The sequence below is a fragment of the Theobroma umbraticum genome, unplaced genomic scaffold (genome assembly GCF_002168275.2).
Source record: "Theobroma umbraticum cultivar Fairchild unplaced genomic scaffold, ASM216827v3 scaffold_44.0, whole genome shotgun sequence".
NCBI lineage: Eukaryota > Viridiplantae > Streptophyta > Magnoliopsida > Malvales > Malvaceae > Theobroma > Theobroma umbraticum.
In genome coordinates this window covers 9,125,077-9,194,978 of record NW_018397255.1, presented here as the reverse complement: position 1 = coordinate 9,194,978, position 69,902 = coordinate 9,125,077, and the positions used below count along the sequence as shown (strand labels likewise).

Here is a 69,902-nt window from a genome sequence, read left to right as displayed (position 1 = left end):
GCCAGTAGGGCTGGAGCAATAATTTTGTTTTTCTCTTGCCGAGGGGGGCAGAGATGTCCATAAATATAAGTAAAAATCTAGGTCATCCAATCAATATAATTATATCTTTTTCCAGGCTCTAAAAGAAATTTTTGTTGAAGCTACTATATTGATGGTCAAAAACTGGAGTTTGTAAAGCTTAAAACTCTCCCATCACCTTAACACCTGAAAGAGTAGGAGGGGAAGTATGTATCTCTGCGTCCTGCTATCATTCATCCTTTTTTGTTTTTTTTTTTCATTATTGTATATGATTCAAAAAGCTGTCTTTGGTAGACGTATAACTGAGACTATCCAGCTATAAGTGGGTGGAGAGCTAATGTTCTAACTGAAATTGGTTTCTAGTAAAGCAATGAAATACAAGGTCCCAAAAAAAGAGAGCTTCATACCACATAGATCTGATTGTTTAAAAACATGTAAAGAAAACGTAGTGCCAGAAAAGAAAACATGTGCGTGAAAAACTGTAATTTGAGGGTGGACGCCTAAGCCTTCTAAGGCAAGGAGAAACATGGGATTTGGATGAAGGAAGAAAGTATCTTTGCTTAGAATTAGGAAAATTCAAAGAAACTAATAATTGTGCCTGTATTTTTGTTTTCTTTTCTCATTATTCTAATGTCTGCTTCCTCTTTTTCCTTTTCCTCCTCTCCTTGTTCATCTTTATCCTTGGTGGTCTTGTGCATCAGTATGTCCTTAAAGTGGGAGAGGGAGCTGTAGCACAATGCATTAGTGGATTTACCGCTTTGGATGTGCCCCCACCTCGTGGACCTCTCTGGTACTTTTTTTTTTCTCCCATCATCATTCGTTATAAGCCATCTATAAAGGGTAAACCCGTTGATTGTTGGTCTTTTAGTCTTGCTTGCCAGTGACATGGAGAGAGTAAGATACGACAGATTCTTATAAAGCTCAAATTCTTAACGATTGTGCTTTGTTCGATACAGGATTTTGGGAGATGTTTTCATGGGTCGCTATCACACGGTATTCGACTATGGGAACATGGCAGTTGGGTTTGCTGAAGCAGCTTAAATGCTTATATTCTAGTATACATATGACTTATCCATCTGCAATGACAGTTTGTAATATAGGTACGTTATGTTATCATTAAGATAGAACTTAATCCTAAGAAGACCTTTGCTTTGAACTTGTATTGTAAATAGAATGCTTCATGAGTATCGGTTGGCTTGTAGACATTAAACACATACTTTAATTAAATAGTTTATCATTTCCTAATGTTTTACCAAAATGTCAAGCCTTAAGGTGGTTTCGTGGCCCTTTGGGCATTTGCAAACAAAAACTGCAGCACCTCCAATTCTCAGCTAACCCTCATGATCCTGCATGGCAAAGATATCTCAATGATTAGAACGTGGAATAGATTCCTAGTTTTAGTTAAATCATCTATCTAATTTTGTTCATTAAATTCTGGTCTTCAGATATTATGGCTGTCACAAATGGACGTAAAAACGATAGAAATTAGGAACTGCAAGAAAAAAAAATTTCCCCAAGAAGATTTAAAATGGTTTAACAGCAGTTTCTTGGACTAACTTGATTGAATCTCTTCAATCTTTATTTCAGATTTCACATTAAACACTGTCCTCTTCCATCTATTTAAGATTATTTCTCAAACACAATTAGAATGTTTTTTTAACGCAATATTTTGATAGAATTTAATTTCTAAATTCATACTTTGACCTGTCAGGATCAATAATTAACATCAATATAATTGACCACAACCTCATGTCAATAACTTTAAAAAAAAAAAGCTTGGTGGTATTAACAATTGGATAGATATTAGCAAATTTTGAAAACAAAAAAATTTGATTTATACGAATTATAATAAAGGATTTCAATTTAAATTTTAATAAAATACAAGGACTAAATTCAAAATTTGGGCAAAAATCTCGAGTTGGATGGACCAACTCAGCAACTGATACCATAATTAGCATGGATCCTAACGTCATCATATTGAAAAATTGATAAGTTGCTATTAGATTGTGACCGACCGAACAAAATGGACAAATAATAATTTCTTCTACATTCATCTCAAGTTATTATCAAAATACATATTGAGATTCTTAATTTTACATGACTGCCAAGTTTTCAAATTGTCCCCATGCTTTGATAGACATCAGATTTCTAAACAAAAAAGTCAGCATATAGATATAGCCAGGACAATGATGTTTTTCCCCTCGAGTTAATTTATCATCCATTATGGATTGCAAAATTGTTCCCATTGCTATTATTAAACATTAACAAGTGTAATAATTTCCGCAAGTTCGGCTTAAATCTCTCTCCATTGTTAGTTTTCTTTTCCAATTTTTTTCTTCTTCTGCTTCTATCTTTTGTGTCTTGGTACGTGTTTTTTCTTTGACCGGTGTTTGGTTTTCCCTGTCACCCTTCCAAAGATGGAGAGGTCCGTCTCCCTCGTTTTCCTTTCATTGTTCTTGTTCTTCAATCATAGTTTCTTCTTTCAGGGTCATGCTTCAGGAGCTATTACTCCTCCAAATGAAAAGGTTCGGTTTAAGCTGATCCACAGGCATTCACCTGAGCTTGGAGAAGACCATGGAACGACCCTTGGTCCCCCAAGCAGTACAAGGGAGCGCATAAAACAGCTCGTCCACAGCGACAATGCTCGGCTACGTACAATCTCGCAAAGGCTAGGCCCAAGAAGGATGACTTTTGAGGTGAAGATGATGGGAAGCAACAATCTGATAGAGCTCCCAATGCGATCGGCCGCCGATATAGGGACAGGGCAATACTTTGTTTCGTTCAGGGTAGGAAGCCCTCCAAAGAAGTTTATTATGATTGCGGATACAGGGAGCAGTCTTACCTGGATGAGATGCAGTTACAAGTGCAAGAATTTTTCCATGGACAGGACCAAACTTCATGAGAGGATATTTTACGCTAATCAGTCACGTACCTTTAAGCCAATTCCATGCTCCTCTAACGTTTGCAAGGTTGAACTCTCACAATCTTTCTCCTTGGCCCATTGTCCTACGCCAATGGCTCCCTGTGCCTATGATTACAGGTAGATCTTCGATATCACCTTTAATTCTTTTTTATCTGCTACTAACCCCTGCATAACCCTTTGAAAATGCTGCCAAGTAATTGTTGTTCCCTTTGCATTCCTTTCTTAATTTCCTTTTTTCAACCCGTAGGTGTACTGGTTCTATAAGGTATGATTAAGATGGAATTAACTAAGCTAAAAGAAAAAAATACTATCTAGATAGGATCATATGATGCATGCGATTTGATGAATAATGAAAGTAAAATGCGATTTTTATTTTATGTCTCATTTGGTGTAATGATTAATAATATGATTGATGTAAGATAGAATGATTTTCTCAATACATATTGGCATGAAATTACCTATCTGTATACTATAAAAATTTGTAAAAGAAAATTTAATCAAGAAATTTTTAGAGAAAATTCTTTTTGTCATGAAATTTACCCAATGTTCCTTTTGCTAATAAATAACGTTACGTTGCTGGTAGATATGCAGATGGCACCAGAGTGGTCGGAATCTTTGGAAATGATACTGTTAAAGTCCGCCTTAGCGGCGGCCAAAAGATAAAAGTGACGGACGTAATGGTCGGGTGTAGCGAGGCAATACGGGGGAATTTCCATGACATTGATGGAGTAATTGGGTTAGGCTTTGACCAGCACTCTTTTGCAGTGAAAGCAGCTAAGGAGTTTGGAGACAAATTTTCATACTGCTTGGTTGATCATCTGAGCCCTAGTAATCTTGTCAACTTTCTTGTCTTCGGTGGAGTTACTAGTTCTCCATTGCCAAACATGCAATTCACGCAGTTGATCCTTGGAATAGTAAATCCATATTATGCAGTAAACGTTTCTGGCATCTCAGTAAATGGTAAAATGCTGGATATCCCATCATATATATGGGATGTTAAGGGTGATGGTGGGGTTATTATGGACTCAGGTTCAAGCTTAACATACCTGGTGAAACCTTTATTCGATAAAGTCATAGCTGCTTTTCAGGCCCCTTTAAGCAAATTCCAGAAACTGGATCTGAACTTGGGGCCCGATTATTGTTTCAGTGCTGGAGGATTTGCGGAGTCGTTGATGCCAAAACTGGCAGTCCATTTTGCTGATGGAGCTAAGTTGGTGCCGCCAGTGAAAAGTTATGTCATCGATGCTGAAGAAGGGGTGAAGTGTCTGGGCTTTTCATCCACGAGTTGGCCTGGACCTTCCGTGATTGGTAATATTTTGCAGCAAAATCATTTGTGGGAATTTGATCTTCTAAATAGCAGGTTGGGTTTTGCTGCTTCAAGCTGTACATTTGACTGATCGTATGGATAAAACTATAGTCCTTCAGAGTTACTCTTTTGAAGCCAATTTGGGAATTATCCAAGAGTTGGAGTACTCTATTTATTGGAAGTCTTGTCTGCAGCTTTCCGGTGTATCATTATCATGGATGTATATTCAGTGAAGTGAAGTACTTACCATATGGATTTTATGTAAGCGTTGAACCCTTTTCTTTTCTTTTCCATTTTTTTCTGGATCAAATCATTTCCATTTCAAGAGAAGCTTAGTTTAAAAGAAATAAGAATACACATAAAAACACACACATATGTGTATTAGGAGAAACATAACAGGCTTGTCCTTCGTTGAGGAAAAGACATGCAATCAAATCACAAGCACAACTGAAATTTAAAACTTTTCCAGTTAGTAGATTCAAACTTTTGTTATTTAATAGATATAAAACCTAATTAGAGGAGAAAAATCATTATACTTCAAGATCTTGAAGTCATAATCACAAGGTTTTCAAACACAATAATAGTTCTTTACATTGAGTTTGGATCGCAACAAACCACAAGTTGTTTTAAGTGTATAGTCTCGGGTCTCCAATGATGATTCACAAGAATATCTCTTACTATTATTGCTAAAGGAGATCCGGTAAGTTTATACTTATACAGCCTAGTGCTAGCTACGGGAGATTAGGCTCAAGGTTCTCTCTTCACAAGGAGTCCAAACACAACCAAGAATATAGAGGAATACCAATTGGGGACAAGTTATCAATTTCTCTTAATGTTAATGTGTGTAATTCATTAAGTTCTTAATATGTTAGCAATAAACATAAATATAATCCAAGATAAATTAGAATTAGATGAATTAAAGTGCTTTACATTTATCATCAATTCTAAATTGATTAGTTCATATTTATAAGTCAAGATTGATATTTAGTAATGCATTGTGACTAAGAGTTAAGAAGAATGATAGTGGTTTGACTCAACATATTTGTGCATAGTTTTAGTGTGTAATTAATATCTCGACAAGGCATAAAACATGGTGTAGTGTCTATACTATATTATTGTTTTGCCATTTTTGTTCTTGTAGTTTGTCTTTTAACTCCTTAATGAAATTTGAAAAGAATCATTTTCTAGATCTTCATTCTACCTTGACCAAGGATTTTTTCAAGTTAAGACATTCCAAGAAATAATTGAATATTCTCTTTAGTATCACTTAGGATAATGAATCTTTTATTAATCATTCAGTTACCTTCATCTGATTTATGTTGTATCCAATGTCCATCTCTTTATGAGCATCCTTGATTGAGACCGCTTTAAATAGTACCAAGTATAATAGTTCACAAATAAGGCAACTTGATAATTTGAAATTAAAAGATCACTTCCACGATTGTCACATGATAAATTATTTCATAGATACTTGAGTAATAATACTAAATGGAATTCTCATTGTGGGCCATGTTTAATGAACTTGTTCATGTAACAAGTATTTGCATATTAGTTCACGCATCCCATATTTCAATTTATGATGAGATCAATTACACACTTTATAATGAGGAACCTAATATTATGCTAGTCCCTTGGTTTTATCAATATCTAGTTCTTTATAAAATATTGTCTGAGAATTTTTAAGAAATCTAATTTCATGCAATAATGATATCATAATTATAACACTTTATAATTCATTTTGCATAATATATATAATTCCATGGATTTTATTTCATTTAGTCGGTTATATACAAGTTTTACAAAAAAAAATATCTTTTATTAAAAGTAAATACTTAAAGTACATAATCTCTATACAACCAAATAAGATAATAAACCTTTGAACTTTTATTATGTTCAATCAAACTCTTATATTTTTATTTTAAACTAAAAAAAACCTTTTTCTTATATTTTAAGTCAAATAAGCCCTTATAATTAGTGATTGACTTAATTAAAATATTTTCTCCACCGTAAAATTATAAAATTAATATAAATACTAATTCTCTAAGTTTGAAAATATTAATATTTATTAATTGTATATAACCTCTAAAACTTAATTTTCAACATTAAAAATAGGGTAAAATATCCCTACCTTCTTAAGTTTTGTCTATAATTTCAAACGGGTCTATTAATATTCAAAATAAATAGTTTGGTCAAAAAGTGTAAATGATGTTAATGACAAATATAAAATATCTAAAATGCCCATCACGTTTAGATCATAGTGCCTTATTATTTTAAAAGAAATAAGAGGATACCATTTTGAGATCTTATTATTTTGAAAGAAATGATATGTGAATATTTCAAACCATGCCATTTTGACTCGTAAATAATTTTCTTTTAAGATTTCATTTTCAATTATCCAAATGTTATTATGTCCTGAAAAGGGATTTTCTTCAAAATACATGCGCCCTAAATAGAATTTGGATTGATATTGGGCCAAACCGTGTAATTGGGTAAAATCAACAAAAGGCCCAACCAAAGTTAACAAAATGGGCTCCCCTTATATTCCTTTCGCTCCCACCCAACCCAAAAGAAAGGGAGAAAATCCAAAGAAAAGAGGAGTAAGTAAACGCAGCAAGAAAGAGAGAAACTTTTGCATTCGTTCACTCCTCCGTTCCTGGGGAGGGTTTTTGTTCCTCATTTCTCTCAATCTATTACAGCAAAAAGGGATTAATTGCATAGCTTTGTTTCTTGTTTCCCGATCGAAATAATTCGGTAATCGTCTCTCTCTCTCTGAGCTCTCTGTTGCTTTGATAATCTAATTTCGTTTTCTTTCTTTAAGGAATTTTCATTCTTTATATTCTTTAAACTGTTTCAGTTAATACGATAAAAAGTGGGTTTACAATTTATTACGGAGGCGGTTCGATCCTTGATCTCGTTTCCATGCCATGCCCGGAAAATATATATATATATATATATATGTATGTTTTACTTTTTCTGTCTGTATCAACTGTGTCGGATACGTATCCCGGAGTGTCTGTATCTAATGCGGATACGACACCTGTGCACAAGGTGGTGTCTGGTGTCTCTGGAGGCAGTGGCAAAGTTAGCTTTTTCTTTTAGCTATTGCTTGTGAACACTAGAGATCTTTATACTGCAAATAGAGACTTATACAGCGTTATTGGCCAATAAGCACTATGTTGTTGTTCAATTGTGGATATCATGTTTCAAATTGGAAACTTTGGGCAATCCTTATGTCACTTGAACAATGTGAATTTTGCATTGATGAGTTTTGCACAAACAGGGTGTGCAGTAATGGCGACTGAAAACGTGAATAATGAAGTTCGTGTGGGGGAAATTGAGGAGTTAGAGACTTCAAATGGCATTGAGAAATTAGAGATTTCGAATGGCAATGATGAGGTCTCTGAAAATTCTTCATCAATGCAAAAAGAGGAAGATGGGGGAATAGGTGATGAATTTGTTGTCGGATAATTCTATAGCTTTTCTTACTGTATGCTTACTGCTGCTTGTCTCAATCATTTATGTATTTTACATATGCAGTAAATGCTGCACTGGCATTTTAATGTTTTCTGGGTGAATCTCCTCCACAAGAGGTTCTCCGAGTAACTTTTTAAGTTGCTCTGCCAAATTATATAAACTTATTTCAAATGCTAGTTAAATGATCCCGAGCAGCTCATTTAAAGGGGATTTGCAGGTTTTAAGAGCCTAAGATCCTCTTCGTGTGTGGTAATTAAGTTTGACTGCATTTTCTTTGTAAATGTGATGCTTTTGTGTATTCTTCCAATACTACTGGTTATCCTGTACTCATCTAGTTAATAAATCATTAGTATAGTCTTTTTTGTGAGCTTTTCATACTCTGATAGAAAATAAAAACATTTTCACAAAGTACATTAACATTGGCACAATCTACAGATATGTTGGAAAAGAAGAGTGAGGGGAAGCTTCTGGTTGATTTTATTTTGTTTGTGGGGTGTGCAGGTTTGAAAGAGGATTTGTTCTATGTTGGCAACATTGGTTCATAGCCTAGGAACCTAGCTGTATAATTGCTCTTCTAAATGTTAATATTTGAAAGTTATTATTATGTTGTAAGATTAACACAGGATCATCTATCATGTGACTGATAATGGTAGATGCCTAAATTGTGATTATGCTTCTATATCTCTCCAACCTCCAATTCCTGATCCGTTTGGTTTTGCTTTAAGATATTTTTGTTCCAATAAGATGATAGTGCTTCTCTCAAAGGCTTCAGGTTTCAATGGTATTTTTGTGATTGTAGTTTTGAGTTTTGAGGGAGCTTAATTATGATGCTTTTTTAATTTAAATGTCATGTTCTAAAGGTGGTTTAACTACTTTGTTTTATAAAATTCAACAGCACTTTTGTTTGCTAATATATGCACTTTTCTGCATTTTTAAAACTGTTTCCTAGCAGAAGTTGCAAAGAAGAAAAAGAAGAAAAATAAAAGCAAGTGAGGACCTGTTTCTAGCTTTATTAAGTTGTTTTCTTATGAAGATGTTCTGTTGAGAGTTTGATGATATTATGTTCTGTAACTCACAGGAAAAAGAAGGAGCCACTGAAGCAGACTGATCCGCCATCTATTCCTGTTGTTGAGCTTTTCCCATCTAGGGAGTTTCCTGAGGGTGAAATTCAACAGTACAAAGATGAGTGAGTCATACCATTTTCTCAAAGCTATTTTTAATTGCAAGTATTCATTATATTTAATTCCCGAAGTTGAGATAAAAGAATCTGTTCAGTGCATGTTCTTTTTCTTCTAATTTATAATAAAATACAAAGGTTAGGTTGTGATACAAGGGCTTCCTAGGAGGCACCTGCGTCTTCTTTTGTCTTTGCTGATATATATGTAAAACTTTATGCGGTATAAGGTGCATCTCTTTTAAGTTTGTCTGTGTGAAGCTTGAATATTTATTGTTGGTATTGGTTTATCAGTAATTTGTGGAGGACTACCTCTGAGGAGAAGAGAGAATTGGAGCGCCTTGAAAAGCCAAAATATACTGCTGTCCGCCAAGCAGCTGAAGTCCATCGTCAGGTCTGTATATTTCTTATAAATATATATTTTTCTGCTTGATATGAAATTTTTATATTATTCAATGTGGGCAAGTTTGGCTTTGGGATTTTTGCTATGGGTTTTTGGCCTTAACCGGTATTGCTTACTCATTCTTAGGTTCGGAAATATATCAGAAGCATTTTGAAACCTGGAATGTTAATGACTGACCTGTGTGAGACCTTGGAGAACACAGTTCGCAAGCTAATTTCAGAGAATGGTTTGCAAGCAGGGATTGCATTTCCTACTGGATGCTCTCTCAACTGGTTAGCTTTATGTTTGACATTTGATAAATCTCCTATTTACATTTACCTTTAATCGGCTGTATCTATACTCACCTCTTTCCTGGGTCAGGGTTGCTGCTCACTGGACTCCCAATTCTGGAGATAAGACTGTGCTTCAGTATGATGATGTGATGAAGTTGGATTTTGGAACTCATATTGATGGTAATACCATAGTTGCTCCATCTTGTTCTTCTTTGGTCCGGTCTATTTGCTGTATAGCTGCATAATTTCTTCTGTGGTTACGATATTACATACTTTTGACCTGGGAATGTTATCAAACATGAGTTATTGGCTTTGCAGGATATATAGTTGATTGTGCCTTCACAGTGGCATTTAATCCTATGTATGATCCGCTTCTTGAAGCTTCCCGTGAAGCAACCAATACAGGCATCAAGGTACTGGGTCCATTAGCCTGTTGAAGAGAGGATGGCTATTGGTCTTGGTTTTGACTTTCTTCCAATTAAATATATTTCCCTTAGTAGGCTTATTCTTGAACATGTTTTTTTTTTGTTTCTTTTGTTTTAGTAAGTTGCTGATGGATGAAAAGAAATTTCAGCCATTTTTTGTCTGTCAAATTTTTTCTCTTCTAGTCTCAGTTAATTCAAGTCCTAATTGAATCCTGGAATTTGATGTCTCCTACAAACTACCACTTTCTGTGATAGGTCATATCTACACATACATAACTTACCATTATATCATTCTTTTCATTAAAAGTTTGGGACCTGTAATTAAGTTTCATGTATACAGTCTTTATATAAATGTTGTTGTGTATTGTTCTGGACACTGTTTCTGTTAGCTCAGCGTGTTTGAGAGGAGAGAACTAGTAAGAAAAGAGAAGCTAGAATAATCTTGTCTGATATGGTTGCAAAGAAATGAAAGGGGACTTAAAATTGGAAGCACTGTTGAAGGTGCACTGAAATCTTTCACTTAAATGTGTACAGAAAAATATGGAGATAAAAAAATGTTCCAAGAGGAAAGGATTTTTTCTTGTAATACTTTGTACTTGCTTCTCTTCTCTTTCTTGTATCGGTGGAAGACAGCCGGTTCTGATGTACCTTTTTTGCCCTACCAACCTTTCCTTCCCTCTGAACCATCAAGCCCAAAAAAGGAAATATCCTGTTCTTCCTTTTTTAATGATTCCACATTTAAACTATTATCTCTGTTTTGTTCTTGTTGAATTTTTGTGATATATTGATATATGTGTGGAGTTATGGTTGGAGTCTATGATCTTTGAGGTCCTTTTATCTACACTAGTATTCACTAATTTTATTGAAATATATACCAAAGAGATCGTGTCTTTGATGGTCATTTAATTGGTCAGGAATCTGGTATTGATGTCCGTCTTTGTGATGTTGGTGCTGCAATTCAAGAGGTGATGGAATCATATGAGGTTGAAATAAATGGGAAGGTGTTTCAAGGTATGAAATTCTGGAGAAAGTTTGAATATTTAAATACAATTTATTGTGGGAAAATTTCTGTTGCTCAGCTTTTCGTCTGTTCATGTGCTTGGGATAACTGACAAGTCAGCTAATTTATCCTTGTTGAAAGAATGTAGGTTTGTTTTATTACCACTGCAAATTTAGTTTTTGTTAATTACTATCATCATTAAGTACAAATAAGTGGGCTTTTATTGAGTGGTGTCAACACAGAAAATGTCTGCAAGATGAAATTTGTGATAATTCTAATTTCCTTGGATACATACCTTATGAGTAAATAAAAACAATATATAGGTGGTTTTGCATTTAAGTGACATAAAAAAACTTCATGAGTATATATAATGGACATTAATTACAACTGGTAATTGCATTTGATTGACATGGATTTAATATGGTTTTCAGCAAGCTTTTCTCATTTTGGACTGCCAATTGCATATATCACCATTTGTTTTGAACCTTCCTCCTTTTCTGGAAGCAACATATGGTTGAAGTTGCTGAAATTTTTTTGAAACAGATATGATCTAGTAGCTAAATGAAAATTATTTACACATACACCAAGAGTCCTTTGGATATTTGTCTTTGTATAAACTTTTTATAAGGTGATTTGTTTATGTCATTGGCAGTCAAAAGTATCCGAAACTTGAATGGACACAGCATTGGGCCCTATCAGATACATGCTGGAAAATCAGTTCCTATTGTGAAAGGAGGGGAGCAAACAAAAATGGAAGAGGGTGAATTTTTTGCCATTGAAACCTTTGCTTCTACAGGTAATGATTCTCATCTGATAGGGAACTGAATCGATTACATAATAGATGCCAGTTGGTGTATATCATGACCTCTGGTGTAACCGGTCATTCATTTTTGTGCAGGGAAAGGGTATGTCAGAGAAGATTTAGAGTGCAGCCATTATATGAAAAATTTTGATGTTGGACACATTCCTCTGAGGTTGCCTAGAGCTAAGCAGCTGTTAGCTACAATAAACAAGAACTTTTCTACATTGGCCTTCTGTAGACGGTATTTAGATCGCTTGGGAGAGACCAAATATCTGATGGCCCTGAAAAATTTATGTGATGCTGGCATTGTTCAGGTATCTTCTTGCCATTGGTCTTCAACTGTCTTTTTTTGAAATTTTTGGAGTTGCACTTTGTTTCAAGTCCTTGTTGAAAACTTTTTGATGGCCTTCCTTTCTATATATTGTATGCATTTGTCCAAGTTTCTAAATAGGTGTCCACCCTACTCCGATTTCAATATTTCAAGGCTTTCTGCTGTAAATTGGGCTTCTATGTGGACTGGAGTCACTGGATAGTCTTATCATGACTTTACTATCATTTAGCTTTATGGCAGTGATTTGGGTCCATCCGTATAGAGATGAATGTGTTTCAGAGAAAGCAAGTTCTAATGCTGACCCTGAAAACAAATAAGTATGAATGAGTACTAGGTGTTAAACAAGCAACAGCTGACTTGGCCTTCATGCGGTTTTCTATTTAACTAATAGTAATTAATTTAGTGAACATTTAGGACAGATTCCTCAAGAAATCAGTCCACAGTATGATGCTGATGCTGGTAGCACATACACATACATTGTTCTATTCCAAAACACATTCTATATTGTCTTGTAATTTTCAATGTGGTTTGCACTTTATAATTTACATAATGGGAATTCTGAAACCTGCTTTTGATCAGGGCTGTTGTGACAGGTTCATTTGTGTTGCCGAGTAGTTTTTGAACTATACTGTGCTTTGTCTGTTCATAATTCTACATAATATATGTGTAAATTGGAGTCGACATTGAGTTGGTTTTTGTGCCATGCAGAACAGATACAAAGTTATTGATCACAAAGGGCTAAAGAACTTATCTTTTTTAGTGTTAAACTTCAGTATTCTTGTTTTTTCTTAATTCATGATGTGGTCTGAAATGCCAGTTGAGAGTATTGAAGAACTTTGTACTTTTTCTTGCAGCCGTATCCTCCTCTGTGTGATGTTAAGGGCAGCTATGTCTCTCAGTTTGAACATACCATCTTACTGCGGCCAACCTGCAAAGAAGTTATATCTAGGGGTGATGATTATTGAGGGGAAAAAGCAAAAAGTTTTGTCAGTAATCATCTCCTTGCATATTTCTTTCCGTGGGTATGAGTTAGTGGAAGCTTTAAGTGTACTACAATTTACTGTAATTTTAGCAACTCTACTTTTCTGTTTTGAAGCCCCGAAATAGTGGATTCTATGTTTGTCACTTCTGTGCTTTTTGGTGTGCCATGTTTGAAAGATGAGACATTTGAGTTAGGCAATACTTGGTAGGAAGGATAAGATGGAAACACAGTGAGTGTCAAAGGCTAGGAGAGCAAGTGAATAGAAAAGCAATAGACATGGATTGGATGTTTTCCTTTCAATCCTGAAAAAGATTTATGGGAGGGAAAGCAAGGTAATGTGACTTCAGTTTTGCAAAAGATACCAAATTCTTAACCCTTTACTCTTTATTTTTTTTTAATTTAATAATAATCTGTTGCGAGTATAAAATGGTGGTAACTTGCCCAAAATTGCTAGCTAGGATTGACTCTTTATCTTTTTAAAATTTAATTTAATTCAAAAATGAAGTGTAAAATATTTTTTAATATTAATATTGAAATAACCTTAATAAATAGTATGTGAATATAAGCTCATACAAGCTTAGTCTTCCTTTCTTCTTCTGTTTTTGTTCATATGATTCAGAATTATATAATTAAAAATAATTTTTGGTTTATAAATCTTGCCCTTTTCTTTTTATATGATTAGATCTAAGTTTAAATTTCTTAAATTAAAAATCTCAAATTCGAATGATTTACGTCCGACGACTTAGTCGCAAGAAGATTTCTAAGTCCAAAGAAGCAAACAATATTTAATTACTTTTTGCTAAATCTATTGAAGCCCGGAAAGCTGTGCCAGTAAGAAAGTAACAAATCCATTATGCAAAACCAAACATGACGGGTGAGAGCACTAATCCGTTGACCCAATCCCTTAAAAAACACCCAATGGGCTTCTGCTCAGTTTTGACCTGCGTGGAGGACGAACTGGACAATGTGGAGCTCAGAATCCCAAGTGAAGGAAAAGAGAAGAGTTTAGTCTAATATTGGGGGTGACGGATGAGTCGTGAGTAATCTGCAGAGAAAATCTAAAATACCAACGGCTAAACCAACCAACACACTGACACTGTGGGCCGACCCTTATCACATCAGTCATTCATTCAACTCTATCTGCTTTAAATCGTCCTCCCTTTCTTTCTTCCTTACACACTACATAAAAACCTTGGACACAATCTCAAAAACAAAGAACCAATTTGTCCCCGTTTTACAGAAAGATCAACAGCACCCATCACCAAAGCTTTAGCAATGCCACCCCCAACAGCAACGCTCTCTGTCGCTTCTTCTTCTTCTCTATCTCTATTCCCATTTTCTTCTTACTATTGTTCGAAACAACCCCAATTACGCTTCAGCCCCTCCCCCACCCCTGCCAGGCTCACCCATTTCACACCCCTCACCACACCCAACTACCCAATTGGCAAACTCATGACACTCTCCGCTGTTTCCATCGAGAAAGAAACTATGATATCCGAGCGACCCCACACTTTCCTCCGTGAAACTGACTGCGAAGATGACGGCTCCGTTAGGGCGCGCTTCCAGCGCATGATAATGGAGGTGCAGGACAGCGTGTGCGGCGCCCTGGAGGCTCTCGATGGAACCGGCAAGTTTAAGGAGGACGCGTGGACCAGGCCTGGAGGCGGTGGAGGAATCAGCAGAGTGTTGCAAGACGGTGCTGTTTTCGAAAAGGCTGGTGTTAATATCTCTGTTGTTTATGGAGTTATGCCCCCTGAAGCATACCGAGCTGCCAAGGCTGCTGCCACTGATCTGAAGCCCGGCCCCATTCCCTTTTTCGCCGCCGGAATCAGCTCGGTAATTACTCGCTCTCAATTTTCTTATTTTGTTTTCAAATTTTGGTTCAGTGCCGTTGAAAGAACAAAATGCTGATAATTATCATTTTGGGTTTTCATATTTTTTCAGGTTTTGCACCCGAAGAATCCGTTTGCTCCTACATTGCATTTTAATTATCGGTATTTTGAAACTGATGCTCCTAAAGGTACTTAATTTCTTCTTAGTTATTATTATTAAATTATAGAACGTTGCATGCTAATATGGTAATTTAAATGATAATTGATATGTCGCCTAGCATCCTGATTTGTCAACAAAGTGATAGGAAGGATCTATGTAATGATTTCTATACGTATGTTGATTTTTTTCGCTTCCCAAAATTAGCGGAATGATATATAATTAGACCTTGGCAGTTTATGGTGTTACCTGATTCCAAGAGATTGGTTCCATTAGCTAGACATATGTTATCATCAGCATAAAATCAAGCACATATAATGCATTTCTTCTCATTGGCAATTCAGTGTCAATGGCTGGTATGCTGTATGGTCCACTTTGGTAGTTGTTCTTCATAATCAAAAAGGAATATTTTCTTGATGATTTCAATTTGCATTGCTTTCCCTGAGTTGCATTCTCAATACTCTGAGATTATGCATTGCATTAGTCGTCTAAGATAAGCAAAGCGGTATAAGTTCTAGTTGGTGACTCATCTTGAAAATGTGCAGATGCTCCTGGAGCACCTAGGCAATGGTGGTTTGGTGGTGGAACTGATTTTACTCCAGCTTACATCTTTGAGGAGGATGTCAAGCACTTCCATTCAGTAAGTTGGATTTTTCTTCTTTCTTTCTGTTTGTTTGTTGTTGTTGTTGTGTGTGCATGTGTGTTTTTTTTCCTTGAGTCATATAGCTTGCTTGGTCTTCTGGAAAATGCTTTCTCTGTTCTACCCCACATTAAAAGTTCAGGCATCTGCATTTAGCATGATTAAAAATAGTGCTAGTTTCACTTTGAGAGAGTAAAAGATTGATCTTATCAAAGAAATTTGAAGAAATTTGAGAATTTGAGCAGAACTTTTTTTTAACTTGTTGTTAAATATCTATATACAGATTTACTAGAAAGCACAAGGATGAAATCCTTTTAAGAGCTGTAACCTGTGTTTCTTTTACATAGTAGTATAGATTCATTAAAAAGTTGGAGATTGGCGTTTTCTACTGCCAGTGCATTTTACATGTCAGCCTCAAAGGTAACTGCAAAAATAATAACTATACCTGTGACTGTATGTGCAGAACATTAATTCTATCTTGTAAAATATTTTTGAGGAATGAAACGTTTTGCTGAATGTTCTTTTGCTAACATTGACCCTCTTGTGTAGATACAAAAAAAGGCCTGTGATAAATTTGATTCATCCTTTTATCCCCGATTCAAAAAATGGTGTGATGACTATTTTTACATTAAGGTATGATCTTGCTAGATTTTTTTTTTATTTCTGTTTTATATTTCTTATTTACTTTCTTTCAGTTTTAGGATTATGTGTTGTAGCATCTGAAATAATAAAAATGGGCTATCTTGCCACTCAAGGCATTGAAGCTGTGATTGTCAACCTTTTTTTTCTTTTTGGATCTATGATGCTATTAATGTTTGAGGCTGGAAGCAAGAATTAATGCACCTAGGTGCTAAGGTGCAGTGTAAATCAACTCAAGCCCTTGCGTGCTTTGGGTGAGACACCTTAGATTACGCACATGCCTTTTGCACTCAGGCATGCTTTTTTAAAGGTGAAAGGCACATAACAAGCTTGGTTGGCTTTAATGTCTCCTTGGATTCTTTAATTTGTAATTTCTTTTATTAGCTATAAATTTCATACATGCTATCTCAACAAGAATAAAAAATGGGGTACTATAGTTCATGCACAACATTTTGTTGAAAGTGGAAATGGAAAATAATTATGATAATGCTTATTTTTGAAATACATTAGGTAATGTAATGAAGCAAAGTCTTGAATGTTCATTTGCAAATCTTTTTTCTTTTTTCTTTTTATTTAGGAGAAGGGGAGATTCAAACTTTGCTCTTTGTGCAGGGGGATCATGCACTAACCATTGAGCCAAATGTTTGGGTTCTATAAATCATATTTTTAAGCTTATGAAATATAATAAATATAATTTTCTTATATATGTATATAAATTTTTATAAATTAGAGCCTTACATCACTAGGTTGAGTGCTTCTTTCCTTTTGTGCCTTGGGCATTGGGCAATGTAAGATTCTAGAGTGCATCCTATGCCTTTTGACAACATTGATGGTTATTGGTCAGCATTCTGGATGATGGATGCATATAGGTTTTGTCCACAAATAGCTCTTTATGAATAGATGACTATGAAATATAATAATGATTGAGAATTCTGGTCTGCAGCGCTTTAGAGTACTCATCTGCTCATATAATAAGGATATAGTTCTTGCATATTTCTAAAAGAATTGAATTACCTCTCAATCCAGCTCTCATAAATTCACCTTCAGCCTCCTTTTACTAACTCATCTCATTCATAGACATAATAATCAATATTATTTATATAGGATCCTATGTATTAGCAATTTGTAAGATAGTAGTAAAGCCCGGTTAGAACTAATAACTGCTTGCATAATACCCCATGGTGGGCTTGCCATTTTTGAACTCAATAAATGTGTTTCTCCAAGTATGTTCAAATGATTTACTAAATAGCTATTTGTTTTGCCTAGTCTTAGTTTGATTAATGTTACTTTTATGTTTACCATAGTGATGTTTTTGAATTTTTCCTGTCCCATTACATGTAATGTTTTCCTTTTCTTGATATCTGACAATAAATATTGTTTGCTGTGATTTAAAGCTTTTTATTTCTTTATTTTGCAGTGATAATAAAAAGCCATTGACTTTAGTATTATTTTAAGAATTCTAGATTTGTTTATTTCTCATATTGGATTTAACATAATAATTAAAAGACCATTAAACTTTAGTATTATATATTGGAAACTCAACGTAAAAGTATATGAAGTCGGATATATCTCTGTCTAAAAATGTGCATCCTTTGAAACATTCATCCAGAGATAAGATAGAGGGGCCGTTATTCAGGGCAGAAGCTTGGTAGTTTTGAGTAACATCAGTAATCTACCATGATGATCATACATTTTCTAGAAGCTTTCTTTATGTCGTCTTTTTTTCTTGTTGACCTTTTTCTACATTTAGTTATAGGAGGATTAAATTGTTAAACTTTTATGTTTACTTTGAATGCTCTATGCAGCATCGAGGTGAGAGACGAGGGCTTGGGGGAATATTTTTTGATGATCTAAATGACTATGATCAAGAGATGCTTCTTTCATTTGCCACTGGTAATTTATCTAGACTGAGATTACTCTTTTTGAGTGTTGGCTGCTTACAAATAGCAATTGCAGTGGACTACACTTTTTATAATGAAACCATTTACTATTGATTTGCAGAATGTGCAAATTCTGTGATTCCTGCGTACATACCGATTGTAGAGAAAAGGAAGGATACACCTTTTAATGAGAGCCACAAGGCATGGCAACAATTGCGAAGGGGTCGCTATGTAGAATTCAACTTGGTACTGAATCTAGTTATAATTAAATTAGACAGATTTGACATCTTAGATTTCTCTAAATTAGACCGTTAAATTATATTTGATTTGTTAACGACAGGTTTATGATCGGGGAACAACATTTGGACTGAAGACAGGAGGTCGAATTGAAAGTATTCTTGTTTCTCTCCCTTTGACTGCACGATGGGAATATGATCATGTAAGCTTTGTGCCGCAAGTAAAAGTTCTTTGAATCATTCTGCATAAATGTTCAGTGTGATATGTTACCAATATAAAGTAACTGTAACTGATAATGGGAGGGTTTTTTATTTTTTAACTTTGTTTGACGTGCAGAAACCAGAAGAGGGAAGCGAAGAGTGGAAACTATTAGATGCCTGCATCAATCCTAAGGAATGGATATGATCTTAATGCATCAACCGTAAGGAATGTGTCTGATACTTACCGTTTTGACTTTCTTTGTATCATTTTGAAATTTCCCATTCGTTCCTACGCTTTTTAGTTTTTGTTTTTCCTATTCTCGTTTCTTCTTAAGAAGGGAGTGTTATCCTGCGGCAGAAGTTGTAAGTTAGCTTGGTGGTTTTGTTGTATTAAGGTGAAAGGGGAGTCGTCGTTGTAAATCATGGGTCTCATTCCTGTAATACACATATTGTTTAGAGGCCAACAGTGCTAATAATATTGTGAATCTGATAACATCTCGCTCTTCACGTGGAAATGGAATTTTTATCCTGTTGTGTTAATACTTGCAAGAAAAGTGTGCCCCTGCAACTCCTAGCTGCATTTGTGGATACCCTTCATTTTTCTTATCATTTGAGTTCAACCCTTGGAAAATGCCCTTCATCACGATCTGGTGTACCACGATGCAACCATGAGACAAATTTAACAGAACATTCTGGAAAGGGAAGCCCCATCCCCTCCTAACAGAATGTAGAGTCATAACTTTGGCCAATATCAACAACAGAAACATACTACTAATGAGCTTTCTCCACGATAAGTTTGTGAAAAGGGCGACTTTCACAAAATCTTCATCAATAGTAAATGCTTTAATTAATTAGTTGTAAGGTCACTGCATAAGCTTTGTTCACAGTTCCAAAAAAAAAGATCCAAGATTATAAACATTCTGCAGATTTTTTACCTACAGAAAATGCACATCCTCAGAAACTTTGATGAGTGCCTAACCAGTAAAGGTTACTGGTACGATTCAAAGAACTGCTGGGAAATTTACAAAATAGGCCAATCAAGGAAATTTTCTCCTTGAGAACTCCTCAAAAATGATGAAGTGACTCCTATTGCTGTGTTGAATTTTCACTTGGCCAATCAAGGAACTTGTATCCTTGAAGCGAAGGTGGTAGGTATGTCTGAGTTGATGCAGAGGGATTATCTGGTGGATATATATAATCCTTTCCATATCCAAGTTCCTTCATTAGCTTCGTTGGTGCATTCCTCAAATGAAGCGGCACTCCCTCATTCTGTCCTACAGATTCCCTAACAACCTTCTGTGCAGTTTCAATGGCCCGATACACAGAGATAGACTTCGGAGCCAAAGCCAAGTAGGCAACACATTGCGCAAGAATCACATTACACTCAGGCATGCCCAAGAAATGACAAGCTTGATAACAAGAAACAGCCTGATTTAAGGCTAATGGATCAGCCAACCCAACATCCTCACTGGCAAACCTTATTAGTCTACGCGCAATGTAAAGAGGCTCTTCACCTCCTTCCAGCATTCTCGCCAACCAATAAATTGCAGCATCTGCATCACTTCCCCTCATTGACTTGTGGAGCGCACTGATCAAATTGTAATGCTCTTCCCCTGCTTTGTCATATGCAAGATGCTTGCATTGAAGTGCCTCCTTAGCATCATCCACCGTAATAACTGCTCCAAATGAACCAATCTCAGCTTCCTCACTTGTCAAGAAATTGAAATCCTTATGCGGCTCTACTCCCACACCTTTTAGTTGATTATCAACCACTCGGGCAGCCGCTGTTGTGGCAGAAATTTCCAAAGCATTCAACGCCACGCGAGCATCACCGTCACAATTCATAGACAAAAATTCAATAGCATCATCCTGAGCTTCAACCCTCGTCCCTACGCTCTGAGACAATCCCTTCTCTCTATCATTAATTGCTCTCCTCAAAAGAGTTTCAACATGGTGGGGTTTTAAAGGATTCAATGTAAGAACCCTACACCTAGACAACAATGGCGTAATCAAATGAAACGAAGGATTCTCTGTTGTCGCCCCCATAAACACAATACTCCCATCTTCAATCACGGGCAAAAAAGAATCCTGTTGTGATTTATTAAACCTATGAACTTCATCGACAAAAAGCACAGTCCTCTTGTTATTCTTAGCTCTCATTTTCCTAGCTTCCTCAACGGCGTCTCTAACATCCTTAACCCCACAGGTAACGGGAGACAAAGAAACAAATCGATAAAAAGACCGTTGTTGCGAAGAATTAACAATGGATTTAGCAATGGAAGTCTTACCAGTACCAGGAGGACCCCAAAAAATAATAGAAGGAATTCTGTTACGATCAATAGCAGAACGGAGAAGAGAATTGTTACCCAGAATATGTTCTTGACCAACTACGTCGAAAATAGTACGAGGACGCATCCGTTCGGACAAAGGCTCATGGATTTTAATGGTTTTGTCTTGTTGAGTGATCGCTTTGGGATGTTGCAATTTGCGGCGTTTATAATGGACAGGAGATGGGGCGGTGGAATCTTCTTCTAGGTCTTGTTGGGGCAAAATTTGGATGCTTGGAGCTGTGGCTGTGGGTTCAGGAGAAGGAGGGGAATTGGGACGTTTGGTGTGAAGATGAAAGAAGCGGTCGAGTTTGGGTTGGAAAGGAGGAGAAGTCTGGTTGGGGTTGGAGTTGGGGTTGGAGGCTTTGTGGGAAAGAATCCATTCGGTGGCTTTGAGAGTGGATTTGCCACCGGTGGCAGCAAGGGCTTGTGCTGCTAATTCACTCGGAAACCCCATGCTCAGCAGCTGCTGCATCTCCATTTTTTTTTATTCGTTTTTCCCACCAAAAGAGTGTTGCAACTGGGAATATGGCGCGGCGCTGGAACTGTAAAAGGACCTTCCTTGGTTCATTGTTCGCCTTTTTGTCTTCTTTTCTTTTTGCGTTACAAAACAGTGGGCAGGCTACGCTAGGCGAGGCCATCAAGTCTTTTTCCAAAGCCTATGTTAGCTTCATCCCTTATGTGAATTGGCCCAAATGCCGAATTTAAGAACTTCTACCACTACTTTTTGATTCCAGTGTTTCTGAACACAAATCACATTGCATGCTTGTGACAGAGATTAAAAACTTTCCTTTCCTTCTTACCAAACAGCTGATTAGTTCTCAATTTCAGAACGGAGCATTGGAAATTTTAGTTGCCATCCCATTTTAAGTCCGATTTTTAAACATTGATTTGAATAATTAAATTGCTTTACATTAGCGAGTGCCAAAAAAGAGCCAAAGAAGTGAAATTGAAACAATTTCCCAGGCCATACAGGATAGGATGCTTGCTATGTACACATCAATATTTTATAGCATTTTGATTCCAACTTTAATTCTACAAAACCCATGTGTTATCACCTTTCTGATCTGATTTCAATGCATTGAGCAGGGGTTGTGCCCTCCAGCAGTTTCTTTTCCTTCTCCTTTTCCTTTCCCCACAAAGTTAAATACAAACCGACAACTACGAGTAGAGCTCCCACTACGCTATAAAGGAGATGAGAAGTTAAAATAGACATCATCCTCAGCAACAAAAGGGGAAGGCAAAAGTATGCTAAAAGACACAGAAGAAAAGATAAAGAGTAACACAAAAAGATACTATGATAACATTTCAAACGTAATTCATTGATCCACATTGGTTTACACTTAAAAAATCTAGGTCTACATCTAAGCATGACCCATCCATTTAAATTTATTTATTGTTAAAATATAAAAATATTTATGTTAATTATTTTATATTTTTAAATATATATTTTAATAAAAAATATATATTTTTCTCATTAATACAATTATATTTGGGGTCGGGCTGGAGATTGAAAATCTTATACAAGATCAGGCTTGGGGCCTGAGGTAGCTCAACATGTGGACAAGTCTTCTTGAATGCAATGATCTTAATAAAGAATTTTGCTGCAAAGCTAAGCGTTCATGAGTATACTAAGCTAACTTGTGAAGTATATAAATATGAATTTATATTTGAGACATTGTATACTATTTCTTCTAAACGTGTAAAGATAAAAAATTTTAAAATAAATATTTTTAAAATTGAGTATTTATCTTTTATGATTTTCAATTTTTAAATTTATTTATTAACAAAGTAATAACATTTGGTTCATTAATAGTATATAAAATCCATACACTAATAGTGTATCAAGTATAAGCCTTCTAAATATTTTCACAATAAATTTAGTAAATAATAAATTATTTGATGATTTTCAAGTTAGCAAGTTATTTTCGTCCATAAAACCTCCAAAATAAAATAAGAATCGGTCCCTTCCCAAAAACAATGCATGTCCCTTTATTGTGGCAATACTGTGCCCAAAGATCGAAAGGCTGTCATGAAAACTACACCCTTTGTTTTTCCCACTAACGCTTGCAGATAAAATGTAAGTCCGAATATCACAATCCCCTGCAATAATCTCATCTTCATTGGATTACAGATACATATAAAAATGATTGGTATGCTTAATTTTAATATTTCTGATAGAACAAATACGAAACTGCTTACGCTATAAAGGAAAGCAACAAGTCTCATGTCCCAGGACAATCTCCAGGATGAAGCTTTATGATCTAAAGCAGCTGTCATGACTGCTGAGACTAAAGTCCCTGATAAGCATGTTAATGATGTAAGAGTTATTGGAGCTGGATACTTCTTCACAGTGACAGTCTGCATTGAATGATACTCGGTTAAAAAAGGGAAAAATGGAAAATGATGACCAAGTGTCATATATAAAACAAGAATAAAAGTCATTTTCTTCTTGATTGAAGTGTAAAAGGAAAAGAATCAATAGATATTGAATCTCGATCACCTGGAAAACAAGAAATGCGGATAATGAAAGGTAAGAAAGCAGGAGCATGAGAGAGCCTTTGATCCAGTCCTTGTTAAACTGCAGTTTTGAAGAGGCCTGAGTGTGGTGAAATCACAACACAACCCTTGTACAGTGTCATAAGTGTTGCACCAGCTAAGGCAACAACACTGCCTCCAACCTTTGCTCGGGCACTATGCTTGGACATCTCTAAGGCCTCCATCCTGTTTATTGTAATTAACCAAACAAAAACTTACACATTTATGTTTGTCGATTAATGTATGATTGCTTGTTTACTAATTTTCCTTTGTAATATATATATATATATATATGCATTTTGTGATTGTAATATTGTAATTGTAATTTTTAGTAAATTATTAGAATTACAGTTGCTATATATAATTAAATCTATATGGCATAAAACTAAACTTTGCTTAAAGTTCCTTTAGTAACTAGGTAATAGGTTAAGTCCCACCTTATGTGGATTTGTCTAATGGTAATGAAGATGAGCGAAAATGAGAAATTAATACTTATTTCATTACAAGAAGTCAACTCCTTTAAGTAGTGCAAATTGAACTATAGTTTTACCGATTACGTGTTTATCCTTTGCACAAGCTTGCAGTGATAAAACCTTGTGCTGATAAGATTTCACCTTAATTGTGAAGCCAACATTACCTGCATAGAACTGCAAATATAAAGGTCATTGATGGAATTAAGTTGGCCAGGGCAGATGCAACCGCTGGCGATGTGTCTTTCAGCCCTATATAAAACCATGTCCTTCCCAGCACAGCTCTGAGAAGTGAGATGCATACAATTGATTGAAACAAGGGCAATGTCAAGTCAATACGTTAGTAACTGCAAAATTCTTCAGTAAATTGAATTTACATTTACGAAAGTAACTCCCTTTTGGCCTCTCAATTGAAGAATATTTTCATCGCATCTCTCACAAATCAGTAGCAAATCAGCAATAAGTATGACTAACAGATCAGCAACAAGAATAGCACCAATCCTGGAAGATTGATGCACCATTCAGCACATCATTGACCCTATAATCTCTCCCTACTGTTGGACAAAGTTTCCTTATATAACATAGTTCGCAACCTATTTAAACAGAGGAAAACCAACTATGTTCTCAAGCAGAAAAATACTAGAAATTTGTATACTTGTTTTTTCTTCCTCCTCTGCCTACTATCACTCTTAACCTCTCTCTCTCCCTCTCTCTCTCCCTCTCTTCTCTAAAGCTCTTCATCAATATTAATGGTGGAACTAATATTTAGGTCAGGAAAAAAAAAAAAACCATAGAAATTAACTCACCCAAGGGTTCCCAGGAAGAAGATATCTCCCAGGATTGCCATGCTGATTTTTCTATCATTTTTTCTGCAAGAGAGATAGGCATTAATTAATTGCTAGTATACGGAAGTGAACTTAATTTCAAAGAGTAATTAAAAGAACTATCCATGAAACAAAACTCATAAGAGCTGGCTAAAAAGAATAATTTTCTCGGTGAGAATTGGTTAGTAATTATAACATAACTGATTAATTTGTTCTGTTAAAATGTTTTGCTCTTTTTCCATTCACTTTTTAGATACTTTTGTGTTTTTTTTCTTGAAAATGCTAGGATGACTCATTGAAAAAAGATAAATCCTTAAGAACAAGCAGTGATCGAAGCCGAGAAAGAAGAAAAAGAGACCTTTCAAATAGCAATGCAACAACAACTGTGGTGAGAGTTCCGAACACATGGCCATAAACCACAAGCACGTAACTGCTCATGCCATTAACAAGAGAGACCTTGGAGATTGTGTTGTCTCCTGCAAAGCAAATATTGCAGAATATGCAGATTGCATACGGTTTCAACCCTTCAAACCTTAGCTCTGCCTTTCTCTTTATCCCTCCCGCGGTTTCGCCCTGCTGCTGTGCTTCCATTTTCATTGATGTTAATATACATTTTCTTTCGAGTGATCATGATCTGCTTTGAACTAAACATAGATACACAGTAAGCCTGATATTTCACCTTCCATCGATAATTGAATCAACTTTATGTGGCAAATTGGTTCATGACTCAGGTGCCAAGGAACCTTCATAATAAGCAGAATCATTGAATCAAATTATACTGGGCCACTTACTGGATTTGACTTATAATTCTTCAAGTATAAATGGTTATTCATTTTTTTGGGTATATCCAAGATATGAATTATCCAAATAAAGATATTCCGTAACGTCAATACTCAATATTTCTTATACCTGTTACTGAGTATTTAACTTCAATGGGGCATCTATTACTATATAATCTACGGCAGATACGAAAGAAAGTCACTGAACAGATTCCGAGAGAGGCTTTTCTCCTTTTGGAGTAATTGCAAACTTGAATAAGCAGATACATTCTAATGCGCCACATGCAACAATATATACGTGAAAGCATGTTTCCTGGAATTTCCTTTTGGGTTACTTAGCTTTTCTTTTTCCAGATTGAACTCATTTTAGTTGGTAAACAAGTGAGCTTGGTGAGAAAGACAACTTCAATAATCAGACCTAAAAATATTAAAGTGGGAGAGAGGTGTTTTTGTGGTCATTCTTTCTTTGGTCTATGGATATAAGCAAATATTGTTTCTTGTACGCGTTTGATTTAGTATTGGACATGGTGTGATTTATTACTAAGGTTGCATCATGAACAATAATTTCTTCCTCAAGCCTTGTTCGCTTTCCACATTAATCATTTAATAATATGGTAGTATGTATCCAACCCAAATAATTTGGACCACCATATTTCGATATGGTTGTATGTATCCAACCCAAATTGGTTTTGATATGTACAACTCTAATTAATTAACATATAACAAAGAAGGTGGCCCGTGAGTTTGCCAAATAAAACTCATATATATGGTTCCGAATCACATTTTAATTTGAAACTTTAAGGCTTTAATTTGAAAATTTTATTTAATAATAAAATTAAAATAAAAAGTTAGCAAGATGGAAAAGGAAATTATTATTATCTGAAAGTAAGGTCACTTTTATTCGAAATTAAAATTATTTTTTTTAATATTTATTATTGTTTTATATGTCAATCTTCATAACTTGTTTTAATTGAAACATTGGAGCATATGAGTCTTTACTGTGATTGGATTGGGCTAGAGCTGCCTGGTTCTAGAGATGTGCTGGTTTTAAAGTTCGAGAAAAGAGTGCTGTAAGACTTGAAAAATTGGCATGCGGAAGTTTTTCCCAGCAGGATATGACAATGCTGAATAAAATTCAGGTTGCCCTTACTTGTTGGCATATTTGGAAGAGTAGATGTATAGTTGTGCTGGGGTGAAAAGAGTTGAACGTTCATGAAACAATCCATAGAATCAAGGCAGCTGTTTCTGAGCTTCTTAGCGTTCAAGCTAATGTTTCTAAAGACAATAAAAGTTGTCCTGGGGATAATTGGTCTCTTCTTGAGCAAGAATGGATAAAAGTTAATTGTGATGGTGCTTTTGAGGGTTCAACCTGTAAGGCAAACTGCTGGGGTTATAGCTAGAGATGAAAAGGTGCAGGCAGTGGCTGGCGTTGGCAAATCAGTTGAAGCAGGCTGTGCAATGGTTGCGGAAGTAGTTTTGGCTCTAAAGGAGGGGGCTCATTGGATATCAAAGAGAAAGTTGCTGGTGTGATTTTTGAATCTGGAGTCAAATAGCTGAGGAGGTTGGAAGATTGCTCTTATAAGATTCTGGAGTGTGTATTATTCAGCGGGCTACTAATTTAGCAGCTGATTGGGTTGGGAAGCAGTCTAGTAAGGGGATGTGCTCTGATGATTGGGGCAATCTACCTGTATCCTCTATGCTGTTCATATCTTGGTCTACCCTCGCCCCATGTTCAGTGACTTGGTTTTGCTGTTTCTCAGAATGGTTACAACTAAAAGTTTCTTTTTCTGGTTCTTATACTGAACTTCTTTGAAATGAATTTCTCTTTGTTCTTGACAAAACAAAATCATGTTAGTGCAAAAGATAAGGGGAGTACAATTGTAAAATTATACAATAATAGATAGTCTTTTACGTGTTTCAAGATTCCAATCCAAAAATTGTCAAAATACTAAATTTTTATTACTTATTAAAATAGGAACTAAATTTAGAATTGAATTTTATAACAGATAAATCTTTTCTCTATATTGGGTTCGATGGATGCCAAATATCCTAAAATATACCTTAATTTAAATCCGAAAAAACAAAAAAAAAACAACACTTAAATAAACAGCGAATTAATGTAGCATAGTGGCTGGTGCAGACTGGACCTAAAGTGGCTAGTGATGGCACATAATTTTCACCGCCTTTCAACTCCTCTCTCCCGCCGTCTTGCTTCTTCATTCAGCACCGACGCCGCCACCACCGCCCCCACAGGCAAAGTTCCTCTTCTTTACAAAAGCCCAGAATTTAACCAAGATACCCAAAAGGAGGCTGCAACACTCCAAGTCCTTTCATGGGGCAGAGGGGCATCAGGCCAACTAGGCGGCGGCATTGAAGAAATCAGAATATACCCATCGCCGGTAGCCAATCTACTCTTTCCACCCGCCTTCTTTTCTCTCTCCCCAACCCCAGGTAAAATCTTTAGTCAACGGCAGAACCAAAGCCAAAAGGGGGAAACTTTGCCTTCAGTTGGGATTTCTTGTGGGTTGTTCCATTCGAGTTTGGTTGTTGATGGGAAGTTGTGGATGTGGGGAAAAGGTGATGGAGGTCGTCTTGGTTTTGGCCATGAAAATCCTGCTTTTTTGCCTACTTTGAATCCTTACCTGGATTCTGTTTCCTCTGTTGCTCTCGGTGGACTTCACTCTGTAGCTCTTACTTCCCTTGGAGAGGTGTTTACTTGGTCAGTAATCTGTCTGCCTACATTGCACTTTCTTAGTATTTACTTTTATTTTGCTGTCTTCCTTAATATTGATCTAAATCTGGCTATTATTGATGAAAAGAAAATTGCTTTATGTTATGTCTCGATTGGTTGAATGTTTAGAGTAAGATTGAAACATTAAATGAAAATTCAAAGTTCATATACTGAAGGTTATTGTTGACTGTTGAAACTCGAATTGGAGTGAATTTTTACTTATACTTATAGGTGAGTGGAAGGAATGGAGTTTAGTGAAGAGGAAATATGCGATTGAAGAGAGAGTTAATGAAATTGGGTAGAGAAAATGAATTTTATAATTTTGATTTTGGAATGTATAAAAATTACTACATTGTCATAGTTAAATGATTATATAGGAATATTTTTTAAAGTTTCAAAGATATTTATGGATCAATGAGGGCAATATTCATTGTTAAAAACTAACTCGTGATTTCTTATATTGATACCAGAGAGGTGTTATGAATGAACACTGTTTGAATGATTTATGTCAGAACTCGCAAATTAGAGATAAAAATTCAAATTTTTTTTTAAAAAATTAAACATCAATTTAATTAAATAGAATAGTTATTTATAAAAACTAATTCTACAGCATAGGTTTGCATATGTGTTTTGTACACCTTTTTTTTTTTGGTTTAAGTTATGGAGAGAAAGAGGGTGATAAGGAAAAGGGATGTTAATTTGAATTGTAAGTTGGAAAATATTTTAATAAAAGTGGGCATGAGATGATATTATGCAAGATTGTTGTTTCCATGTTCTAGGAAAAAGGAAATAGAAAATTGCAGCATGACTGTTGTAATGCTGCTTATTGTTATGTTTCCATTATTATTTTTAGGGATTTTATGGTTGATTTTGTTTCTTCCACTTGGCTGAAAATGAATTTTCAGCTATATATATATATGTTATTATTGATAAAAAAAGATTTGACTGGGTGCTTTTTGTCAAGAGTGTTAGAGATGTAGAAGGAAGATGACAATTTTGAGCGAATGCTTTGTAGGTGTTAATTTTGTCAAGTGAATATTATTACTTCTTGTGTAGATCGTAAGTTAGATTGTAAAAGACTTTGTATGGGATGGAAGAGGGTTTTTTTTTTGCTTAATTAGTAGTATGCATATTGAGTAGTCCGTGTTGGTCTCTTCACTTGAAATTAATTCTGTCAAAACCACTAATGCAAAATATTTCTCTGTTAAAATGAAGTTTGCAGGGGTTATGGGGGTTTTGGTGCACTTGGGCATCACGTTTATCACAGAGAACTTATCCCAAGATTGGTAGAAGGCAATTGGAGTGAAAACATACGTCATATTTCAACTAGCGGGACACATACTGCTGCTATAACTGAATCAGGTTTTCTCAATGTTGACTTATTGGATTGCTTTTGAGTTTCTTTGAATTTTAGGTCAGCTACTTGTAGATTCTTTTTAGAGCCTGTTCCTCTTTTTGGTAATATTAATCGTAATGATGCATGAATTTCCTGGTCCATAAATGAAAAAAAAAAAAAAGAAATAGGTGGCACATTCATAATTTCCACAGAAAGGAGTGAAAAAGAAGGACAAAGCTCTTAATATCAGGCATACAGATGTATAATAAATACACCAAGATTGCTCTAATGGGGATATTTGATGCAGGGGAAAGTTAAAGAAACTATGTCTCTACAATGAGTTTTTCAACCAGATAGCTGTATGAAAGTCCGTTGGTCTTTAAATACTAGTACTAGCAAAAAATATATTGCACCTGAATATAAGGCCAGGTGAATGTCGTCGTAAACACAGATATGTAATGCATTTTCAATATTTAATACATTTCTAATTTAGCATTTACTTTTTGGAAGAAAATTACTTTTTGCCTCAGTCATAGTATCAAATTTGATATTACAAACCTGGAAATTCGTAATGCAATGCATTATATCGTTTCTCAAACAGCATACAGCATATGCTGTGCTTGCTCAGTGTATCCTGGTGCTCCAAATGACTTGTTTAAAGAATTAAGGAGAACTTTATTTCTGCACCATCAAACGACAACATCTGACATGCTCAATACATCCATTCCCCTGTATGTGGGAACTTTCTTATTGGGATCTAGAAAGCTGATAATGAAAGTAGTGTAATAGGAGTGGAAAAGGCTATCATACTTGCCATTTTAGAATTTTAATATGTACCCTGCAGCAATTTTTCCTGAATAAAGGGGTAAATATAGGATTAAGGAGGGTTTATAGGTTAAGTTAATGATAACTATAAGAAAAACTTTGAAGAAGAATGTCACAAACAATGGATGACGGAAAGATGGATTAGGAAATCAATTTACCTTACTGGATGCAGAAAAATATAGCAAATGGGTGTTATAATGTTATGCTATATATATTATTCTTTTTTTTTTCATATTTTGTTTCTTTTCCATATCTGAATCTGGCTGCTATTCATTGAATTAGGAGACTTATACACTTGGGGCAGAGAGGAAGGGGATGGTAGATTAGGCCTTGGTCCTGGTCGGGGCCCAAATGAGGGAGGTGGACTTAGTATCCCTTCCAAAGTGAAAGAATTACCTACTCCTATTGCTGCAGTTTCCTGTGGCGGTTTCTACACAATGGCATTGACAGAGGAGGGACAGCTTTGGAACTGGGGTGGTAATGTGTCTCTTCCTGTCTCTATATTTTACATTTCTTTGTGTTGTTCTATGGGTATTTGATTTTTTTTATTCTAAAGAAGCTGTGAGCACCAAAAGGTAGATTACAAAGACAATCCATTTGGTCCATGAATACCATACTAAGATAAACATTAATCAAGAAGCAATATTGTAGCTTAAATAATATAGCATGACAGTAGAATATCTTCTGAAACTCCCTTAAACACGTTTCATTGTTTGGCAAACATACTACAGGCAACATGGTTAGCTTGTAACCAGCTCAGAGTTAGAATTATTATGGAGAATGAGGGGGAAAGTGTGATCAACCAATCATCGCATGATGAAATCTTACTGAACTGCGAACATGTATTGAGTCAGTTAAGGGGGGCTCAAGGGGTATGCTAACTGATGAAAGGGGGTAAAGAAGAAAAAGGGACAGATAATAGAAAGAAGAGAGAAGAAGTTAGGTGTCTGACAGTAATCAGCATAAAAGATGAGAGCTGAAAAGCAGGGCATAGGAGAGGAAAAGAAGATAAAAAAGCCAAAGAGAGGACCAAAAAAGAGAGAGGTCATCATCCTTAAGTTTATACTAAAGGTGGAAGAATGAAAGAGCTTAGTTTAGTTGGGTTCATCAAATTTTTACTTCCTTACCTTGCTTTTCATTTTCTCTTTTTACTTTGTAATGGAGATAACTTTATATTAATTTCCTGTTGGCTTGTTTTTATTTTTGAATGGTTTGACTAATCTCATTTTCACCAGTTCCATGACTAACTCCCTTCCTGGAATATTTTCCTTGCATGTCTTGCTCAGCAAATTCCAACTATGAGCTTGGAAGAGGTGATAAGGTTGGTGGTTGGAAACCTAAACCACTTCCTACCCTTGAAAGTACTCGTATCATTCAGATAGCAAGCGGTGGATATCATTCTCTTGCATTAACATGTAAAACCAGTACCATGAGTCCTTTTCTTTTTTAAAGGTCTTTTCCTTTTGTTATAATTCTATATTTATTGATTTATTCCTGCTTTATTATTTCAGATGAAGGTAAAGTACTTTCATGGGGCCATGGTGGACATGGTCAGTTGGGTCATTCTTCTATACAGAATCAGAAATTTCCTGTAATGATTGAAGCTTTGGCTGATAAGCATGTTGTCGATATTGCCTGTGGAGGTTCATCTTCAGCAGCTATAACTGGTAATACAAGTTATGCTTTTTTGGTAATATTGAATATTAGATATGCCATAATTTGAGTTTCAAGCTGGTAAACAACACAGATTTTTCAGTCCTATAACCATTTATCCATGGAAAAGCGTTCCATACATCATCTTTTCAGATTTACATAGGCATAGAGGTCATTACAGATATTATGTCAGCCTTTAAGTATCCCTTATCCAGTGTTGAATAGTCAAATATATTGCTATTTTTGTTCAGCATTTTAGACAAATGTCATAGAAGTGTTCTAGGGTCAAGAAATCATTCTTAATGTTATTTCATTGTAGCTTTTAACAACTTAAAGGAATCCAGCACACAATTTTGGATTATTTGGAAAGAGGTTTGATCAAACTTGATTTGGCTCTAGACTCTAGGGTATCTGCCTGCCTCATTGGTAATCATGACATCAGATACAAATCCGGACCTCAGCTTTTATTATTAAGTTGCTAGTCTGTGGATGAATGATAATTGTTGACTAGATACCAAAATCTTAAAACATAAGAATTTTTTAATATTAACATCTAACTGTAAATTCAAACTGAGGCTCTTGTGGTTTGGCAGGGATGATGGGTGTAACTAAAAACTGTGATGAACTTCCCATGATGATGTGTTTTCAATTAGTTTGTAGACAAGTCACCATCAATCCAACCCCTTACCCATTCCCTAGAAAAAGGTGGAGCAAAAATCTAACTGGATTGGTGGATGTAGGTCGGAGTTTCTATATCCATCTGAAAACTATTGCTAAGATTGGAGGGTCTGGTTCAAAGTTGCTACCTCTCTCTCTCTCTCTCTCTCTCTCTCTCTCTCTCACACACACACACACGCTTAGATCCACACACGGTAAAAATGATAAAACCTAGGTTTACTAAACGACCTTCACAACCAGCCACTGAGCTAAAGCTAAGGCGACACTCATAGTTGGATATTGGCTTTTCCCACTTTTCTATAAATCAAATAGGTACTTTTTACTGATTTCTTGGTTCTAAACAGATGAAGGAAAGTTGTACATGTGGGGGAATGCGAAAGATTCTCAACTGGGAGTTCCTGGGCTACCGGAGGTTCAACCAAGTCCTGTTGAAGTGAATTTTCTAATGGAGGATGATGGATTGGGACCCCACAATGTGCTATCTGTTGCAGTCGGTGCATGTCATGCCATGTGTTTAGTCTTGAGATCACACTGTTAAAGATGATCTGATGCAGGTAAGGCCTCTTCAGCTAAAAAACTTGAGGAATGAATCTTTTGCAAGAGAGCTGCTATATTGTTTTGGAGGGACAAAAAGAGTTCCAAGGTTGAGTACATTCCAAAATGTTTCTGAATGAGGTAATTAGGCAACAGCATTAAAGAAGGTGACATGGATCTGCAATTGCTAGAAGTTGCTGCCTCTGGCTGGCATGTTACATATTGAGTCATCCGATATTTGCCGCCTGGTGGCCAGTATAAACTGCTGTTGCACCGATTGGGTCTTTAGTTAAAACAAACTGGTGAGAGTAAAAGTTGCTTTCAGTATTTAAGCCGTTGTCACTATGAGCTTATGAGGTCTGCTCATCATTTCTGTTCAGTCTCATATGCATCTGTTGTGTCAGTAATATCCTTTATACGCTTTGTAACATCTCAATGACACGCAGGTGTATTTTAGCTTGCTGCTAATTTAATATCCCCTTACTTAACAAAATGACTTCTCATTTCATTCTTACAACTTAACTCCTGAATGCCAAATATATTTCATGCTTCATTTGATTCCATAGTAGCTAATCTAATTGATCCGTGAGGATAAATTATCCATAGAAGTTGAGCTTAGATTGGAGCCTGAGCTTCCCAAGAACTCCAATGTGAAAATTCTTTAGTCTAAGGAGTTAAATGAAGTCAAATTTAAGCTGCTAGCACTTGTTGTGAAGCTTGCAGGCTTTGCTGGAACACAGTTATAACTGCAGGAAGCCGAGTGTAAGCAAGCCAAATTGGACCAGTTAAGTGTCCCTTTTTTTCAACAAAGCAAGGCTACATCCGGAGAGTTCATACCTGACGGTCAATGCACCATTCATTAAATCATAATCCATATTCCTTTGAATCAATGCACCAACACTTTTCCAGAAGCCGTGGGCCTCTAGCAATATTAAAAGCGTTTTATTCTTTTTAAAGTTAAAAATATGCAAAGTTTTTGCATCAAAAGGATCATTTGCGGTGAAGGTGGTCCGTCCAACTGTCTTTCGGCGCTGTGAATCCTCTGACGTTAAAAATTGCAGGCTGCTTAACGTTCCATAACTTTTGCCTGTGCACTTGCTGGAATTTAGAAAACAACCCTAGCTTAGAATGTTGGCGACTTCAACATGATTGCATGAATAATCTAAACATTCTAAGTTCACAAGTTCCCAAACCATTAGAGGAATCAATGGGCTAATAATTAACGCAGACATCCAGAGCGGATCTTACTGGCATGTTATGTGGGCTTTGTTTATTTTTTGGATTACAAGAGAGTAATCTAGCTCAACCTTGAATCTCATTCCATTCAGCTAATCCCAACGCTTTGTCACTGGAGCTCATTACATCCAGCTTTTCAATTCGTTTTCAAAAGTTAAAAAAGGGAAAGAAATCAAGGTTTAACCAAACTATATTAAAAAAAAAAAGGTGCATAGTAACCTGCTCTGTTTCAATTAAGGGTAATTTGATACCAGAAGAAATGAAGGATCTCAAAATTTTCGAAAGGTTTTATTGCTGATATTCTTTGGTACATTTAGAGTTGTAGACAAACACCTTTTTGTGTGTAGCCTATTATCTAGTTATGAAGAAAATGTAGCGACAGGATTCAAAGGTGATCATCTTTCAAAGAGTCTCGATCTGAATTAAAATCAGGAGTCGCTATCACAATATTTCCTGGCAGTAAATCGTCAGACCAAAAAACTATGGGACTCTCAAGGTTCTCAATATTTAGCTTGTTCCACCGTTTTTCCATATGTGCAGTTTCTGATGCTGGTATGGAGTGCAATTCCTCCAGAGATGGAACATTCACTTGGGAAACAAAATCTAGATTTTCCATGCTTCCCATGTTCCCATACTTCGGAATACCAAAATATTTGTAGCATTGAGAGTTAGTATTTTCCTCAGAAAGTGTTTGTGCAGCTGCTTTCTCCAGTATTGTCTGCATATATTTTCCTCGAGTATCGATCCTCATTTGAAGGTGTTTCTGAACCTGGTGCAGCGCAAACAGAATAAGGATTACCAAAATATGAACATGCGTGGTTTGGCTGAAAAGTTTTCTCCTCTGTTTCTTTCTTACCTCAAGCTCTTCATTCAATATGCCTCCTACTTCCATTTGCAATCCAACTCCTCCTGTTTGTTGCACGCTCCTGAAAGTTGATTTCAAGTTACATATATGCAACAGGCCAGAGAAATAAACTTCATTATAGAGTTTTAATTCTTTGATCAAAAGAAGGATTTAAATTTCACATACTGATCACTTAAACAGCAAGCTCTTATACCAGTAGCATTTTTGGAGAAGTCAAACTCTGAAACTGCCAAATAATATATAGGTCAAAAGTTGTAAGGCACTGATATTTTTCTATCAATAATATGAAGAATAGAAATTAAATTGGAAGCATAGGAAGGTAATTCACCTTTCCTACTGTCGCTAACTGACTGATCATTGAAATCTTTTTGTGGTTGTCTCCCAAGCCTGAATTTCTATACATAGTTGAAGAACCAAAATCAGAAAACAGAAGAAATGACCGAGTAGCACACAAAGATAGAAGAATGATGGCAAAGAACACCTGGAGATGGCTCTTAAGATGGTAAAGTGTGAGACCTTTAACTCCCATGGCTTTCAAGATGGTCTTTGGTGTGGCCTCTACATTTCAAAGAGAAATAAAACAAAAGATTAGCTACAACATAAACAAGGGGAGGAATCACCAGAAACAAGAACAAGAATTAACATCAAGCAAGATTGATTGGGAAGTAATATGAATGGGGAGTACTGTCTGGTCCTCCAAGCTGGGTAACAGCCTCTACAAATCGTTCATGCAACTCAACAGTCCACCGGAGACGAGGCTTTGGATCTGTTGTGAGGACAAGTCCTGAGTCCCCTTGAACAGAAAGTCGATCATAAGTGGTAAATGCTGGCTTCTTGGAATGGAACATTCTTTTCTTTATTTTCTTGGGCTGTTGAGATTTTCATGGCAAAAAATGTTCACTATATATAGTGGAAACTGAGGTGTGAAATGAGGTCTGGTTTCTTGTAAAGTCTAAAGAGTGAATGGTCATTCTCTAAATCCTTGGAGAATAAAAGCCAAATAAGAAAAGAACCAAAGCCACCGACTATTCAAACCATCTTTATGAAAAGAGTGTGTCCTTTATGTACATTATTAACTTGTTATATCCACTTTAACCATGACCATTACAATGCTGCCAATTAGAAGTTTAATTTGATCCACTGTTAGGGAGACCTTTTCTACCTTGCATTTCAGAAGTGAAGTGACAATCATTGCAATATTCCGTTTTGTTAATTCTAAAGACAAATTATGGTACTTCAGTCTTATGTTCCATACAACTTTTTCTTTCTTGCTTTCTGAATTAAAAAATAGTATAATCCTAAACCACAATTTCCCAGCATTGAACCAATAGAATATGTCGTCAGGTATCACTTGAAAAACTTTTAACATGCTTCATAAGATTGAATAGAAATTAAGAAAGTGCTATTTCATCGGTAATTGAATTAAGATGTAATATCTAAAAATATTTAAATAAACTCTTATTCTTTTATTATTTAATCAAGTCTTTATATTTTTATTTTTGAGTCAAATAAATTTTTATAATTAATAGTTAGTTAACGATTATTAGTTTAAATATTATTTATTATTTTATGTCACATAGCATAAAAATGACATGCTAACATGTCATAATTGATGATGACATAATGTAATGATATGACCATGTGATATTTTTTATCTTTTATATCAACGTTACATGAAACAAAAATGATAAGTAATATTTTGACTAATTACAATTAATTAACCATTAGTTATAAAAGATTATTAATATAAAATAAAAATCTAGGGATTTGATTGAATATAATAGAAAAATAAAAATTTATTTGATTTTTTTTAATAATCCAAAAATTTTTTCAAACATTATGTCTTGAATTAAATATGTCAAATGGTTGTATCCAAGCATTTGACGTAATATAATAAGTGCACATATTCTTTTAATTTTATGAAGTTATTTTGGTAATTAACATTTTATTATAGTAAATTAGTCTAGAATCTTTTGGGTGTCTATAAATATATATCTTATATTTAGGACTGAGAGAGAATTGTTTTGAGAGTTGAGAGATATCTTAAGAAAGTGGGAGAGAAGGTTCTTGAGTATAATGGGTCTAGGGCATGAGAGATAGTGAGAGAGATCGAAAACGATTAGTGATCCAGCTGATGAAAGTTGTGGAATATTTTTACAAGAAAAATATTTGCGTCTGGTCTTTCACTTCTACTTACTTATCGGTTGTGTATTTATTATAACAAGTGATATCAAAGTCAAGTCAATGGCAAATATGAGTGGATTTGGGACTGTCAAGTTTGAGATTGAGCCTTTTGCTGAAAGAAAAAACTATAACTTTAAGATGTTTCAGAGTATTGTGATTGATGCGTTAGTCCAATAAGGACTAGGAGATGCTTTTTAAAGAAAGAAATTCAATGAAAAATGTCAAGAAAATGTAATTAAGACTAAATGCTTTTGTTTTGTGGCGATTAGAAAATAAAGTATCTATAGAAGAGCATTTGACTAAATATGTACAGAGATCTAATAAAAAGAAAATATTAATCTAATATTTCACTCCAGTTGGAGTAGGAAGATTCTGAATGCGTGCATAACAAATGAAAATCAAGAGGTTTTGCTAATAAATCCATAAGTTGGTTTGTGTTAGAAATGGAACAGGAAAGAATGATGTCAACTTGGAGTTTCTCATGAACTAGATGGCAATTAACTTCAATGTGTTAAGTGTGCTCATAGTAGACAAAATTAATTGCAATATGCAAAGGCTACTGATTATCACAAAACAAATGGACTAACCGCAAGAAGATACTTAAAAACACTAGCTTGATATGTTGATCAAATTTGTGTTTAACTAATCTTTGTATGTTGTCCATAACATAACCAATCAAAATTACTAAGCTCAGAGTACGATAAGAGTTTTTTGGAATAAAATCTCATGTGAGAATTTACCATGTAAAACTTTGGTGGAAATACAATTAATTAAATAAGTAGCAGCAAGAACACACCACTCCTACAATTAGCTTAAGTGGAGTGAATCTAATTTGAGTCAAGGTAAAGAGCGTTGGATTTTTTTTAACTCAAATTTACTTTGATAATGTTGCTTTGGCAATTATCTTCTTCTTTGGTAAATTAGTTTGAAGATTTTTTGGGTACGTAGAAATATATTTATATTTGTACTTAAGGTTGAGATCAGAGTATTGTTTGTTTCAAGAGTTGAAAGACGTTTTTAGAACGTTGTTGGATGATGAGCAGGAGGAATTGAAAGAGATTAACTATCGCAATCTTGAAAGTTTGTTAATGAAAATTAGCATATCTTTTCACAAGAAAAATATGTGTATTTTTTCTGTTTGAGTTTTCGCTTTCACCTGGGATTTTCCTGACAAGTTTCTGCTCAAAAAGTTGGTTCGCATCTCACTATCTCCAAATAACACAGTTATCAGCCATGAAGACATGCTCGAAAACACACGAGTCCACTAGTCTCCTCTCTGGCCAGAGAATAAAAAACACACAAAGAAACAACTACACAAGTTGTTCTTCATTTTCTATTACCATAACTATGAGTTGCTTTCGCTTTGAGCGGTCGTACGCAATCACATACACCAACTTGTAATGATTTGCGTGTTAAACCCTTTTCTATTCATGCTTGTCGTCAGTATGTCTGGTCATTACCACAGAAATTTGAGCAAAATAATGCTCTGCTCTCGGAAACTTAATTGATTATATTTCTTGTAAAATAAATTTGTATGAGAACTCATGGTGCGTGATCGCCTTCCATCCGAGGTCATAAGATCAAACTAATTTGTTAGAAGAAAATTTAAAAATAAAAAGAATTAAGATATAATATTAATTAAACATTCTATATTAATAGAACCCTGTTTTAATTTGATAGACTCAAGAGTTGGTGGAAAAATAATAAGAGTAGGAAAATATCGTTGTAAACTCAATTGAATCTCACCATTTTATATCTTTTTATACTATTATTATTTGGTTAATCCAATCGTTGTATTTCATGCTCTATTTTTGTAGGTCATGCATGTCAAATATTAAGTTAATTAAAAATTTTAATTATTTAAAAGATACAACAAAACTTTTTATCATTAAATATGTTTTGAAAAAAAAAACAATATTCTCAATTAATACAATAAAAAATATCGAATTAATTTGAAATTCTACATGCATAACGAATAAGAAGAAATTGTTAAATTTAACAATAAGTTTATTAAAATATTAATTGTATATAAAATTATGTGTAACATCATCACTCCTCAAAAATTAATTAATATTGAAATACATACAAAACGCTGTGGGGCTAAGGATGGCGAGGACCTGTCCTTTTGTCGAAAAGCTAATGGGCGATGATGAGCCTAAAGAAATTAAAAGAGACGAAGCTACAACTGTTTCTTCGCTCGGCATATTACCATCCATCCAAATCACAATAAACAAAGCATTGAGAAGGTCAAGCTCGATGTCTTCAATCTCTGTCGGGTGAAGGGTCCTATATAATTATATCATGTTTCTTTACAGTAAAAACCAATGGCATTTTCTCTTTGTCTGCCTCAATTTTTCATTTTTTTTCTTATGAGATTACATATATATATATATATATATATATATATTCCGTTTAAATATTCTAATATAGATTTTCATAAACTAAATTATATATATTTTTATTAAGTATTTTGGTATATCTCAGTTTTATCAATTTTAAATTTTAAACATGATTTAAACTAACCTTAAAAATCAACAATGAGAATGAACATTTTTAAAGCCGCCTGAACTCAAAATGACTCATACTTAAAACAGTTAGAAACATTTAAATCAATTTAGACTCTAATTGTAAATAATCCAACTTGAAACAATCTAAAACTCAAACAACCTAATGTTACAACCAAAAATGAAATCTAAAATAACCTTATATTGAGAATAATTTTTGTATATTTTTCTAAAATTTTACATGAGCCTTAATTTCAATTTAGATATATAATAAACAGATATATAATATTATATTATATTGAAATTTCATCTTTTGAGGAATAGGAAATCACGGTGCTGAAAAGATTCTCTGTTGCTTCATGTTTTAGGTGGAAAATACAAAATTCTCTATGACTTCAGCTTTTAAGGTAGATATAACTTAATCCTAATGGTTTTATAAACTCATTTGACCTTATTAAATGTTTTTAATTATTAAGATTGTTTGTTGATAATGTTCAATTTTGCAATTTTTAATTCAATCTATCTAATTAATGTGTAATTGTTAAAATTATGCAAAAATAAATTGAGCAATTAAGTTTTATAAGTTATTCTTGATAAATGTTAAAATATTAATTAATATTAAATCCACTACAGACAAAATAACAATAAAAATATGATCTTTTGAAGGATTGAAAATCTTTTTATAGTTAATAAAAGGTTAGAGTTATAATGATATTAAAGTGCTTGAATTACCAAATTTTATAGTGTGGTAATTTACGTGAAACCCCCATATTTTTCATTGTTTTTCTAATTAACCCAAGAAATTTGGCAAATTGAAAATTTTTAATAAGCATTTAATTCTATCAATTTAATAGTTTTATATTTGAAATTTTAATGCTTATTAATATTTTGATATTAAGTCATCTTCGAAACTCTTCAGTGATTCTATTTAATAAGAAATTATGATTTTTACATGATAAGAAAAAAATAAACTTGGTTATAAAGGGTTTCAATTTTTCACTTTTGAGTCGACATTTTTATGTGTAGAGATTACAAAGTTTTCTTGCATGTTTAGAAGAAGTACAACAAATAAATCATGCACTTGTGTTGCTTGACAGACAATGATCGGTAGTGAGAGAAAAGTTTAATTCGTTTGTAAAAATCAGACATTCCAACCAAAAAGGTCCCTCAAAGATTAATTGTATATGAAATTTGTGTTTCACATAAATATGTGCAAATCTTGCATCTAAGCATATTGTATAAAATTAAAAAGAAAATTATTTATAAGCAATGATTTTGCTTTTTTATATATTTTGTCGAAATACATTTAAGTTGTCTTCATCTAGTTTCTAAATAAAATTGAGATAGAGATGCATTAAAGGAATTGGATTCGAAAGTGAAAAAATTAACATTAATTTGTTTAAATTCAAGAAGATTTTTTTATTTATTTAATTAATTAATTAGTATATGATCTTCTTATCTAAAAAATAAAATTCAAATCTTTTTTTCCTAATTGAAAAAAAAAAAAACACTCAAAATGGCTCCCGTGCTCATGACCTTGGGGCTTAACCATTTTCTACAAGCCCACTTAAAGCAATGTGCTAAGGCTTCAATGCTAGGGCGTCACGTTGGGTGATGAATTGGATTTTTATTATTATTATTATTTTTAAATAATTTCAAAAGGGGCATTCAAATAATTTATCTTTGAAGTTTGTACTATTCACGTACATTATTATTGTTATGTTTTTGTCCCTCCACTTATTAGGGATTCATACCATTTAGCATATATATATATATATATATATATATATGTTCCACTTATCATGTGTCCTGCGCAATGCATGTAGGGATGCATATTTTCAAAGTTTCTTTCCTGCTCTCTGACCCTCCTCAGCCCTCTTGTCTCCCTCTCGTTCTATTGTCACTTTCCTTCTCTCTCACACATATTTTTTGCCATTTTTTGAAGTAAATTATTGTTGGTTTCTTTTGGACGAAATTGAATCAAGTTTCAACAAGTACGGGCTCTACTCTTCTTTGCTTTTATTTTTCTTTTTCTGTTAATAAAGCTGCTTTTATTGTTTCCTGGGATGATCATAGTGAATCAACTATATAACCACATTTTCTTTCCAGCAAAGTTAAAGTGTTCAACAATCTGACTATCTGATTACTCACCAAAAATAAATAATCACAAAATTGTTATTTAATACACTATAATTTTTGTAAGTAGACCAAGAAATTTGGACAAAATATCATTCCTTTTTCTGTTATATATGGTATGGATCATAAAAACATTTTCTTCCTCTTCTTCTTCTTTTGTCTTTGATTCTTTTTAGTGCCGCAGCTGTAACATTCTTTTTCTTCTTATGCCTTTGATTCTTCTTAGTGCTGCAGCTATAACATGCCAACTATTGAGTTTTAGGTTGACTAGAATTTTGAATCTTATTTGATTAGGATTTTTGTTTGTATACAACAATGAGTAATTGTATGGTTTTAAACTTCTTATCCCATATCGAGTTCTAATCACATTTTCTTTTGAATTTTTATATTATAAAAGTAGATTTCTAGGCTTTAGAATTACAAGTAATGCTTTGAGAGCTCTAGAGAGGGAATACCTTGTAACTTTATCTTTTGCTCTATGTGAAGCTAGAGTGGATTGGGTGAGTATTCTTGGGAGGTTATTGAGAAAAAGTGTGTAAGGGATCTTGGGTTGGTTTGGGAAATCATAGAGGTCAATTTATTGTACTTTAATTTCTTAATAATGGAAGAACAATTTCAACCCATGGATGTAGGCAAGAGGTTGAACACGTAGATTCTTATGTTTTTCTATTTGCATTATTTCTCTGAGTTTTATCTTTGTTGTTTCTTGGGTAATTTTCATAACAAATTGGTATAAGAGCTTCAATTTTGATAAATTCAAGATTCAATAAGGATGTCAAAAATTACTAGTTCTACAAATTTTTCAATTGAGAAGTTTGATGGCAAGATTAGTTTCACACAATGGCAAAGAAGGATGAAAGATCTCCTTGTGCAGTAAAGTTTAATGCGCCCTTTACTGAAAAAGGAAAGGCAACCAAATGACATGAAAAATGTTGAATGGGTAGAGTTAGAGCAAAGGTGTGTGAGCACTATTCGACTTTACATTAAAGATAATGTGTTTAATCATGTTATTGATGAGCATTTTGTTACAAGGTTGTGAGCAAAGTTAAAGAAGATTTACTTGGCAAAAAGTCTTTCCAACAAGTTGTAACTTCAGCAAAAATTGTATTGCTTAAAAATAGAGGAGAATGGAGACCTTATGAAACATATGAATGAATTCAATGGGATCATTAATCAGTTGAAGAAGGTTGATGTGAAGGTGGAAGAAGAGGAAAAGACACTGTTGTTCTTGGTTTTGCTTTTAGACTCTTATGAGGTATTTATGAAATCTCTGATATGTGAGATGGATACAATAAAGTTAGAATAAACACAAATAACGTTAATGTCTCTTGAAGCCCAAAAGAAAAGTAACGAAGGGAATAGAGATCCAAGTGGCTTGGCATTGGTAATTGAGGTTCGTATGAGAAAGTCAACCAGCATGGGATCTAAGGGCGGTAAGTCTAGATCCAGCAATGCTCAGTGTTTTCAATGCAAAGGGTATGGACATATTAAAAATGATTATCCTATAAAAAAGGATGAAAGTACCGAGAACAAAAGTGAGTGTGCTTTCGTTGCTGAAAGTGGTGATTGTGACGTCCTCGCAATCTTAGAAAATATGGATGCAAATTTTAATTAATATTTAGATTCTGCTTTTTTCACTCACGTATGTTATAAAAAAGATTGGTTTAATTTACTTCAAAAAGGGTGGTTGGGAATTTGACTTTGGATAATAAGTTAATAGTGAAGGTCATGGGTCTTAGAGTGGTGAAAATCAAAATGTTTGATGGGGTTGTGTACTTTTTGGGTGGTGTAGCTTATGCTCCAGAGATGCGTAAGAATCTAATATCATTGAGCTTGTTAGACTCTAAAGGGTATGGATATGCTGCTTGTGATAGAGTAGTAAAAGTTACACAAGATGACATGGTCTTGATGAGGGAAAATTTGTATAATGCCTTATATCGTTTAGAATGTGAGGCCTCGAAGGGATGGAAATAGTGCACAAAAGATGGTAGCTACCAAAGTGAGATTTCATTTGTCGAGGAGATGATGAAAGGTTCTCATGGTGTAAACAATGGTGAAAGGATGAAGAATCTTATCAATAGTAAATTGAAAGAGTCATCCAAGTCTCTTTCCAAAGTCAATTAATGCCATTGACTTGACGGCTACACAAGTGCATTGGCTGTTTTGTGGAATCAAGTGTTGGACCATACTTGATTCGGTATGTATAGTCATGGTAATTATAAAGGTCAATGACTTGGAAAGTCTTATGCTTTGAGAGTTGTTCAACGTGTTGGAAAATAGGTGGAGTTAGGAAGTTGCAGTTAGGTGCAACTAGTAGAAGAGATTTAAGGAGTTTGAATTCAAGTTAAAGGTGCAGATTTGTTGAGTTTTCGGTTGACTAGAATTCTAGATCTTATTTGATTAAGATTCTTGTTTGTGTATAATATTGAGTAATTTTATGGTTTGTAACTTCTTATTCCACATTGAGTCCTAATCACATTCTACTTTGAACTTTTATATTATAAAAGTGGATCTCTAGATTTTAGAATTGCAAGTAGTGCTTTGAGAGCTTTAGAAAGGGGACACCTTGTAACTCTATTTTTTACTCAAGGTGGAGTTAAAGTGGTTTGGATGAGTGTTCTTGGGAGGTTAATAAGAAAGAGTGTGCAAAGGATCTTGAATTGGTTTGGGGAACCGTAGAAGGCAATTTGTTGTACTTTAATTTTTTTATAATAAAATAATAGTATCACTCTGTAAACGTAAGCAATGGGCCAAATCACGTAAATTTTTGTATTTTTTTGTTTGCATGATTTTTTTAGATTTTATCTTTACTGTTTCTTTGTCAATTTTCATAACATCAACTTTTCCATTCAACCCTTTCTTTATTCTTTTTTTAAGAATAAACTCTTTTGCCCTTCATTACCAATGGAGTAGACTATATGTACCCAAATCTGTATAACAATAATTGAGATTGCATTGATAGAAATAATAAAGCAAGTTTCAAATCCATAATAATAATAATAATAATAATAATAATAATAATAATAATAATAATAATAATAATAGCAAGTTTCAAGTGATGAAATGGCGAAATCCATCACCTGGGGTTGCTTGTCAAAAAATAATAATAATAACAACGTAGCATAAAGTACTAGATCATTCAAGAGATTTTCATTTATATTAGTGTAATAGAAAAATTAAATTCATCTAATTATAAGATATCACATATCTTTTGAAATTTATTTTAATTGGTTAATTAATTTTTTTTTTTTAAAATGAATCATATATCACCATGTGGACTTAATAACATTATATAAATTAGTCATATAATTAATTTTTTTTAGCTAATATCATATGATAGATACATAATTTGGTGTCAAAGACTCATAGTTCGACCAATCAAAATTCATATATGAAAAATGTAATTTATTTTTAAATAAATTAAAATTAAAGATAAAAAACAAATTTAGTTAATCAAAATTCAAAAAATTACAATTTGACCGATCAAAATTCATCTATAAGTCACAATGCTTTATTTTTATTAAATTAAAATAATTTAAAAATAAAATAGAAAAGATTAGAATTGTATAAAATTCTTTCACTTGGCACTATAAATTCATGGTGCTCCTCGAAGCCATTTAACACACAAGGGAAGACAAAAAGAAAAGGATTTTGAAAATTCAAAACGTCTCCAAGATCTCAAGCTCTGAAGAATTGAAAAAATTCTTAAGAACTAAAGAAATTCTTAAAAGCACTAATCAAGAATTTTCAAGAACCCAATGGAGAAGATAAATTTTGTTCGTCCAAGATCAAGAACGTTTAGACCCTTGAAGTGGATTAGTTGAATTAAAGAATCAAAAGATTTCTTTTCAAAATTAATAAAATTTTTATTTGTTGAAGTTTGAATTTTCTTGTCTTATTTTTGACAATAAATTTGTGTACAAATTTGACCGCTAAAAAGGTTAATTTTTATTCTTAGGGTATACTCCTCATAATCGGACTCTTATGTATTTATGAACAAAAGATCGATTAAGTCTTGATACATGATGGATTTGCAGTCCATATACTCCTTTTGGAGACAATGAAAAGGCTTGGAGTTCATGTAGATAAACTATTGTAAAGTCACTTTATGATCTAAGGTTTCAATCAAAGGGATTAAAGGTCTTTTAGGAAATTTATACTCCTACTTTTCATTGATGATCTAAAATCAAATCCATTATTTCATTTGACTGATGCTAAGATGACATGCAACATGTTATTAGGGCAACTATAGATATACAAAAATGGTATGTTCACTCCAACACTCCATCAATACTCACTACAACAAAATTGAGTTTTAATTACACTTCTTTAGACAACATTTTTTTTTGTATGGTAATAGCTTAAAATGTGTAGCTATTTAAACTTTTAATTTCACTTTTTTCACATTTAGTAAAAATATAAAAAATATACAGTTTTTGCTAGTGTATGCAATTTCTATAGTTACATTTTATTCATAATGCATCTAAAAATTTATACAGTATTGAAGTTATATCTATAAAAATATTTTAAAAAGCATAAAAAAGTGTTATTAAAAATATTTTTAATAGCACATTTTAAAATATACTGTCTTAAGTCAAATTTGTTATAATAACTTTAAGAATTATAAAAATAATCAATTGAAAACAATTGCTACAGATTCTAAGCCATTTATTACGATAGAGGCACATCGGTGGCGTTTGATACTTTACAATGCAATGTGATTACAAGTAATGTGATTGCATAGAAAATAACATTACAGTGTTTGGTATGCAAGCAAAATAATAATTAAAATGCAGAAAAAATATCATTGTAGCGTTTGGTTTACAAGTACTTTTCTGATAATGTAATGTTAATTTTTAAAATTACCCCTAATTATTAAAATACAAGTTTAATATATTTATATTTTTTATTATTAATTTTTATATAATATCATCTCTTAAATATATTTTTAATATCATATATTTTATTTTCATTTATTATTATAATCTTATATATTTTATTTTTAATATATTTATATTTTTTATTATTAATTTTTATATAATATCATCTCTTAAAAATATTTTTAATGTCATATATTTTATTTTCATTTATTATTATAATCTAATATATTTTTATATTATATATTTTATTTTAATTTGTTTTACCTATATTATATAAATTTTATTTTTTTATATTTTATTTTATTTAAATTTTTGATTCTTATATTATATATTTTATTTTAATTATAATAGTATAAAATATTTTTAATAAGGTAATAAAATTAAAGAGTAAAATTGTTTTTAAGAATATTGTAGAGTGCAATGTAATGTGATTACATTAGTTTTGGACTGCAATCACATTACATCTTTTGGCTGTAATGTGATTGCATTGCAATCTTACATTGTAGTGGCTGTTGCAAAACAAACATTGCAATGTAATTTAGTTGGATATATTGCAGGGAATGTGCTCTCACTTCCCTTATACCAAACGTTACCTAAGTTCTATTTGGAAGGTATTTTGTAAATGAAGTCCAACCTACACGTCGTCAACAAAATGGTAAAGGGGAACTATCTAAGCAAATAGAAAGAAATAATCTTCATCTACTGAGCGAAATGATGAAATTACTCAAGAATTAATGAATTTGACTCTTTTACTTATTAGTTTGAAAAGTTAAGGGTTTTTGGATCTCCATTGAAATGATTTATAAGGTCATCAAAAGGACATTTTGTTGAATATGATGTTGAATATGATGAGCTTCCCTCTCAACAAGTTAATGGTTTTGACTTTAATGCTTACAAACTTCTAGTAAGGATTGGATACAAATAAGTGGATATTACAAAAATGATACTCAAATCAAGTGAACCAACCAAAAAAATTAGAATTCGATCAAGGTTTGTAAAGTTTGGTAAAAGAAGATTGATCTTGTTGAAACTTTGAAACTTGAGCTTGGATTTTCTTAAGTTTAAAATAGACTTGATCTTTTTTGATGGAGATATTATTTAATTGATAAATCATTATTAATTTATATATTAATGAATAAAAAATTAATTTATGAAGTTTTCTTTATTTATTTTTTTTAAATATTAAACTTAATACATGTATTGTGTATTGTGTATTGTGATTATATAAATATTACTTATTTACCAATTATGAATTGTCACTATTCTATATATTTGTTTAATCAAAACAAGTTCATGAATGTAATTAGTCTTATTAAATAGAAGCCGAGAATCTATTCATTTTTATAACAAACTAAAATTACATTCGATATACACTTAATTAATATAGTGATGAACATTAAGTTAAGCAAAAACATCTATAAAAATGCACAATTACAAACAGTAAAACTAAATACAATAAATTCTCATCTTAATGATGTAATGAAATCAACAATGATTGATGAAATGTGTAAAGTATTGTATGAATACAATATAGAAAATTCAAATTTCACCCAAAAATAATTACAAAAACGAGTGTAAGAAAAGTTTAACTTACAAGTGAGCCAAACAACAGTATCAAATACGATCAAGAGGTAAACAGAGCATTTATTAGCCAATATCAAATTTCTCTTACAATAGGAGAATACTCCAGCAACGTTTCTTAATGTATTAAGAAAGTCGAAGATGAGGTCCAAGCAGATATCAATTTTAAGAAAAAACAAGTAACATTATAATCATATTTTACAAAAACCTCTTAATTAAATCAAGTGTATATATGATTTTGATGTATGAAGAGATTATTAATTTATATATCAAGTGAGACTTATGTATTTTTTTTAAATATATTATCTTATAAACTTAACGAATTATTGATTTACCATATTGGTCTCAAGTCGAGATCAATAAAAAATATTATTTAATTAAGATTATTAATTTATCAAGTATTAATTTATCGAAATTTTATTGTATAAATTTTAATAATAACAATTCTACCATTATGAAATTCTAATAAGAAACTTTATGTGAATCTCTTGTGGCGGAATCAAGGTTTTAAGTTTGTAGGAACGAAAACAGTATCTTCAATGTTTACAGAGACAAAATTATAAAATTTTTTAAAAAATAAATATAAAATTTAAAAATTTAAAAAAAAAATTAAAAATTTTGAAAACTTGGGGCGGGGCCCTACAAAACCCCCCACCCCTTCGCCTCTGTGGATCCCGTAAAGTACCCCACTTAATTGATATTTTTTGTAAGTGATGAGGGGACTTGAAAATGTGGTGGACTGGCAGCCCTCGCTCATATTTCTATCATTTTAAGAAATATTCAGCAATCATTGCGGGGGTTGTATATATATATATTAAAAATTTGTGATTATATAGACTTAAAACAGTATATCAAATTTAATCATTAATTAGTTACTTATAGAATCAAGGAGAGTTAGTTTGTAGAACCAAGGAAAGGTTAGTTCAATTGATAAATTTGTTTGCCTAATTGATTTCGGATTTGGAAGTTATGGATGACATAATTTGAACTAGTCTTGAATATATACAATATCATACGCTTTAATATTAAACAACCTCGAAGTATCTTGATTATTTTGTAAAGAAGAAATGAATTGCTTATGGAGTTTGTCTATGAATACAAATAACTGAATAAGTATAACAAATTCGGACACCACATTATCCTAATCACAAAAACGTTTGAGAAAATTTTATCTTGGCAAATAGGACAGGTGTTAAGGTTTGCAAATGATGCTGTCGACCAGCTTGCTAAAGGCGGCGTGCAACGAACACAAGAATTCGTGTCGGTCAACGCTGATGCAGCAAGTGATAATGAAACACTGATGCTCACTAATGGGGAGTCGCAGGTGTAGCTTGCAGGTTTTGATTTTCTGGTTTGATGGTTTGTTGTGATCTTGAAACACATTCTTGCTTTTGAGTTGTCTTTGGTGAACATCATGTACAGTGCAGGAGATGAGTCTGACTTAGGAGATTTGTACAGGGTTACATTTTGCTAGCTTTTGCTTGATCAACCTTTCTTGAAACATCGTCAAGAGATTGAGTTGCCGCAGATCCCTGTTTTTTGAATGTTGTCATGCTGCGGTGTTTGATTTTGGACTGAGACTCTGACCCTTGTTCTGTTAATGAATGCAACTATACTCCTTTTGCCTTTCAAAACAAAAAAAAAAAAAAAAACTGAATAAGAACAACTCAACCTTTGTTCAATTTTCTCTAATAATATAGGTTTAAAATTTTCCTTTAAAATTTTTTATGTTTTTAATTAACTGAATATATAATAATGGAAAATAAGTGAATTTGAAGAGAGATGGGCAACGCATTGGCTGCTTTAGACCCCATATAGCACAGAGACAGACAATTTAAGAAGGAATTGATGGGTTGGATCGCATGCATTGACAAAGAAGCACGTCTGGACCACAAACACAATGTCATTGTTCCAAACTTGACAAACTTCAATAAATTCGTACTGTAATGGATTGTACACGGTACACCTCCCTCATTCCCATTCATACCTTTCACGTAAACCATTAATGGCAAATGTATCCATACACGTTAAAAAACGCAAAAAGATAATCCTATAAGGCAAGGCAAGGCAAGGCAAGGCAGGCAGCTAAAAGCCTAAAATTAACCTGTGCTTTTAACTGCTTAATTTATCACTCATTTAGGAGCATAATAGTGGAAGATAAAAACAAAAGAGAAAGATGGTACACACAATTACTATAACAATAATAGTACTCGTAATAAACTTACAATCTATTGCTTCCTGTAATCAAACGTATAAAGATCGAGCTTATCTGATCTCAGTCCATGGAGCTATGATGGCTGAATACTGAACATTGGGATTCCGGCCTTGACGGCTGCCTTCCGGCACTAGCTGGGCAGGCTGATAACCCCACCGGCGGCAGCATGCAATTGTAAGACAAGCATAACGACGCCGTGTCAGGTAAAGCCACACCATGGGGTAATGGGAATCCGGATAAATAATTATGTTGCAAATACAATGTCTTAGTGGTGCCACTATACACGCTCTTAACATACTCCTCAGGGACTGATCCGATCAGATGGTTATTATTCAGAAACAATGTCTCGACTCCAGCCAACACCGGGGTTATTTCCCCCGTGATGAAGTTATGGCTCAAGTCCACGATGGATCCCTCACCGTAGGATGGAAACGTGGGGTCCATGTTTATCGATGGGAGCGCACCCGATAAATTGTTCCTTTGTAAAAACAATGAAGACAGCGTCGGATGAAAGAAGAGTGAATTTGGGATGGGCCCACTAAATTTGTTCATGCTAACGTCGAGGTATTCTAACTCGGATAGTGATTCCAGGCCGTTGAGTGGACCCCACATCGAGTTGTCCGACACTGACAAGTAACGGAGAGTTAACGGCAACTTCGGCAACGGTCCGCTGATATTGTTCTTCCTCAAATCCATGTGTAGTAGCCGCGCCGATACTGTCCTGGGTAACTCGCCGCTAAACTCGTTTGAACTCAGTATGAGAACTTTCAAAGATGGAAGCTTTGTGAGACCCGGCGGGATTAACCCAGTAAGTTGGTTTGAACTCAGATCGAGAGTGTGTAAGTATGGGATACTAGAAAAGGAGGTTGGTATGGGTCCTGTTAAGCGGTTGTCGGTTAAGGAAATGACTCGGAGACGAGTGAGTTGACCCAGTTGGGGAGGGATGGGACCGGTGACGAGACCAGGGAAGAGGACGAGTTGGGTTAACTCCGTAAGATTAGACAGAGCAGGGGAGAGTGAGCCAGCGAGACCAGGTGAGTCGGAGAGGCCAGTGCCGAGCGATAGAATGGTGACACGATCGTCAAAAGAGCAGGTAACGCCAGTGAATGTGGAGCAAGGATCTGGTGCGGTGAAGTCCCAAGTGGAGAAGAATCTTGAGCCTGGAATGTCTGTCAGGCTGTCCTTGATGGCTGACAATGCCGCCAGATCAACTGCGCTGATCTTGGATTGCTTCTGAAATGATAAAACAGCCGCATTGAGAGAAAACAGCACGGAAAGAAGAAGAACAAGATGAGCTTGTTCAGCCATAAGGGAAATGTTGCTATGTACTAAGTTGATTCAATAAAACAAAAAGACACCAATCTTTTAAGTAGAAGGAAGGGGGAGGGGCTGTTGGACGTGATTTTATTAAAGAATAGTAGAATATTTTATAGATGAACGTTGAATCAAACGTGATATCCAATAGTAATAATTTAGTATGAAAAGAAAAGGCGAACAAAAGAAGACAAGGTAATAATAGTAATTGATGGAAGTGAGAGGAGAGAAGGAAAATGACAGAAGAGGAGGAGGAGAGGGAGAGGGAGAGGGAGGGAGTCAGAGAGAGGTCAATTTTATGTGTTTTTGGTGCAAAGTTAGTGGTTGAAATTTGGAAGGTAGACAGATCAGGGAAAGAATGGAGATCAGAAACTAGAGATGTATAAATTTATTTATTATAATAATACGACCTGGACTTTATGGTACAGACACAGACACGAAGGATGTTAAAGAATAACCTGTCCTACATATGTTACCTTTAGAGCAGCTTTGACCCATAATCTTGTTCTGATGATTTTGATGCATATACCCCTTTTAGCTTTTGCTTTTTCATACATCCTCGCACTTTCCATGCATGCTTGAATTCCCCTTTCTAAGCCACTCCGATAGCGCATTAACAAAAAGGATAACTTTGAAATAAGTAATTAATATTGTGAAAAGGGTTTGTATTGCTAGAATAAGTAATTCAAATGAAAGTTGATGATAATCAATAAGCCTTGTCTCTCAAATCTCAAGCTCTTAAATTCGAATCTTATTACGTATGAATTTTATTTAATTATATATTAAATTTTATCTAATCATATGTTCGTTTGGTCATTTATTATACTTGATGCAATGATTTATATTTATTCGATTATTTTGCTATTCCGTTGTAATTATAGTTTGTACTTGTTCCTACAATCTCATTAAAATAAAAGATTGACGACACCATGCTAGTATAAAATTGGAGTTAGAAATTTTTTTCATAGTTAAGCCTGGTTTATTAATTCTAATATTCTATTTGCTCACAAAAGTTATGGGATTTGAAAGGATCAGCGTAATGTCAATTATTCTCTTGATATTACGTTGAATTAATATAAATGTGCTTGTTGAATATGTTCCGGTATCTATAAAAATATCTTCTTGGGGAAATTTTCCATTCACTATAATTTGATATCGGAAAAATCGGTGCTACTAATTAATATATATCCAAAATGGATTAATTTCACAGACCAAGTGATAGTTAAAAATATTAAATTTAATATGGAACCCAATCTACCAATGTTCGTAATTTATACTACAATCACAAGGCAAACAACATTTCATTTCAATTCAAATTAGGAATTGCAAGGGAATGAGTACCTGCTATTGTTTAACTGCTTATATTTGAATCCTATCATTTATCAAGATATTCTAATATTATAAATACTCGAGTAATATTTAAAAGTTACTATCCAGGCTTTACCCGAATCAGAGAGGTAGCGTAAAACTCGTTTTTCAAGTCATGTATACCTGATTAATTGACCCAAACTCAAACCTAAACCCGAGCAAGACATATAATATATGCAATTTACTGAAAACATCAGCCATCATTTTACTTTATAGGATAGGAAATTATATATTATACTTGGATTGGTTTTTTTTTAAATTATTTACTCATTTTAAGCAAGAATGCTTTTACTTATATATAGATATTTTCATTTTATAGTAGAATTTGAGGAAGTAAAATGTATATAATAAAAGTGACAACTAAAAGAAATTTTCAAAATAAGTAATGACTAAAAATAATTGTTAATCAAACATGAAAATAGTAAACATATCAAAGTGAAGCCAGATTTTGTTTATCCTTCATTTTTTTTAAAAAAAAATTCCCAACTTTCATAATACTTTTTGAAAAAAAGATAATCTAATTCTATTACATGATTGAAGTTAATTAACCTCATCACAAAATGTTAGTTCAATTGATAATTTTTTTTTTGTTTTAATCATGAATGATTGTAAATTCAAGTGTTACTGATAATTTTTTATTAACGTTAAGTGTAAATTCATGACTTTTTTAGGATGTAAAATATTTTTCGCATCAAATGAGTCAAAACTGAGAAATCTATGAGCTTCATATGTTATGTACAAAAAAAGAATGTAGCTAATTAACCTCGATCTCACGATGAAAACTAGAGAAGGGCTTATAGCTTTGTATTCAAACGTTACTCTTTTGTTTGGTATTTTACAAATACTAGTATACATATATATATATATATATATATATATATATATATATATATATATATCAGTCACATGGAGGCAATCTCACCAATGGTCTATTTTAAGATCAACATGGGAGTTAATTTGCAATATTTGAACTTCAAAATGAGTGGCAAACGAGAGAGCCGTGTGAGATTTTTGTTAAAACCCAAAACCCGATTTATAGACAAACAACACTCCAACTGTTATTTCGTGTCTTTATTCTTTAGGCGACGTTTGATATTATTTTGAAGATCAGTGTGGTAATTTATAATTACGGTAATCTTATTATGGGTGATTTAAAATTATCATATTTGATTATCAATTTTTTTTATATATAGTAGAAATAAGATAACTTATCACATCATTCTAAGCCAAGCAACTCCTATAACATCAGCTAGTAAATAAGAATTATTAATCATTAAAAATTTAGAGATCATCATGTTGATATCACATAAATTCAAATATATATTTTTTTAATTTAATCAAAATAACCATAATATTTAATTAAAAATAATAACAAATCCAACATTGCATAAAAATAAAAATTTGTAAATTATTAAGGTTTTATTTCTTGGGTATAAGGTAAAATTAAATGATTTAATCACAAATATGGACAGATATATTTAGCAATAGGTAAATTAAATTCTAAAACATATTAATTACATAAAAAATCTTTGATATGAATTTGAAAATGAAACTAAATTTATTAAAATGATAATGAACTCGTTTAGTAAACAAAAAATTGTATAACATAAAAAAAACCCCCCAAAGAAAAGCATGTTACAAATTCTTGAGTTAGGTACAAAGAATATTGTTTTGAAAAAGATAAACATTTACTGTATAAAAATAATCATAATTTTGTGAGAAATGAATCTTTTTATTCACACATTAAAATTTGATCCTAGTGTTTTCAAGAAAAAAGAAAGAAACGAGTATGGTAAGAGTAGGGGATATAACAAGATTGAAGAAACAGAGAGCGGATGCACATTGCCACATGTGGCACATCAATGTTAATTTGGTGGGCAAAGAAGATCATTTGCGTGGAAAGAACCTTAGTGGGGCTGGCAAAAGCATGCAGCCAAAAGTCTGATGTTAAAAGAAAGCATTCTTTCAACATCTGTAAGTTTCCTTTTATCGCGTGTCTGTCTGCTCATTCATCAATGCCCATCAAGTCATGAACCATTATTTTGGGACCCCATTGGGCCACAATTGGACTTGGCTGAACAGTAACCCCAATTTAAGTTTATATTGTTATTGTGACGGTGCAGCTTCTTCATGTGCTGGCGCTGGCCTTAATTATATTCTCAACTGGGAAGTTTTAAATTAGCATGCAATGCATCCACGGCCACCCATCCCAACCGCAAAAGGTACTGCTAATAATAATAATAAATTCAATTGTTTATGTAGTATGCATTTTGCTACCCGTGCGCGCGGTAGAGGAACTAAAAATTCAAATTAAAGTTAGGCAAAACACCTAACAATTCATCAAGATGCATGCGGAACGCATATCTCCCAATGCCATATAATTTTTCCTACATCAAATTAATGTTTATCGGTAGAGTTTAAATAATCATTTTAACTCTAACATTTACAAATATTTCATTTCAAGATTCATTTTATTTTCTTTTTCAAATTAATATGCAATCTTGAAATAAAAAATTTAATAAATATTAAATCTTGAAATAAGTATTTAGGTAAGTTTTTCTCTCGGGCGCATGTTAAACAGAACTTGCTATCTCACACCAAAACTTGAAAAACCCTAGTTGTTGCCGCATGGAGGCGGACTCATCTGGAGTCCCCTCAGCGAACGCTGATGGAAGCTTAGGGAGAGAAGTTGTTAGAGTAGGAATTAAAAGAGGAAGGTTAAGGCTGGAAAGCAATGAGAAGTGTGGCGATCCAAATGACTGAGACGACCAGAACCCACTAGTGCAAGATGAGGTCCTAAGGTCACAATATCCTAACATCTTAATGCATGATGACAAGGAGAACATGTCAAATAATGAAGATTTAGGAGAAGAGGGCTAGTTCATGGAGGAACTCGAGTTGGATGATGATGAGTTTGAACTAGATATAGAAGGACCGTATATTAAACTGACCAAAGAAGAAAAGGAAAGGATCAGGACGCCTTGAAGAAAAACCCCAATTGTGAAGCTACTAAGGAGATATGTAAGTTATACTTACTTGTGCAATAAAGTGAAGCAGCTATGGTCCCTAGAATGAGACCTTCAAGCCATTGATCTGGACGATGGTTATTATTCTTCAAGTTTTCCAAAAAATCCAACTATAACCATGTTTTATCAAAAGGTCCTTGGATTATTGTCAATCATTATCTTACCATCCAAAGATGGACATTGGGCTTTAGATCAAATAAAGCCTCCGTTGACTCAATAGCAGCACGGATCAGATTACCAGGAATGCCTCTAGAGTTCTATGATAGGAGTGTATTGACAAAAATCAAAAATATATTAGGGAAAACATTGAAGGTAGATTGGACCACCACTTATGTTACGAGAGGTAAATTTTCTAGAATATGCATAGAACTTGATCTATCTAAACCTTTAGTGGTCGAGGTTTACATAAGAGGAAGATGGCAGAAGATAGAGTATAAAGGGCTGAGAATGATATGCTTCCATTGCGGGAAATTCGGCCCTAGTACAGAGTTATGTCCAATGAGGTAATAGGAAGAAGAGGGATATTTAGAGGAACAAACGTAAAAGCTAGCTAAAAATATCTAGAAAAAGATTATGAATCATCGCGTTTTGTCCCGTGGATGGTTGCAAAGAAAACCTATAGGAGAAACAATGGAAATAAAGTAAAGGGAGGCACCAAATCTAAACAGAGGATCTTGACACTGGAAGGAAACATTAAAGAGGCACCCATACCTGGTTCAAGATTCTATATATTGGCAGGTGAAGAAAATAATTCTGGGGACAAGGATTCTGTTCTTCAAACTTTGGAAAGGGAAGCCAATGAGCAAGGAATTAACAGGCCAGGGAAGAACATTGCTGTTGTGACTAACAAAGATGTTTTGAAGGAATCCCTGTAGGCAACGACGAATGCATCAAATAGAAACTTACCCTATCAAAAGCTAAGGGTAAATCAATGGCCTCTAGGATTCTTAAAATAGCTTCATTAGAGACAAATATATAGAGCATGGAGGGGTTGCAAGTCAGGAAAAACTTTTCTCTATCAAATGAGACTAATGCAATGGTTGCTCAGAGACAGCCTCATGTGTTAGTTGAGATGGTTTTAGCTAACAGGCCCCGCCAAGAAACCATCCCAGTTTCTACATCTATTTCTCTACCACCTAAAAGAGTTAACGTAGATAATATAAGGGTCGGCACAAATGGAGTTTCAAGGGAAAAAGTGAGGAGTGAAGTGGATGATGATAACCACACCATAACAAATACAATAACCACATTAGTGGATATGGAACTAGAGACAAGCGATGATGACATTATGCAAGATTAACCTTGCTAATGTGCTAGTCTTATTATCTGTATATTAATTTATGTTGAACTTTATTTCTTTTATTTATTATCTTATGTCATTGAACATATTAAGTTGGAATGTGAGAAAAGCTGCCTCTTGGAAAAGTGTTAGAAATGTGAAGAATTTACTCAAGCTACATAAGTTGCATATAGCTATCATATTAACGCCAAGAATTTCAGATGAAATAGTAGGTAAGATTTGCCATAAAATTGGACTTCCAAATTTTTTTAAGGTAGAAGCAAATGGGTTCTTGGGAGGAATTTGGATCCTATGGGATGCAAGAAAAGTTGATTTAGAGATGCTGGTACTCTTTTCACAACTGATACACATTTTAATGAAGATTTCAAGCATTAATTGGCTACTAACAACAGTGAAGCCTTAAAGCAGAAGAAAGGAAAAGATTATGAAAATCACTATGTCTAGCTAGGAAAGTGAATGATTTACCATGGATAGTGGTAGGAGACTTCAATCAAGTCATTTCCCCAAACAAGAAGAGGGGAAAGAGAAATGTGAATTTAAGTCAATATAATCAAATGAGTGAATGCATGAATCACTGCAAACTTTTTGATTTGGGAGCATCAGGACCTAAGTTTACCTAATGCAACAAAAGGGGTAGATTACATTACACCAGAGTTCACTTAGACAGGGCATTAGTGAACGAATCATGGTGCGATCTCTTCTAGCATGCTCAAGTGTTAAATTTACACAGACTAATTCAGATCATCATCCCATCTTGGTACAGTGTTAGAGTATTCCACAAGAAGCTTGGCTTGATAAAGGGTTTAAATTTGAACTCTTTTTTTTTTTTTTGAAAGACAAATTTATTGATGAAGTCTATTAAAGAAATAACAAGCTAAACAGCTTTTAAAAGAGTAAAAGCATCCTTACATTCAAGGATTGGCAAGCATTAGAAGCAATCCGATGAGCGAACAAGGGAAGTAAATCATTTGTACATTTTAAAATTGTACTTTTTTGGAAGTTTCACTCTGGAGTTTAAAAATTTTATTAGAGAAAATTGAAAACAGAAGGAAAAGATATTCTTGTAGCATTAAAGGACTTATTAGTCTCCCCAAGGACATGGAAACATAATAAGGCTCAAAGGAATTCAGTCTCAATCAGACAAAAGCCAAATTGATTTTCTGCAAAACTTGGAGATTTCATTAGTGGAAGAATATAATTTAATTCTATACGAAGAAGAAACTATGTGGCAACATTGGAATACCAACATTAAATTTTACCACGCCGTGGTCAAAGGGAGACAAAAGAAGAATAAAATTTCAGCATTAAAAAAAGATGATGATACTTGGTGTTATGACCAAGCCGAATTAGAAAATTTGGTTTTGCAATTTTATGGAGAATTATTCAAGGATGACAGCATTTAGGCATTTCTCCTAAAAAATTCTCACCGGAGACTAGATGAAAGCAAAACCTCAAGAATCTTGAAACCCTTTACTCATGAAAAGGTTAAGAAAGCTGTATTTAGCATGAACCCAAACAAGAGTCTATGTTATGATGAATTTTCAACAGCATTCTTCCAAAAAAATTGGGCTACTATAGGGTCAGATATATATAGTATGGTACAGAAGGCATATAACTCTATTTCTTTCCCAATTGAACTAAATCATACTTTGATAACCCTTATCCCTAAAGTGAAAAGCCTTGAACGGATTACTCAATTTAGACTGATCAAATTATGTTCTGTCATGATGAAGACCATCAACAAGGTATTAATTTGTCGCTTAAGATCCTATTAAGTAATATTATCAATAAAAATCAATGTAGCTTTATTCCTGAGAGACAAGCTACAAATAATATTATAATTGCCAAGAAGCAATTCATACAATGTGGATGATGAGAAGGAATGAAAGAGCAATTGCGATAAAAATAGATGTTGAGAAAGCCTATGATAGATTGAAATGGAATTTTTTACAAGAATTACTCGAAGAAATTGGTTTTCCTTCAACATGGGTAAATCTCATAATGTTCACTATGAGAACTCCTTTCTTTCTTTTTTTTCCATTATTTGGAATGGTACGGCATCAGATGCTTTTTCTTCCATGAACGGCATTCTACAAGATGACCTTCTCTCACTATATTTATTTGTTCTCTGTTTGGAAAAAATTTCACATTTAATTGAAAGTGCAATGAAAATGTTGGACTGATAGCTGTTACTTTTGACAAGAAAGGGTCTTGCTTTCTCTTATATAAGCTTTGTGGATAATCTAATGCTTTTCAGTGTTGCTTCAGCAAAACAAGTGAGGGTAATGATGTAGATTCTTAATCAGTTTTGTAAGGCATCAGGACAAAAAGTTAGATTCTCAAAATCAAGAATATTGGTTTCTTCAAACATTAATAGTACAAAAGCCAATCTACTAAGCAATATTTCAAAAATGCCTCTGACAAAGGACTTTGGGAAATACCTTGGCACACCTATGTTGCATGGAAGAAGTCAAAAGGAAACTTACTCGAAATTAATTTCCATGATTAATTTTCGACTAAAAAGATGGAGTAATAGAAACCTTTTAATTGCAAGAAGAATATCATTGGTCCAAGTAGTAACTAGTTCGATGGTGTCTTATCTAATGAAAACATTTTCCTTCCAAAAATAACTATTAAGGAGATAGATCAATTGAACCAAAATTTTATCTGGAGCCATATGGGAAATTCTAGGAAAATCCATGCATTAAGCTAGGATAAGCTCTATGAGAAAAGAAGAAAGGGGTATGTAGATTTGTGATTCTAGAAAATTTAATCTAGCATTACTTGCAAAACTTGGCTAGAGTATAAGGTAGCAAAAAGAGAGCCCTTGGGTTGACATCTTGAAAGCAAAGTATCTTCATAATGAAGATTTTATGTTGGTGATAGCCAAGTCAACTAACTTTCATGTGTGGAAAAGTATACTAAGAAGCAGATCAATACTCAAGAAAGGCTTAGGGAAGAATATTGCAAATGGGCATATAACAAGTTTATAGAGAGATAATCGGCTCAATTATGGGCCGCTGATCAATCATGTTATTAACTATTTATTAGAAAAAGAAGTTAATTTGCCTATAACTAGCTATTGCATGCGATGAATTTGGAAGTTGGAATTTGGAACAAATGGAGCAGGAACTCCCACGAAATATTATTTTGGTGATTGCGACAATGATAATAGACCCTAATAGCAGTGAAGAAGACACAAACTTCTGGATTCCAACGAGCAATAGAATGTTCTCTGTGAAATTGGCTTATGATGTGCAGTTGAGCTGCCAATACCCAAAAGCCAGTCATTGGCAGCATATATGGCAAGCCACTAGTTCTAGAAAAGTGCAAGTTTTTCTATGATGAATCCTCCATAATTCACTACTGAACATAGCATGGCTATCAAAAAGGAATGTAGACATCGCAGTATCATGCCCTCGATGTAGTAATCAAATGGAAACATTACTCCATGTAGTGAGAGATTGCGAACATTGTAGGAATACATGGATGCAGATTGGCCCTAAGCTCATCAATGGTAATTTCTTTTCTCTTGTTTTACAAAGCTGGGTTTCATAAAACATGAAAAGTGAAGAAATCTTTGAGGGAGTACCATGAGGTACTACGTTTATACACACTATATGGCTGTGATGGTACTAGAGGAATTTATCTGTTTTTGATGCTTCCTATATCTACATGAACAATGCATGGCAACAAATACAGACCAAATCAAAGGAAACTTAGGATAATCTAAGAAGAGAGCATGGTACCATGAAAAAGGATATTTTAATAGCTTGAAATATACCAAAGCATTCCTATGTAAAGTTGAATGTTGATGGAAGTGCTAAAGGACAACCAGGCTTAGTGGCAGCAGGAGGAGTAATTAGAGATGACTTTGGAAAATAGTTATTGGGTTGCATATACAAAATTAGGATTTTTTTCTCCATTCAAGCACAATTATGGGCTCTATAATGGGGATTTAAGCTATGCTAGGACATGGGCTTAAGGAAGGTTTATGTGGAATCGAACTCATTGCTTGCCATCCAGAAGATTTCTAGTCCAAGTTTGTAGTTGGATCCGAACACACAGCTTCTCAAAAATATTAAAGAGCTACTACAACAGTCCTAGGACTATACCATATATCACCTTCATCATAAAGCTAATCAGGTATTTTGCTAAGCAGGCATAGCTAGGCAATGTTTGCATGATTGCATCATTAACTAAATAACACTATATAATCTTCTCTTTAAGTATGTACAGTTTTTATTGGTGAGATGAGCAGGCGGTTAATTCATGGATGAAGAGGGCAGCCATATAAAAAAGATGGTAACCTACCTACTGTTGAAAATACTGGGAAAGGGGAGACAAATGGTCCAAAAAGGCACCAAGTCACGGAGAGGAAGAGAGATGGATAAAGTGGGTTATGATGAGTGCGGTGTGGCACGCATAAACGTGCACCATAAAAGCTTTCGGTAATAGCCATAAGTACATTCAGACTGCAAAGGATTCAGAGTCGGGTTTGCTTGTGGATTCATCAAAATTATGACGGAGGTTACGTCACGCAGCAGTTGGGAACGAAAGATTCTCATTCCAATTTGATTCCTGTTAAATCTATTTCTAACACTTGCAAACAAAACTTTCTGTACTCTTCTCCCTATTTTAATCCGGCAATGCCCAGGATTCTTCCAAATCCAATTATGCTACTTTTTCCTGACTCATATCATATATTCATATAATTTCCTAGCTAGCCATTCTTCCTTCCACTAACTTGGTTCTTTTTTGTGTGTGCTTAAGGATAAAACTACACAAGTGCGGATATCAATGGTTGTGTTGTAATCGGGTGTACTACATTACACAATTTGATTAAATAAGTATTTCATTATTGGGTTTGGTTAAAATTCTAATGAAATTATTACCTGTTACGAGTTCAAGACAAGTTGAGATAACAATTTTAGGATATTTACTATCAAAGTCGATTATAAATAATAATTTTTAATATTAAATTTTAATTTATATATTTTTTATAATTAATATAATATTTATTAAAATTCATTAATGATTTTAAATATGATTTTAAACTCTAATTTATTTGTCTATAAACCAACCTTTTTTTAAAGGTACACCTTGGCTTTATGGCTACAAAAATTGACAATAAATAACTCTCATTAACTAATTACCCAGATTTGAGGATATATAGGACTAGGAATATTAGTATAATCAGCATACTACACACAATGCTGTTCAAAATTCATCTTGTGTCCAAAGTGCAGATCTCTGCTAGCTAAACCCGATAGAGTTATCCAAATAAGATAAGCCATTAATGTTGTTAGGCACCAAGCCGCTTTACTTCGTCCAAGTCGAACTGAAATTCTTAGATGCGATCCAGCTGAAGGGTTCTAGTGAAAGAGTGTTTTTCTCACTCAAACAACGCTGGCCATCCCCGATTTCAAATTCATATTGAAGAGGAGTCCACACAGGCAATACTTCTGCATATTCCCCTCTTTATCTTGTCATGTGCATGTTTAAGATATTCGAATATAAATTCAGATAAAAATTCAAAAATCATATATTGATAAAATTTAAATACTTTATCAAATAATAGAATTCACGTTAAGGGTATCTCAAAATAACGGATATATTAGTTGCTTTTCAATTAAGTTTATTAGAAGTGGAATCTTGTTTATTATATCTCAAGATTGAAAAGTTGGAATTTTTTATTATATTGTCCTTAATCTCAATTTAAAAATGTTTTGTTCTATTCGTTTTATATATATATGGAATTAAGTCATTCCTTTTTCAATGAAGCTTACTAGAATTAAAATCTTTATAAAATCTCAATATCTTATTTTTAACAATTTTTTGTATATTTTGTTTTTTTTTTCAATCTTTTCTCTTTTCTCAATATCTAATTTAAAATGTTTTGTTCTTGTTTTCTTTCTTTTTAATAAATTGAGCTTAGACCAACTTTGTCAGTTTTGGGCTGCATCTGAGGGCGGGTTCTTTTTACTATTGTTTGGACATTTGATGAGATGGGTTTCGGCATATTTGAGTCTATCTCCCTGGCCAACCCACACGAAGCCTTCAAGTGAAACCCAATTGTATGAGAAGCCTAGAACTAGCCAATTTGCACTGCAATTAGTACTAGCAACTTCGCCCGCCCTTCGCTGTGGGTTCCAACACTTGGCTTTTGGGATTTTAAAGTTGTATCCGCAGAGGCATGAGATAATAAAAAATCACTCAACTTTACAAAATGAATTTGAATTAGTTTTATGCTCACATTTCGTTGCCTTTCGTGAAAGAGATGAATTTGTAAAGAGATATTAACTTATGAATATGAAAATCAAATCAAAAAACAATATCTCTCAATGACCAAGCAAAGAAGAAAAGAGTACACAGGAAAGATATAGGATCGAAAACAAAAAGAGCGAAAATGACTCGTTAATAGAGAAAAAAAAAAGAAATATTTATATATGATTAGACTTAACAATTTTGTATTTGTGTATTTTAATCATATCATGTAAATATAAGATATTAATAATTATATAAATAAATAAGAATATGATTTACTAGTTAAATGTGTCAGGATCCTAAACACCAATATAAATATGTTTATTAAATGTGTAACACAACATGACATGCTTAATACACTTAGTAAACAATTTAAAATAAATTTTATATAACATGACACAATTTAAAATCTATTTAAACAATTAACATGATTAAAATTTTAAACATGATTATTAACATGATCAAATTTTAAAATACATATAATTACAAATGAAATATACTTTCATTATTCAAATTTTAAATTAATAATCATAAAAATAATTATAACAAAATAATAATATCCATCAAGTATAATAAAATCCACCACCATCATTGTAAGCCATAATACAATAAAGTATGCACAACACAATATCTCATGCAAAACAATCTACTGATTTTTTTTTTTAAACTAAATGCTCAATTTGAAGTCAAAACCTTTGGATTTTTGTCAATTTAGAACCAAATGTTTCAATTTTAATAATTAAGGATCAAATGTTTTCGATTCTTTACAATTAAAGGCTACGGTGAGAGGTGTCTGACACGTATAAGACATGCACATGACGTGAATGCTAACTTAGATTTTTGCCTCTAACATGACAAATGAATTGGATTTTTGGCAAATAACGTCGTCTTGTTCAAGCAAAAAGGACTATATTTTCCCTTATTTGATTATTCCCATCGATTGAAACTTCCCATCATTTTGTTTTCCCACCATCAACCCAAATTACCCACATTCGGCCTCTTCTCCTCTTCAATCCACCTCTCCCCTCCAAACGTTTTCCTTTTCCACCGTCTCACTGCCTAGTTGGGTATCTGTAGTAGTCAGCATATAAAGCATCACTTATTTGTGGGTTCTCGTCGCCATCATCTTGTTACCATTTACACGAAAGGGTACTTGCACGATCACCGATAAGACAATAAGAAAATGTAGTTTTATTAGAAAGCCCTTTCTGTTAAGTCAAACGATTTAAATTATGATGTGGTGTATAATAACTTTTTCAGCATAGCATATAACAACTAAATTTTTAACATGTCATATAACAACTACAATTTTCAACATAGTATGTAATAACTAAATTTTTCAACATGGCATGTAACAAGTAAATTTTCAACATAATTTGTCACAACTAAATTTTCAATATGACTTGTAACAACTATATTCTTAAGATGATGTGTAACAATTATTTTCAACATGACATGTAACAACTAAATTTTAAAACATAACGTATAACACTACATTTTTCAACACGACATTAATATTTTTTTCACAAAAAGTAACAATAACATTCCTCAACATGTCATGTAATAAATATTTATAAAAAATGGTTGGTAACGACATAATTTTTTGTCGTGCTGTGGAACAACTTTTTCAACCATGGCATTGAACAGCATATTATACAGGCTTGACCTCTCTCATATTTGAATATTTTGAGGAGAAGTTCGCAAACACCCAAAAATCATACAAATCCTTGTATATCAACATTTCGTACAAATCATTAATAGTACTTTCTACAAATCAGTAATAAGTTAACATCTAATGAAAATGGCTAACACTTCATGTACAAATCATCCACTCGATCGATAGATTTAACTATAAAGTGATGTGTTTCATTGAATTTTTGGCTCAACTGGGAGGTAGGCTAAGGCCTGCGGGGCATGGAAACTTTGACGCCCTGCTCGTGTCGCTCATGAAAACAACACTGGAACATATCTCTAATGAACTCAATTAGAACGGTGATTAACATTTTTTTTGCACGCTTTAGACACGAGTTAGAAACAGAATAAGAAAAAAGGAGAAAGGAGGCTTAAGGCATTCTATAACACACTTTCTTTTAAGAGTTGTTGCCTACTATGGGGATTTGCAGACAAGGACTTTGCAAGATACAAGTCTATTACAAAAAACTTTGAGTGAATGAAGTCTAGTTGAATATATGTTTCTTTCATAGACATTGAAAAGTTGTGCCTAATTTATTTCAACAGACATGTCTTGTTAAGTTTTAAGAGATGTGTCTATTGAAAATATTGAATAATTAATCAACATGTTTTGATAGATGTGTTTGAAAATACTTCTCTTTATTTAAGAATCATGTGTTAATCTAAATAGACACTTAATTTAAATAATCACTATAATTTGAATAATCACATTTGAATAAGACTTCTTTATATTACAAACTATCTAACAATCCCTCACGAGTTTATAATATTAATAATACTATGCATAATAGAGAGTATCTTGAAGATTTGAACTATCTAGTAGTGTAAAAATTTTAAAATTAAGACGAAGTTATTAATATCACAAGGATTAAATTATAACTCTTTCTGTTATAGTCGAAAATATCACACACATAACATTATTTAATTGCTTTACGATTCTACCAACTACTTTAGCACTTATATGAGCTTGTGTTAATCCTGAGTTCATGAATATTTACAAAAGTAAACCCTTTTAACTCTTGTTTGAAGCAACACCACTCCAATATTTATAAAGGTGGAATTTGTAATTACGCCTCTATTACTACAAGCATTTGATATTTTCATTAAGAGCCTTTTGCTCATCATTTTCTCGTAATAGTTGCACTGAATATTCTAAAATAAGGCTATTTGAAAATTCTAGAATGAGGCTATTTAATATAAAAAATTCATTGCATAATGACAGTATATAATAACTTGTTATTACCATTAAACTTTTATTATTAATTTTGCTAATTCAAAGTTGGGTTTCCATTACTAGTGTTTTTGAGTTAAGGGTTTTAGTCTTATTCCACTAGAAGTTGACTTTAAAGCCTCTCTTGGCAAAACTTGGTAAATAGATTAGCCAAATTCTTGCAAGATTTAACATAAATTATTATTACAATGCCATTTAAGATTAATTCTCTTATGTTGGCATGTTGCAGACTTATATTTCTAGACTTTCCATTGTAGATCTTATTATGAGCTACATACATTGTAACCTAAGTGTCACAACATATGGAAATGGCTAGCATCAATTGTGGTTACAACTTTATATCTAATAATAAATTTTTCAATCATTGCACTTCTTTTCCAATAACTACTAATGCAAAAAAAAATTTTTCCATTGTAGAATGCGTAATACAAGTCTACTTTTTAGATGCCCAACTAATGGCACCACCTCCGAAAGTAAAAATCTATCTTGATGTGGATTTATTGTCATTAATATTAGTTATCTAACTAACATCAAAATATCCTTTTAAAGTACTAGAAAAACTACTGTAACAAATTTTCAACTTTTTGATTTTTTTTAAAATTCTAAATACTCTAGTAATAGGCTTCCAATGATCTTTGCTAAGCTTACTTGTAAACCTTGAAAGTTTGGCCCTTGGTTTTCTAGTGATATATGCTTCGTTCACCTGTCAACTTAGTCCTTAATTATAAGAAATAAAAAATATTTGGTACTTAATTGTTATAATTGAAACATTTTGTCTTTAATTGAAAATTTTTCCAACGGTTAGGCCCAGTTTGAGCATTTAACCTTTTCGTTTATCTTCTATTAAGACCTTCCATCTAATCAACAAATTTTCCTTGTTCATTTTACCATGACCTAATTATTAATCCCCATTAACCAACAAAAGTTCGTATTCACTTCTTTTTGTTCTTGTCTCTTAGAAAACTGTCTTCATATCAAATGCATGAACGAGGAATTTTGGTCAATTTTCTAGTTTCATTTCATGTTTATATTTTTCACACTATTTCTATATGTCACCGCTATTTGCTTTGTGCGTTCCAGCGAGATAGTTGGTTTTTTGGTAAGGCGATTTTAATAGTGATGTTAAAGTCATTAGGTTCATTGAATAGCACTAGGGATAGATCAAGGAATTGAAGCATTTGGAGTCATTTGAAATTAATACGATACCTCCAACTTGGGTATTATAGCAATCGTTGAACATATAGATTGAGGCTTATCAGTAATCTATGAAATAAAAATTTGCGGTCATCTTTTATTTGGCAATTTGGGGATTTACCTTGACTTGGCACTTCGTATGTCTGTTGTCCAAGTGATCATATATCGTCAAGAATCTAATCCAATCAAATTAACCTAAAATACACGTAAAAGAGAAGTCAATGTAGCAGTTTAATTGGTCAACTAGTTGTTTCTAAAGGACCCAAAGGACACGCACTGCTAAGCTTTGCCAAACTAGTTGCAGTTCCAACTTGTTGAAACGTTGGTGACATAATATAGCTTTCGGCTGCCACTTTCATTTGTCATTGTCCCCCTCTCTTTCAAGTCCTTTGTTTTTTTTTTTTTTTTGAAAGCAATAATTTGATTCATTTCTCAGAATAAAATGTACAAAAAACTACTCTTATGTGGTAGTGGAACAGCCATAATTTCTAACATGGCATGTTCTGCCTGAGTCGAAAAATCCATCAAGAAAAAGCACCAACCCCTTAGGTTGCAGTGGGATCAATATATAGTCTATACACTCTTTCAAGTCCTCATGACTGGGTTTTTTCCTAAGATAATACACACGTATAAGTTGATGATGTTGCAAATATAATCAATGAACCAAGAAATAAAAGAGTTAGAAAATCCGGAACTTATATCTTTAAGTTTTTTCTTTGGTTCTTGATAGGGGCGGACCTACCTAATTGTTATATTATTTACTTAAAGTTTTATATATTTAATAATACAAATAAATTCAATAATTTTTTTTGTAGTTTTGTATGGAGTGGCGTCAAACTAGAGTTATCAAAAAGTAATTTATATAATAATATTTAAATATTACATAGAAAGAAAAAAATTTTCCTACTATAATTTAAGATTTTATTATAAAACTCAATTGACTGTGCTTTTCACTCTTTCAAAACATCTAATATAGGCTTTAATTGAAAACAATTTTTAATATAAATTAAGTTTTTAAATATTTAATGTCTAAATAGTTTTTTTATTAATTTGATAGTTTGGGTTCATAATTATAATGTAGCTAGCTAATAGAAAATAGTATTACATATCCAATAATATCTTGAAATTATGAATTTTTTTTTTGCTTTATTCTGTAAATATGTTGTTTGACTATTTTGTAGACAAATAGAAATACTATGTATCCTTTAGTTTATTTGCTGATAAAGCTTGTATTGATCTTACCAATTGCAACAAATCAATTAAAAGAGTTTTTCAATAATGAAATTTATAAAACACAGACTATGCAATTGAACGAGTCTTTGTGACATATATTAAAAAAAAATGTGTTTGATAATATTTTTACTGTGCTATTATGTATTATTATTAAAATATAAAAAATTATCATAAACAATTATAGTTATCTTAAATATGTTTATTTTGAAATATTAAATAAATGTATTAAATTTATATTTTTTAAAATTAATATTAAATTTTTTTAATTTATAAATTTTAACATATT

At 33.4% G+C, this 69,902-nt stretch overlaps 9 protein-coding genes across 12 annotated transcripts in view; 5 read left to right on the top strand and 4 right to left on the bottom strand.

The window, feature by feature from the left end:
* The window catches only part of LOC110409761 (aspartic proteinase A1-like), a 6,585-nt gene extending 5,309 nt beyond the window's left edge, over positions 1 to 1,276 (top strand). For both annotated transcript variants that reach the window (XM_021419220.2, XM_021419219.2), the window contains exons 13-14: positions 720 to 808; positions 975 to 1,276. In XM_021419220.2, the coding sequence (XP_021274895.1) occupies positions 720 to 808; positions 975 to 1,059 (174 nt within the window). In that variant the 3' untranslated portion in view covers positions 1,060 to 1,276. The remainder of the gene's footprint in view (positions 1 to 719; positions 809 to 974) is intronic.
* A 1,118-nt stretch (positions 1,277 to 2,394) lies between these two features.
* LOC110409509 (aspartic proteinase NANA, chloroplast-like) lies at positions 2,395 to 4,517 on the top strand. The gene is made up of 2 exons (XM_021418869.1): positions 2,395 to 3,058; positions 3,525 to 4,517. The coding sequence occupies exons 1-2, from the start codon at positions 2,436 to 2,438 to the stop codon at positions 4,336 to 4,338; spliced, it is 1,437 nt and encodes a 478-aa protein (XP_021274544.1). The 5' UTR covers positions 2,395 to 2,435; the 3' UTR covers positions 4,339 to 4,517.
* Positions 4,518 to 6,821: 2,304 nt separating this feature from the next.
* LOC110409401 (methionine aminopeptidase 2B-like) lies at positions 6,822 to 13,253 on the top strand. Of its 2 annotated transcripts, XM_021418730.2 has the most exons (12): positions 6,822 to 6,998; positions 7,528 to 7,692; positions 8,674 to 8,710; positions 8,800 to 8,907; positions 9,190 to 9,289; positions 9,425 to 9,570; positions 9,659 to 9,750; positions 9,889 to 9,983; positions 10,910 to 11,006; positions 11,648 to 11,791; positions 11,894 to 12,111; positions 12,983 to 13,253. In XM_021418730.2, the coding sequence occupies exons 2-12, from the start codon at positions 7,539 to 7,541 to the stop codon at positions 13,091 to 13,093; spliced, it is 1,302 nt and encodes a 433-aa protein (XP_021274405.1). In that variant the 5' UTR covers positions 6,822 to 6,998; positions 7,528 to 7,538; the 3' UTR covers positions 13,094 to 13,253. The 2 variants fall into 2 exon arrangements, with proteins under 2 accessions (XP_021274405.1, XP_089638601.1); XM_089782475.1 differs by lacking the exon at positions 6,822 to 6,998 and having other exon boundaries at positions 7,494 to 7,692.
* An 888-nt stretch (positions 13,254 to 14,141) lies between these two features.
* LIN2 (Coproporphyrinogen III oxidase) lies at positions 14,142 to 19,210 on the top strand. Its single transcript, XM_021417967.2, has 8 exons — positions 14,142 to 14,946; positions 15,055 to 15,130; positions 15,645 to 15,739; positions 16,289 to 16,372; positions 18,184 to 18,271; positions 18,380 to 18,504; positions 18,599 to 18,697; positions 18,832 to 19,210. The coding sequence occupies exons 1-8, from the start codon at positions 14,386 to 14,388 to the stop codon at positions 18,898 to 18,900; spliced, it is 1,197 nt and encodes a 398-aa protein (XP_021273642.1). The 5' UTR covers positions 14,142 to 14,385; the 3' UTR covers positions 18,901 to 19,210.
* Positions 19,211 to 19,459: 249 nt separating this feature from the next.
* Positions 19,460 to 21,716, bottom strand: LOC110408853 (AAA-type ATPase family protein). Its single transcript, XM_021417966.1, has one exon. It carries the CDS (start codon positions 21,501 to 21,503, stop codon positions 19,782 to 19,784), a length of 1,722 nt encoding a protein of 573 aa, XP_021273641.1. The 5' UTR covers positions 21,504 to 21,716; the 3' UTR covers positions 19,460 to 19,781.
* Positions 21,717 to 23,014: 1,298 nt separating this feature from the next.
* On the bottom strand, positions 23,015 to 25,445 carry LOC110429161 (WAT1-related protein At5g07050-like). Its single transcript, XM_089785758.1, is given in 7 exon segments — positions 23,015 to 23,125; positions 23,225 to 23,383; positions 23,526 to 23,625; positions 23,627 to 23,746; positions 24,198 to 24,314; positions 24,837 to 24,899; positions 25,213 to 25,445. Coding segments are annotated over 7 exon segments (903 nt in total).
* A 2,226-nt stretch (positions 25,446 to 27,671) lies between these two features.
* Positions 27,672 to 33,888, top strand: RUG3 (Regulator of chromosome condensation (RCC1) family protein). The gene is made up of 6 exons (XM_021419555.2): positions 27,672 to 28,352; positions 29,587 to 29,726; positions 30,808 to 31,002; positions 31,812 to 31,940; positions 32,037 to 32,192; positions 33,201 to 33,888. Exons 1-6 carry the CDS (start codon positions 27,796 to 27,798, stop codon positions 33,392 to 33,394), a joined length of 1,371 nt encoding a protein of 456 aa, XP_021275230.1. The 5' UTR covers positions 27,672 to 27,795; the 3' UTR covers positions 33,395 to 33,888.
* A 1,120-nt stretch (positions 33,889 to 35,008) lies between these two features.
* Positions 35,009 to 36,386, bottom strand: LOC110409756 (myb family transcription factor IPN2-like). 2 transcript variants are annotated; one of them, XM_021419210.1, is made up of 6 exons: positions 36,177 to 36,386; positions 35,973 to 36,049; positions 35,820 to 35,886; positions 35,657 to 35,717; positions 35,483 to 35,552; positions 35,009 to 35,395 (listed from the first exon to the last, which is right to left on the bottom strand). In XM_021419210.1, the coding sequence occupies exons 1-6, from the start codon at positions 36,337 to 36,339 to the stop codon at positions 35,012 to 35,014; spliced, it is 822 nt and encodes a 273-aa protein (XP_021274885.1). In that variant the 5' UTR covers positions 36,340 to 36,386; the 3' UTR covers positions 35,009 to 35,011. The 2 variants fall into 2 exon arrangements, with proteins under 2 accessions (XP_021274885.1, XP_021274886.1); XM_021419211.1 differs by having other exon boundaries at positions 35,657 to 35,711.
* Positions 36,387 to 50,870: 14,484 nt separating this feature from the next.
* LOC110409149 (Leucine-rich repeat (LRR) family protein) lies at positions 50,871 to 52,637 on the bottom strand. The gene has a single exon (XM_021418405.2). The coding sequence runs from the start codon at positions 52,297 to 52,299 to the stop codon at positions 51,052 to 51,054; it is 1,248 nt and encodes a 415-aa protein (XP_021274080.1). The 5' UTR covers positions 52,300 to 52,637; the 3' UTR covers positions 50,871 to 51,051.
* Positions 52,638 to 69,902: the final 17,265 nt, after the last annotated feature.

What these genes read in the sequence shown, in the direction of transcription:
- LOC110409509 (XM_021418869.1), top strand. Translation starts at nt 2,436, where the DNA reads ATGGAGAGGTCCGTCTCCCTCGTTTTCCTTTCATTGTTCTTGTTCTTC. An exon ending in CCCTGTGCCTATGATTACAG is followed by an intron (nt 3,059 to 3,524) that starts GTAGATCTTCGA and finishes CGTTGCTGGTAG; the next exon opens with ATATGCAGATGGCACCAGAG.
- LOC110409401 (XM_089782475.1), top strand. Translation starts at nt 7,509, where the DNA reads ATGAGTTTTGCACAAACAGGGTGTGCAGTAATGGCGACTGAAAACGTG. An exon ending in TTTTGGAACTCATATTGATG is followed by an intron (nt 9,751 to 9,888) that starts GTAATACCATAG and finishes TTGGCTTTGCAG; the next exon opens with GATATATAGTTGATTGTGCC. An exon ending in TGAAACCTTTGCTTCTACAG is followed by an intron (nt 11,792 to 11,893) that starts GTAATGATTCTC and finishes ATTTTTGTGCAG; the next exon opens with GGAAAGGGTATGTCAGAGAA.
- LIN2 (XM_021417967.2), top strand. Translation starts at nt 14,386, where the DNA reads ATGCCACCCCCAACAGCAACGCTCTCTGTCGCTTCTTCTTCTTCTCTA. An exon ending in GCTTCTTTCATTTGCCACTG is followed by an intron (nt 18,272 to 18,379) that starts GTAATTTATCTA and finishes ATTGATTTGCAG; the next exon opens with AATGTGCAAATTCTGTGATT. An exon ending in GCTATGTAGAATTCAACTTG is followed by an intron (nt 18,505 to 18,598) that starts GTACTGAATCTA and finishes TGTTAACGACAG; the next exon opens with GTTTATGATCGGGGAACAAC.
- LOC110408853 (XM_021417966.1), bottom strand. Translation starts at nt 21,503, where the DNA reads ATGGAGATGCAGCAGCTGCTGAGCATGGGGTTTCCGAGTGAATTAGCA.
- RUG3 (XM_021419555.2), top strand. Translation starts at nt 27,796, where the DNA reads ATGGCACATAATTTTCACCGCCTTTCAACTCCTCTCTCCCGCCGTCTT. An exon ending in CTTGGAGAGGTGTTTACTTG is followed by an intron (nt 28,353 to 29,586) that starts GTCAGTAATCTG and finishes TGAAGTTTGCAG; the next exon opens with GGGTTATGGGGGTTTTGGTG. An exon ending in TCATTCTCTTGCATTAACAT is followed by an intron (nt 31,941 to 32,036) that starts GTAAAACCAGTA and finishes TTATTATTTCAG; the next exon opens with ATGAAGGTAAAGTACTTTCA.
- LOC110409756 (XM_021419210.1), bottom strand. Translation starts at nt 36,339, where the DNA reads ATGTTCCATTCCAAGAAGCCAGCATTTACCACTTATGATCGACTTTCT. An exon ending in CCAGCTTGGAGGACCAGACA is followed by an intron (nt 36,050 to 36,176) that starts GTACTCCCCATT and finishes TTTGAAATGTAG; the next exon opens with AGGCCACACCAAAGACCATC. An exon ending in TATTGAATGAAGAGCTTGAG is followed by an intron (nt 35,396 to 35,482) that starts GTAAGAAAGAAA and finishes GCGCTGCACCAG; the next exon opens with GTTCAGAAACACCTTCAAAT.
- LOC110409149 (XM_021418405.2), bottom strand. Translation starts at nt 52,299, where the DNA reads ATGGCTGAACAAGCTCATCTTGTTCTTCTTCTTTCCGTGCTGTTTTCT.